This window comes from Manis pentadactyla, chromosome 2, assembly GCF_030020395.1.
Source record: "Manis pentadactyla isolate mManPen7 chromosome 2, mManPen7.hap1, whole genome shotgun sequence".
Lineage (NCBI taxonomy): Eukaryota > Metazoa > Chordata > Mammalia > Pholidota > Manidae > Manis > Manis pentadactyla.
The window spans coordinates 158,235,687-158,306,925 of NC_080020.1; the positions used below are offsets into that span (position 1 = coordinate 158,235,687).

The following is a 71,239-nucleotide window of genomic DNA, read 5'->3' on the forward strand; positions in this document are numbered from 1 at the left end:
TCACTGATGATGAATGGAACCACAGAGGCTAGAGCTGATCACCTGACCTTGACCTCACCCCGAATTATGAGAGAGGAAGAAAGTAGACAGAGGTTAAGAGTGGGCCCAGCGCCCCCACTCCAGCCTTCTCCCCATCCTGTGCAGCAGGTGTGGTTGCCATAGGCACTGGACCCCCTGGCATCAGCCGAGGTCACTGCTGGCATTTGTCAGTCCAGGCCAGGCAGCCACATGAGTAGTGGAGAAGAGGCTGGGGTGGCCTTCTCTTTGCAAGGTGCATTTGCCTTCAGGCTCTCCAAAGAAGCTGAGAGCAGCGGCCTTCCCACCCATGCCAAGTCCCCGGAAGCCACATTGCCCCGGGGTATCAGAGTTCAGAGGGAATATCCCAGTGTCCAGTGAAGGATTCCAAAGACTTGCAGCTCCATTTCCATTTCTTTTCCTTCAAAATAACCTGAAAAAAGACCTAAATTACTTGTTGGTTAATAAATCATGTAACATAATTTTTGATGATAGATGCCTATGTGATTTTTGGCAAGTAACTTAGAAGGATTTCAAAGAACTGAGTGACATTGCTGTAATAAAATTCCTTTTGTTCCTCTCCTTGTTTTTTATATGTACCTGTTTTCCCAGCACTTACGTTCTAAAAAGCCAAAATAACAATAGGATTGATGTTGAGCCCTTATTCTGAGCAGTATATAAATATGAAATAATTTTTAAAAGCTCTACCTCATCAAGGTATATCACTAATAAAAATGAAGATTTGTAGTGTATTATGTTTGTGTGTTTATGATGTTTTGATCAATTGCATACTAACAATAACTATAATGATGACTGAAGCCAGGCGTATTAAAAATTTTTTTAATATCCTATGGTTACATAAAAATATAACAAATAAGCTTTAATTGAACACATTTTATTGATGCAAAGAAGTATCATACAATGATGAGTGAAATGCTTTTATATGTAAGATATACTAACATTAGCGTAAAGTTTCTTGAGGAAAATTAATAGAAACATCAGTGAAGGAGAGAAAGGAATATTGTACATTTTCTGATTGTTAGAAGAATTTGTTCATGTAATTTTTAGGTGGGTAACAGTAGAAAACAGTCACTACAGTACTGAGCTTTCATTGGCTATGTTTACAAAATTGATGTGACGGTTTTATTTTAAAATGTCAAATTTACAATACTTCAGAGGTGGCAACATTTGCAATTAACTATTTAAACTTATGATGAAAAATTTTTAGATTTTTAGCTTGAAACATGTGTTGGCAAAGAGGTGAGGTCATCACAGTTTTTCAAAATTCTTGTAGGTGATACATAAGCTGAAAGACTGTGATCCTACAAGGATTAGGGCCCTGGCATGACCTGCCGGGGAGGGAACTGGACTTGCTGCTCTGGCACTGAGGCCCACGGTGGACGGCACATCAGGAGGATCTTACCCATTTGGGACAAGGGTCTCATCCCCAAGGCTGGGAGGGCACTGAGGCTCAGCTCCCATGCTCTCTACCTCTTCTGGGTGTTCCTGATACGTTTTGTTTTAAAGCCAGTGCGTGTAGATGCTCCTGCCTGTGTCTGGATTCCACATGCTCCTGTTCCAGGGCTCATCCCAACCCAGCCTTCGTGAGCAGGCTACGTGGTCCTTTCTGGCAGGTGCTTCCCTCGGTGGTGCCAGCATCAGGATGCTTGGCCAGTGGCTGGGACTCCCACTCAGAGATCGAGGGCCCCTGCTTTGAGAGAGCAGCCTAGCCCCTTGCCCTTCCAGCCCTACCTGGTTCATGTGCTGCATTTCATTTTATGGTTTTATGACTTTCTCTCTGAGAGGTTAGGACTTTCATGATTACTCATGTAAGCAAACAAGCAAGCTTATTCACATAAGAAAAGCAGTGCTTCTGGGCTTCCCAGGGAGAAAAGCAAAAACCTCAGCTTGTGTCCAAGGTGCCAATTTAGGAGCCAGGATGTGGGTGAGATGTGAGAGCAACTGGGAGGAGGTTCCAACCGTGGCCCCACACCCCTGTGCAGGCACCACACCAGCTTTCTAGGTTGTCTTCACCTGGTTTCCAGTTGAACCTTGAACCAGGTATTTGTGGGTAGTTTAGCAAGGCTGTACTGGGGGATGAGGAATGGGGTGGGGACGAGGTCTGCATGGAAGGTACACTGACTTACCTTTCCATATCTGACAAGGACATTGTAGCAGCCACCCACCCCCAGACCAGATACACATGCCATTTTATCATTTCCCTCTCTGACCAGGCACTTGCTTACTCCAACCCAAGTTTACAGGACAAGTTACAGCCTAACCCTATGGACTGCCTGCCACAGGGTCTGAAACATCAAGTCAGATTCACGAGCCACTTGCCTCCTAGCATCCAGAGATCTCCTTGAAAGCTGCTGGGAGCTGTCGTGGTGTGGTGAGTTACCTGCCGGAGGTGTGGACAGATCCACTTTCCAACCTGTTGGGAAGACTTCCTACTTCCAGTTGTATTTCATGTGCTTGGATGAATATGAGGAGGGTTCTAGTTCTCCCACTTAATCCATCTGAACCCTTCTATTTAGAAACAGGCCATTTCTCTCTTCTAGGATAAGGACACCTGATGCAGATAAAGGGAGAGCTATTCAGGGAAAGAACTTGGCCCCAAACCAGGATTAGAGTAGCCCTCGGAGGGTCAACTTTTGTCTTAGGCTCAGATCCAGGAATTGAAACCCAGGCCTTTTGAACATTTTAATGCAGAGGATTTGAAAATAAAATTATACAAATAATTCACAAATACGTTCTTCTTGTAAAAAATCCAAGCATTATAAATAAAACTAAAGTTCTTCCTGATGACCCCCTCCCCTGCCTGCCTCACCCCACATAACCACTATTTTCAGGGAGATCAGCACCCTGCCAGAGCTCCCTGTCTAACATGCTCTTGGAAGTGTGCGGTGATGCGTCTGGGACGGGCAGCGCTTTGTTCTTTTACGCTAATGGTCTCATCCTGACTTACTGCTCTGCAGCTTGACTCCGTCAGTGGTTTGCCTGGCTCTCTTTCCATTTCAGCAGTTTTATCTTTTTTTTCTTTTTAACTGGCCATGGCTTGTTTAATCTTTTCCCTATCCATGGACATTGAGGTTATTTCCAGTTTATTATTTTATTTTGGTATCATTTATCTACAATTACCTGAGGAACGTTATGTTTACTAGACTCCCATCACCAAGTCCCCCCACAAACCCCATTACAGTCTCTGTCCATCAGCATAGTAAGATGCTATAGAGTCTCTACTTGTCTTCTCTGTGTTTTACAGCCCTCCCCGTGCCCCCCCCTCCCACCCTTATCCCTCCCTTTCCACCCATCCTCTCCAGTCCCTTTCCCTTTGGTAACTATCAGTCCATTCTTGGGTTCTGTGAGTCTGCTGCTGTTTTGCTCCTTCAGTTTTTTCTTTGTTCTTATACTCCACAGATGAGTGAAATCATTTGATACTTGTCTTTCTCTGCCTATTTCCAGTTTATTTTGTTAAACATTTTATGAACAGTTCCAAAGCAAATGTCCTTGAACTTGTTTCTTTAGGGAAGACACCAAATAGTGGAATTGCTGAGTCATAAGACATCAGACTCTGCCAAGTTTCTCTCAAAAATGGCTGTGCCAGTTTACCCTTGCATAGGGGATTTGGAGCCCCGCTTGTTCACAAAGTCACGTGGCTTCACAGTTTGTCATTCTTTCTGGTGTGACCTCCCTTTTGGACCTGAGAGAGGTAGGTGGTATTGTACCACTCAACCAAGGAGAAGGGGTGGCAGGGGACAGTATTGCTGCTGGGGCTCCTGGGGGCACTTCTACCTTCTTCCCCAGACAGCTGCCTGCCTCCCACCAGCCCTATTACATATTGCAGAATGGGCACTGTCCTGTCCTTTCCACAGCAGTTATGAAGCTGATGGTGCTGGGGGATGGGGCTCTGCTGGGGTGTAGGGTCTCTGTCCATATCCTGTGCCCCAGCTTGATGACGTGTGGAGGGTGAGAGAGGGTATTGGAAGTGAGCCACTGAGGACTGGCACATTTCAGCAGTTGTTTTTCCCCAAATAAGTCCTATGCTTTTCTTTTGGACAAAAAAGCCTGTAGGAAATTATTACCTTTTTATTGCTGAGTAGGTGATAGACTCACATGATTCCAAAGTCAAACTGTGTAAAAAGTATCTGGAGAAATGTACAGCTCCCACCTCTGTGCCCCTGTATCTTATCTCCCACCCCTTCACAGCTGCTTTTAAAATTTCTTATGTTTTTTCCAGAATTTTCAAAATCAAATACAAGCACATTGGAAAATATTGCCTTATTTTTCTTTCACTGCCCTTTGTTACTAAAAGTCAGTACTCTGTAAACACTGTCTGCCTCTTTCTCTTTTTCGGTTACCAGCATAACTTGGAGAGGATTCCATATTGCTGCAGAACACGCTCTCATTCTTTTTCATAGCTGAATAGCATTTCATTGTATGGATGTCCCATAAGTCATGTATCCAGTCTTCTGTTGATAGACACAGGTTATTTCCAGTGTTTTGCTGTCATGAGTGGTGTGCAATGAATAATCTTGATCATGTGTCATCTCATATGGCTATACGTCCATCTGTACGATAAATCCCCAAAAGTGAAATTGCAAAGGGGATTTGCATGTGTGATTCTCAGAGTTATTATCAAATTTTCCTCTATAGGAGTTGTATCAACCTCAATAGATGTGTGATCATACTTTCTCATTCATAAATATTCCTATTTAAACAATCTGAACTTATATATTTTCAGCCTTGGTGAAAAAACTTGATATAAAGATGGCACAAGAGTCCATATTAAATTGGTTCCAATTTATATTCCCACCTGTAACATCTAAGCCTGGGGGTTTCCCCACAGTCTTCCCAACGTGGCATGTCGCTAAAACTTTTGATAGTCTGATAGGAGAACACTGGATTTCAAAGTGCAGAGTGCATCTTTCACTCACCCCAAGATCTAATAGCATTTCCTTTGCTGTGGAGATCATATTAGTAGCTGGTTTGCTGGATTTTTGTTCTTGTTTTTTCTAATGTTTTGAGGAAGCTCTTTAATTCTTAAAAAAATGATCCCTTTGTCTGAGATACGAGTTACCAATATGTTTCCTTGGGTCATTTTATGTTTCGACTTTGCCCCTGGTGGCTCCTGCAATGCTGAGTGTTAACTGCTTACATCACTTACTCTTGTATCTCCAGGCCTTCATGCCCTCTGGTCCCACTGCTGAGAGCATCGTTTCCTTTGTTTTCTCTGTGGGGAACCCCTGCTCTCTCTTGAGGCCTGACTCATCGGTCACTTCCCTGACCCCTGTGCTCAGCAGATCTGGCCTCTCCTCCCAGCTGCTCCCGCATGCTGTACTTTACTCCTGCTGGTCACATTGCCTTATTTTTGCTTGTGCATGTCTGCCTGTCTCATCTAACTAGGACCCTTACTTTCTTGTTTCTGAATAGCCAGCTGCTAGCACACAGCATTTGCTTCATGTTTGTTGAATAAAGGAATAAGAAATTGGCGGCACCGACCCTTACTCCCTGTTTTTCAGGTGAACCTCGTGCACCACATATCCTCTTGTTGAGAAGCAGAAATGAAGGGGAGGAGCAGGCAGCTCATCTCTGCTGGTTGGAATGTTCTAGAAACTCTGCAGAACTCCGTGGTGAGGACAGGGCTGCCCTCTAGCTCCCAAAGGAGAGCTCTCACAGCCCCATTTAACTTTACTGTTCTGAATTAGATCCAAGAAAAGCCAATTACCACGAGAAAACAATTTTTTTTCAGTAAAGTTTATTTCAGAATCATTGAAGCAGTGTGATCGTACTTCTTCACTCACAAATACCTCTGTTCAAGCCCTCTGAGCACATAGACTTTCAGCCGTGGTGAAGGAGCTTGATGGAAAGATGGCCCAGGAGTCCATAGCGACTCGGTTCCACAGCTCCTGAAGGCTGGGTTCCTTCACAGGTACCTGCTGCTTCTTGGCTGCCTTGAATTAAATTAAATAGACTAACCCATCAAATAAATAAATAAATAAATAGTTAAGCGGTCGCTCATCAGAAGCTGAGCACAAAGAAGAGAAGGCCTCTTTGAACCAAGGATTCCGCCAGGCTGGCTTTGAGGGAGTGGGAGGGGTAAGAGGGACCCGGCTCCGCAGGGATTGGCTCTGGGAGGAGGGGGCGGCTCCTCCCGGCTGGGCAGGTATCGGTAGCACTAATACAGGGAAGGCAGAGGGTCATGACTAGACTACAGTGAAGTTCGGCCTGCAGCTTTGTTCAAACCCTTCCACCGCCCTTCTGCCAGCCCTGGGGTGATTCAGCACACGTTGACTCTATGGGCACCGCCCTCTTTAGGGAGAGATTTCCATGGTGAAGTCAGTTATATCCTGGCCGCCTCTGGTGCTTCCTAGGAAGACAGGCATTTCTTCTGCTTGGGAGGTGCTGATGTACCAGTGGGGGTACTGGGCTGACTCAAATTCCACCTTGTTTTTGATTTCAGTCTTGTGGAAGACAAAGCGCTTTTCCATCTTCCTCTTTGGGTACTTCTTGGGGTCCACCATCTGCAGCAAAACAGAAAGAAGGGTTTTTGTGAGAGAAGGGTTAAGGTGCTCTGCTGAAGATGTTCTTTGGTTTGGCAGGAGGGGAAGCTGATGAGCAGCTCACAGGGCCAGCAGCATGATTCCTGAGTTATCTCAGTGACCCCAACTTTCTGTGGTGACTAGAGGAGCCTTTATTCTTTTCTGCAGCTTAGTATCAATGCTGGGGAGCATAATACAGGTGGGATTTTTTTTTTTTAAGTGAACATTAGGTTAAAGCTTCTCGGAGTACATAGTCTCCAGGCACTATTGCTATACTTTTTCTGAAGGCCATGGCTTGAGTGACTTCAACTTGGAAATGGAGCTTTTGCTGGGAAAGCTGTGGACGAGGATGATCTGGGGGTGGAGTGGAGATGATGCTAGGTGACAGGCCCCTTGAATTGCTTAAGTTCCCAAAGGGTCATTTATCAAATAGGACAACCATAACAGTATAATCTGTTGGGCGGTAAAAATGGCAGGACGTAATAACATTCACAGAATGATTTAATTTTCTGGGGTGGACATGAAAGTCCACATGGGTTTAACAATTATGTTTATTTACATTTATGCAAAATTGTCAAGTAGATCTGCTCCCAGGTTTTCTGTGGTGGGAGAAGGTGGCTGTTTTAGAGGCAACAGATGGTGCTCAGAGGAGCCCGAGAGGGGCTGCGAAGGGCCTTCAGCCCTGGTGCTCACTCACCTCCAGCTGCAGGGTAGGCTTGCCTTCTTTCATCACACAGGAGAGGTACAGATTCTTCTCCTTGAGACCCAAGGCCACAGGTATCTTGTCGTTATTTTCGTCTGCTTGCACAAAGCTCATGCAGAACACCACTGGAGAAAGGAGAGGGCCTCGCAGTCAGGGACACACAGTCGTGCAGGCCCAACTGGACTCTGTGCCCAGGAATCGCATAACTGGGCATCCTCTTTGGGAACCCACCCTGGGTTGCTGTGGTCTAATAGGCAGGGTAACTTGGCTCCTCACAGAGAAGAGCAGGGTAAGGTGGTCGGTTTAGGTTTTCCCTGTTGAAGGTCTGGGGGTTCCTCAGAACCTCTTCACAGTAGCAAAGAGGAATTAGGGGGTCTAATTTTTAAAAACTGAAGGAGGGAAGGAAGCCACCTTGTCATGGCTGGTGACGTGCTGTGTGTGAGCAGAACAATTTGATGAATGTGAAAAGGAAGAAGCAGCAGAGCAGGGCTTCTGAAAGAAATCAGACACAAATCTGTTTCAGGAGTGCAGAGCAGCAGTTGTAAGGACTCAAGAGTAGAGAAGTTTAGCTGAGAAATGCGGCTCCCAGGAGAGCCATTTATTTAATCTGCATTGGTCTCACTTGCGGCCCCCGAGGTCATGCTGACAACCCAGTTCTAGAAAAGCGGGATCATCCTGGCCTGGCTGGGAGTGGAAAGCCCTCCCCCCTCCACCGTGATGCCTCACTCCAAGGTCAGCTGCCTTAGAAGAGAGAAGGCTGCTCCCTTCAGCCACTCCCTTGGCTGCACCCCGACATAGAGGGTTCTGCCACAGTGGCAAGGTGCCAGGCAGATTCCCACAGCTAATGGGCTCTCCAGACTTGAAACATTTTCCAGATACAGTGGAGCGGTATCAGTTCCTGCTTGTCAGTGAAATTTCCCTGCAAGGGACCATCTGGTATTGGGCAGGAAGCATACTAAGGGCAGGGGGGCAGGATTGGGAATGAGAACGGACGCATTATCTCTTCCCCATTCTATTTCAACCTCATCAGCAGGAAAAAAGAACCCACAGGCAGTTAGGTCTAATGACTGCTTTCTAATGGAGCACTGGTGTTACACCATCATTAAATGATTTGGCTGGACAATGGGCCTGGGTGTGCTGGGGCGGTCTGATGTCTCAGAGTCCCATCTCTTGTGGAGAAATGAATGGGTTAAGGGAATCAGTGCGGTGTCCTTCCTAGGACCCAAGCAAAGTTTTTGATGTTCTTTATTACATTGTGTCTTCTCTTAGGCTGACAATTTGCCTCAATACTCTGCTTTGTTGAAAATGTGGACAATCAGCAAGCTGCCAGGAGGCCAGGAAAGGAGTCAAGATGTCCCCAGTTACCTTGTCGGTTCACATCCTGTCCATTGAGGTGGAGCGCCTGCAGCTCATATGAGCCAGACAGCACTAGGCACTTTTGGTCTATATCTCGGAGTTTGCAGTTCAGGAATTGTGGGGGCGCATCACACACATAATCATCATCCCATGTGCAGAAGACAGGCTCTGAAATATGGAGCACATATATTAATTAGGCAGAAAATTGGAAGGGCAGGCCTGATGGGAGACAGCAGGGTTTGGTTTCTTGGAGGGCATCTGAGCATGCACAGCCGAAGTTTGAGTATTGCATTGGGGGAAAGAAGTTGGGGTGGAAAAGAGCCCTGGACCTGGCTCCGTAAGACATGGGTTCAGGCTTCAGCTCTGTTGCTTGCTGTGGACTAGCAATAGAGCTGCTGCATAAACTGGCAATGGCAGTAACATGGCCCCACAGGGACAATGGGAGGCAGTAGACAATGTAAGGAAAATGCTCTGAGAGTGGCTGAGTGGTTTGCAAATGTAAGCAGTTATCAAGGTCTTATTATAAGAGCAGTTTCAGCTAAAGAGATGACTCATTTAGTTCCTAGGCTTCTCTGTTTTTCTCTCATCGCTGTGCCCTCTGGGAGTTAGGCTGAGGGTTGAGTTATGGACTCTGAGAAGGAAATGACCAAAGATCTGTCTGTGCTTAGCTCATCTAGTACCTTCTTGAAAGATGAAGGAAAAGAGGCTCCTCAGGTCATCATCCTGGAAGACCTGTGAGCAGGGAATTGGCATCTTCCGCATCTTCTCCACAGCCACGATGACGGACACCACCTGCCGGAAACTCTTGTTGAAGAGCTGGTGGGAGATTTGCAGCTGGATTCCCTCGTTGCCCAGACAGGCAAGGTCCACGTCTTGGAAGCAGCACTGTGGAGAGACGCAGGACGTGAGCATGTGAAGGCAGGTGAACCAGAGAACTCCCGCTTGGCCGCCAAAGAGGTGGAAGGGGCCTTAGAGATAACCCAGCGTCCAGGGATGAACTCTCATCTGTCTCAACTGCAGAGAGGTGGAGTGGTTTACTCAAGGGCATGTGGCAAGTTAGAGGCAGACCCAAAACCACAATGTGGGCTTTCTGATGCCCTCTATGGTATTCTTTTAGGAGAAAAAACCTATGTTAGATGAAAGATAAATAAGCAAACTCTTGTTTACCTTTTCTCTATACTTTCCACTGAACCATATACTTTCTTACACTTTATATGTCTTTGCATCTCTAATGCTCTAGCACTTAGCATTTAATTTCTCATGGGAATGATAATCATGATATTTTCTATACATCTATGCTCATTCCACAAGTTTTTAGTTATTCTGTGCAAGTTCGTTTTCTTTCTTTCTGTTCTTTTCTCTTTTTTTTGGCAGAGCAATGTCTCATAAGCATTCAGCAAATACATTACAAGTGGTTTGGTTACTCCTTGTGAAGTATGTTCCCACTTTCCCATTATCCAGAGAAATTGTATAACTGTATTAAGGCTTAGCTGAAGTTGCCCTGAGGCATGATAATGGTCTAAAAGCTGGAAGGACAGTTAAAGAGGCCTCTGACAGCACAGGGGAAGCCCAGTGTCTGAGGCGTTCCTGCCCAGAGCAGGGGCTCCAGCTGAGAGGGAACTGCATCAGGGCGGGGTCAGCATGCAGAGCAGCTGGCAGTTGCCTCACTAGGAGAGGCGGAAGTCAGTCCACCACAAGATGCCGCAGGAACAACATGGCCCGGAACCCTTCTCCCAAGTCTTTCCCATGTCAGAGCCCCCCATGATCTCACCTTCATCTGTCTGGGGCCATCGACCTCAAAGAGCAGGTCATTCTCATCACTGTAATAAAAACAGAGAGATTGCTCAGTTATGTCTCCTAGACAAGTTCATTTTTCCTTCCCTGTAGATAGCATTCACTATTAAGAAGAAACTGCAAACAGCAAGTCTCTTAAAGCTGCCAGGAGCTGGCAGTTCTGTGATATGCATGGAACTGCATAGGAGGCAGGGCTTGATACCCCTGGTGTCCCCTGAGACCTAACCTCCAGCCTGGTTAAAGTCTGAGTTTTCCCTCTCACTCAAGCCAAACCTGGTGAGGGGTCCCCTGTATTGGCCACATGGAATCTTTTCTACCTGTTGCCATAGGCAAGGAGCCCCTGCAGCAACAGCATCTGGATGGCCTATGGGTACCAAGGCTGGATTTGGGGTGGGAAATCATCTCTAAGCTAGGTTAACTTGGAACTCTGGTTGCCACAGAAAGAGGCAATATAGGGGGCAAACCTGATCTGCAAGCACAGACAACTCTGCTCACATCGCTGCTCTGTCTCCCACTGACCTGTAGTACTCCATCTGTTCCCTGGCCAGTTCAGGTACTGCTGCCATGGCTCCCACAGAAACCTGTGTAAAGAACAGAAAATGGGTGACCACTCGCCGTGCCCATGCCCACGAGGGCTGCCTTCACGTGTGAGCCTCCCTCGTCACCTAGGATGTGGTAGGCATGCAAAGAAACAATCTTTGAACGAATAAGTGAATGCATGGAAGAGCCTTCCTTTGCGTCCAGAGGAAAACATTTGCTAACCCACCCAAATCAGGAGTGCATTTGTTAGGAGATCTTTTGGAGCAGCTTTAATATTGATCACTCAGTTGTCAGCTGCTAGAGATGCGGTATTCGTTCCCACCATATTTCCCAAAGCATAGCGTAAGAGTACATTTGGCATTTTTGCAGAAAGCCCATCCTTCAGGCAGACAGGAAGAGAGCAAGAAAGAGAAAGACAGAGAGACTCCCTTAGGACTTAGTTATAAGGAAAGGTTAGAGTTGTACCTGAGCGATAAAGACTGGCTGGAGAGAACAGAATCCTGGAGGGGTCTGCTGTGCCTCGAAGAGGTTACTGCTGCCAATTCCTCTCTTGCTCTTTTATGGCCTTAAAAAGCAGAAGTAGGGAGCTGAGAAATTTCCCCAACTGGCTAGTTATTTCACAACCAAGTTAAAAAGGAAAACATAAAGAGGATTGATGGGAACTTCTGGGAGAAGGTTGAGTGAAATAATTCTCCAGTCCTTGGGACAGTGAGGGGCAGCCAGCTATGACACATTTCTGCAAACGTGTCATCAGAGAAATGTGCGTTATCTGACAACTGTTATGCAGATGATGTCAGTATTAAAATATGGGATTTTCCTGGATTAGAAGAATGGTTTAATTTAGGATCTCTGGGACAAAGTGGAGGACACACTGATACGCACACACAGGTTTGGGGTCGCTCCATCGTTCCTGTACCTATGTTTAAGAGACTTCGCACTTGGAGATGGATTAATGGGTGTAATGTAGAGAAAGTAACTCTCCCAGGATGGATTGAAGGTGCTGTTCTCTATGTTGGGAGCTCAGAGTCAAATACAGGAGCCCTGGGGAGACCCTTGACCTCCCTAGGATGGGGCAGAGGAATTGCGGTAGTGTGAGAGTGCAGGCTCCTGGTGGGCCTGGGGAACCTTGGGAGACAAGCTTGTTCAACCCTTTTAGACCAGGTGCTGGTACCCTAGCCAACTGCACATGGAATCCATATCAATATTTGATGAACAGTGAAAGAAACCTGGATTGAGAATGTATTTGGAAAGATTGTGTGTAAGTCATATTTCAGGATTACAACTCCTTTGTAAAATGTGAGATGTTTTCTGACTCAAATAATTTTTCTGTTAACTCTGAAAAGTGAAATATTGTTTTTATAAGTACATCTAGCTGAGACTATATCCCTTAGTATCTCCAAGAATTATTAGACTTTTTTTCCCTCCAGGTTTATTGAGATATAATTCACATATAAGTTTAATGTGTACAACATTAGGATTTGATGTACATATGTACTGCACAATAATTACCACAATAAAGTTGGCTAACATATCCATTACCTCACATTATTCTATCTATATTTTTTGGGGGGTGGGTGGAAACATTTAGGTCTACTCTCTTAGCAACTTCCAAGTATATTATACAGTACCATTAATGATAGCCCCTATGCTGTGCATTAGACCCCCAGGATGATGTCAGTATTAAAATTACTTGCCTTATAAGTGGAAGTTTGTGCCCTTTGACCAACATCTCCCCATTTCCCCTAATACCCAGACCTTGGTATCCATCATTCTTTGAATTTGGCTTTTTTTCTTTTTAAGATCCCACATCTAGGTGAGTTTATAAAACATTGTGTTTATCTTTCTGACTTATTTCACTTAATATAATGATATAATGCCCTCCAGGTCCTTGTAAGTGGATACAAATGGCAGGATTTCCTTCTTTGTTATGGTAGAATAAATTCCTTTACACACATACACACATGATATCTGTTCAGGTCCTCTGTCCATTTTTAAGTTGGATTATTTGTTGTTTGCTGTTGAGTTGTATTAGTTCTTTATATATTTTGGATATCAACCCCTTAGATTAAATATGTTTGCCAATGTTTTCTCCCACTCCATTTCATTTTGTTGATAGTTTTCTTTGCTGTGCAGAAGTTTTTTTTTTCTGTTGTCCCACTTGTTTATTTTTGCTTTTGTTGCTTGTGCTTTTGGTGTCATATCCAAAAAAATCATTGACAAGACCCATGTCAAGGAGCTTTTCCCCTCTGTTTTCTTCTTTAATTTCAGGAGCTTTAAAGTTTCAGGTCTTACATGTAAGTCTTTAATGCATTTTGAGTTAATTTTTATGAGTGGTGTGAGATAGGGGTACAATTCTAGTCTTTTGCATGTGAATATCCAGTTTCCCCAACAGCATATATTGGAAAGATTACCTTTTCCTCCTTGAGTATTCTTGGCTTTCTTGTCCAGTATCAGTTGATCATATATTCAGGGGTTTACTTTGTGTCTCTTAATTCTGTTCCATTGGTCTGTATGTCTGTTTTTAATGGCAGTACCACACTGCTTTGGTTGCTATAGCTTTGTTGTTTAGTTTGAAATGAGGAAGTGAGAGGCCTCTGGCTTTGTTCTTTCTCAAGATTGCTTTAGATGTTCAGGGTCTTTTGTTGTTCTATACATGTTTTAGGATTGTGTTTCTCTATTTTGTGAAATATGCCCTTGGAATTTTAATAGGGGTTGCATTGAATCTACAGATGTCTTGAGGTAGTATGGATATTTTCTATCTTTCCATTCATTTGTGTCTTCTTCAAATTCTTTCATTAGTGTATGATAGTTTTCAGTGTACAGATCTTTCACCCTCGGTTAAATTTATTCCTAAGCATTTTATTGCTTTTGAAGCTATGTGAATAGTATTCTTTTCTTTTTTCTCTTTTAGATACTTTGTTGTTCGTGTATAGAAAAATGCATCAGTATTTGTTTAACTCAGAGACAAGCAGAGTGCCTGCCCAGGGTACTCCCCTAGGGCAGCTCTCACATCTGTAGAATTAGTGACTGAGCAGGTCATAGATGGTGCATGGAGTCTAGGGATGTGGCCTTCCTACCCTCTTTGGCACATCTTTATTATAGCATTAAATCAAAACCTTGCTCACTTATCTGGTTCCGTTAGGAGGCTGTAAACTCTTTCAGAGCTGGGTCTAACATAGTGTCTGGCATGCACCTTTCTGTAGTAAAAGTTTGCTGCCTGAATGGGTATAAGGAATTTGATAGTGTTTTTACTCAAATAAGCATTAGCCAGGTACTGTGTTTCTTGGGTACTGTCCATGTATCTGACATCTATGAGAAGAGGAAAATAGACTGCACTGTGGGGCAAGGATAGCCTAGTGTTCTTGTTCACCAAGCAGCCTTCTGATTCTTAATTTGGGTTCCAGTTCCTGGCTATCAGGAAGGCAGACACAGGAATTCAACTTTTGGTGAGTCATATGTTTCACAGGGAATCTAAAAGCTGCATGTTATTCAGTACATCAATTTCTTGTAAATTTGGTAAACAAGAGTCAGTTCCCAACTCTAAGCCCTCACAAAATTGGGTGTCTGGTTCTACAGACACCCCAGAGGCCCTGTCCAGGACTACTATGTTTTGCCTTTACAGGATCCATGATGCAAATTAATCACTGGTCCCCAAGCTGCATTGAGGAACTACCACCTTCTATGGAGTCTTTATTCTGGGGTCAGCAGGACCTGGTGATCCAGCGGCTCTGTGGGCTCTCCTGACAGAGAACACAGAGATGCCCTTGGTTCGTCAATGTGATTAGAAGCTGAGTGAAGGAGAATGAAAGCCGGTGATAGGAAGGGAAGTATGCCAGCAACTCAAGCATCATTTCTGAGCTAATCCATTCCCTTCCTCCTTTCTCTCTCTTTTTCTTCCTCCCTCCCTTCCTTTCTTCCTTCCTTCCTTCCTTTTTTTCTTTTTTTGATTGAAGTATCATCAATATACAATCTTATATTGCCTTCAAATGTACAACACAGTGTTCAACAGTTATGCATATTATTAGATCCTCACTGCCTCTAGTGAGGTTACTATATGTCAACATAGAAAGATCTTATAGGACCACTGAGTACTGAATCACCTTTCTGCTGCTTGAGGGAAATTTTGGAGCGATGGGGCAATGCCCCTTGACGTAATAGTCTCTACAGCTCTGCTGTGTATTATCCTTGTCCTGTAGTGTGCCTCAAAACCTGCCAGCATCCTGTCTATCTCAGGAAGTGAAACCTCTTATTGTGTCAAGTAGGCACATTGCACAATGCATGTATCCAACCCTGTCTCTCTGAGGAGAGCACTCAGGCCTTCCTTCCGGTCCCCAGTGAGCAGGAAACATATCACTACAGAAATAGCCCAGTGTGCTTGTTCACCAAGTGTGCTTGTTGCACTGTGGGAGGGCCTGGAAGAGTGGTGATGATGTGGATGGCAATGCAGACCCAAAAAAGGAGAACAAGTGGAAGTGGGGAGTTGGCAGTGCCAACAGGATGTCGTGGGGAGCTCTAGCTTTTGGGGAATTCTTCAGCTCTTGAGTCACTCAAACTCTTCTCAGCTGCAAGTTGCCCTCTACCCTGGCAGGTCATTCCTCTAAGACAGGCAACTGGCATTTATTCAGAGCAGCAAGTGCCTTCGTACCATCTTATGCTTGGTCTGGGCTTCTAGCCTGTCTCATCAAAGTTGGCCTCACCCAGTGTGTCTTCAGTCATTTTGAACAAGACAACAAGCAAAGTAATTATGGGTTAGTTCTTACATCATCATGTGTAAATGTAGGAATGTCTGCTGTCTGCAGTGGGCTATGCTTTCCTGTTCACTGTCTTGTTCAGAACAGAATTAAGCCATGGCTGTTCCCACCATTTCCCCCAAATCCCACTTCATCTTTGGCATTCATTTCCTAGCATTGTTGTTAAGATACTGGCATTTTCCTTCCTCCATTTCCAAGGGTCTTTCTGGTATCTAAAAATAAAAATAATGTCCCATGTAGCCACACCCTCTCCACGGATTCCCCTCTTTTTCTCTTTCTGCTTCAAGGATTTGGGATTGGGAGTCCGATTTCTAGCTCCTAGATCTCTGTTCTTCCCCTTACAGCACCATCTCCACAGGGCCTGTCTCCCCTGCACCCCAGAACCAGGTGGTCAGAGAAGGGACAGGTGGGTGCCAGGGGCGCCCGCTCTCCCTGCCGCGTCTGGAACCAGGAGGCTCAGATACATGAGCAGGCAGCTGGGCCTATCGGAGCACAGTCCCCAGGGGCTTATCCCTGTAGGGTGAGTGCTATTCTCCCTTTGAGAAGCCAGTGAAAACGTGTCCGGCCTTTGAATCCACCAGTAAAAGCCCCTGGATGGGTGATGTGGACACCAGACCTTTCCTACCTTGTATCTTTTCTTAGATAAAGTGTGTATAAGAAAGTTGGCCATAAACACAGTGTCCTGCTGTCACTCAGACCAGGGGGCTGGAAGCATTATTCATAAAGGGCCTAATAGGAGCTATTTTAGGCTTTCTGGGCTAATGCAACTACTGTTACAACTAGTCAACTCTGTCTTTGTTATCAGAAAGCAGACATAGCTAATACATAATGGATGGGCTTCAATGGATTTGCCCCGCAGGCTGTAGGATGTAGGCCTCTGCCATACCATTGTCTGGGATACAAATTTAGAAATGACACTTAAAGAAAAACAGTTGTCTTTTTCTGATCACTTACTAAGTGCCAGACTCTCATGATCTTCTTTAGTCTTCATGATAAACTTGATGGCATTGACCTAGTTCATCTATGGGGAACTGAGGCCAACAGAAGGAACTTATCTAAGAGCACACCACAAGCAAATGTTGGAGCCAGGGCTCAAACATGAGGTAATCCAACCCAAACCAGATCCTTTTTTGTTCTCTTTTATTGTTACATTTACAGCCCCCACCTCATGCTGCCCACAGTGCCCGTCTGTGGATCCCATCTCAACCATCTGATTCTATTCTAAGCGACATTGGCTCGGCACCTTGGTGCATCTCGGCAAACTGCCCCTAAGTGTTTCCACATTGTCCTCTCTGGATTAGGGTAAACTCTGTTCCATGTCCTGACTCTTTTTCCCACCTGGCTGTGACATTCTGTCTGAATTCTCTTTTTACTCCCTCTCTCAGGGTAGCACTGGGACTTCCCTAACTGGGGTTTTAGTTCTCTCTCTTCCCTCTTCTGAGTTTCTTCTTTATTCTTCTTCATTTCTTACCTGCTCCTGGCAGTTCTATTGTTCAATTTCCTTCACCTTTGCCTTTTTGACTCAGACTTTGTTACAGCCTGTCAGAAAGTCTCTTCCGGGTTTCTGCTCCTGAAATCATGCTTTTCTATGATGCTAAAATAAACTTCTTTCCCAAAATCTCTGACAAAACAATCCTAAACTGTCTGTTGGATCTACACATTCTAGTCACTGGTTATTACACAATCAAAGGTGATTTGGCCATTTCCTTCCAGGACCCAGTTAATTTCACTTCTTCAATCACTTCCTCCTTGTTGGCTGGAATTGAGTTTTTATCTTCTGGGAGAGGAAGTTCTTGGCGAGGCCTCAAGGATTTGTTGGGTGCGAGGGTCAAGTCCAGGACCCAGATTCTAGGAGTTTGATCTCCCTTTGTTACTGAGCAATGTGGAATGAGGAAGTCTGATTGTGTTAAGATGTTATAAAAATTCTGCCCAAACGTCAATGCAGCAGATAAATACTCCAGAATTCACCTCTGACTTGGAGCTCCTTTCTCTCCCTGACATCAGAGGGTTGGGAAGTCTTCCAACAGTTAATAACAAATCTTGGAGGCTATCACCCAGGACCCGTTTTTCAAAATAGGTTTTCACAAGGAGTGATGTTTGGTGTGCTAGCCTCAGAAATGATCTACCAAAGTCCACTGATGCTGTGCATCAGCAGAAATTTATGTGTTAGAATTAGTAGTGATTTAAAAAATATCCCTAGGCTTTTTGTTAACATGCATACTCATTTTCAAAGTTTCAGTAATACAGAAGTATTTCAAGTAAAAAGGCTAAGCCCACTCCCACTTCCCCTGCCCCACTGTCTGTCCCACTGGATAAGCCATTTGAGTAGAAAATATCTCAGTCACTGGACTCAGCCACCCCTCATCCATCACCTACCATCAGCCCTTTGAACAAGCCTTCTTTGCATGTTTCCTGACACCTGCAATCGGGAGACTTCTTGTCCTCAGACATCCTTGTAGCTCAAGGCCTCGCCCTTCTCCCCATTTACATCATCTCCTTATGGGTTTGCTGCCATGGAAACTCCATCCATCCACTCCCCACACATGAGACACAGAGATCTCTTCAGAAGACAAATGAGTGACCTCAAGCCCTTGCTCAAGTCCCATCACTGGCCCCTCATCCCCTTTGGGGGTGAGTCCAGGCTCCTGAGCCTGTCACCATGGAATCCTCTACTTCCTGCCCCTCCCCACTTGAGCCCTTCCAAAGCATTCACAGTTGCTTGGATGCAATATTCTTCTAGCCTCTGTGTTTCTTGTGCAGTCTATTCTTTCTGCCTGAAACCTCCTTCTCTTTGTAGTTTGGCCAACACATAGTCCTTCAAGACTCAGCTCACACGGTACCTCCGCCATGACCAGCCCCTTACCAAGCCAGGGGTGGGTACTCCTCCTCTATGGGCTGTGCCAGCCGCCCTCACTGTGCATTATGTGCTTGGGTGCCTTATGGTTAATGTACCTGTGGCAGGGCTTGGATTACGGTTTTAGTCTCCGTGCCTGGCACATGACAGCATCCTAAATGAGTGACGGCCAGGAGCAATCATGCTGCTTTCCTCTCGGCTTCCAGCTTGACCTAGCTTCCTCTGGCACAGAAGCCTTTCCTTAGAGAAGAATATGTTTGGATTAAAAATAGAGACTTACCAGAAACACAATGTCTAGCTCAGAATGAGCTCCTTGGCAAGCAGGCTGGGGGATAACGAAGGTAGCAGGTAGCCCTCAAAGACTCCCAGACTGGGGTGGTAGTTCCGGGCCTGGCTGGGGTGTTGTTCTCTTGGAGAAGTGCATCCCATGCCATAAAGCACAGTGGACACCTTGCTGCCCTGCCTTCAGTCAGAGCTGTGTCCTGCTGGTCTGGGAAATTCGGAGCCCTTTATGAAGTTTTCTGGGACAGGGAGGTGACAGAAGCTGCCACTAGTACCAGGAAGAGGTGGTGTTCTCTTGCCCCATGTTGCACCATAAATGCCTGGGAGGTAAATTTCTGGAGAGACGCTCCCATCTTTCACCAAAGGGAATTTTGAACTGCACCCCACAGGCTTTCCTAATCCCTCTAAGAATGTAGGATCTCCAGAAAGATGAAGTCAGAGGTGATGGCATGTCAGGGGAAGTAGCTTTTGGAATAACTTCTATTATTCGTTCATCCACTCATTCGTGCATCCATCATGCCAGGCACTGTGCTAGGTGCATGCGTGTATGTGTGTGTGTACGCAGAGGAAGGGGGACAACTAGACAAGACACGGTGGCTGTCCTCAAGGTGTTTTTGCAAATGCCTGCAACCTAAGACAGAATACGGGAAATGCTATCCAGGGAGAGTTGTCTGCCCTTTCGTGTACCCACATGTGGAGACATGGCCTGGCCAGTGGAGAGAGAGAAACATGGTCTGGCTCTCTGTGAACCTAGACAGCTCTAGGCTGACCTGGAGCTGCTTTGGGAAATTGGGGCTTTGTTGGAGGGGGTGCTTACTGCAGACAGAGCTAAGGAATGAGTGTCAGGAGAGGTGTCTGGGTGAGTGTCTCTTCACTTTCGATGAGGGGCTCTGAGAAAGGCTGGGGCTGGCTTTGCGTATGTACTTTACTTCACTAAACTACTGGGCTGCTCACTTCTGGAGCTCACCTGCACTCCCTCCTTGAGTGTGTGCTTTATTAAACTGCTCTTTGCCTGTACCTGCTCGACCTGCTCGATCAGAGTCAAGAACTCTCTCAGGTTGAGGTCTCACCTAGTGTGCAGGGAGGCCTGCCTGGATTGGATTTCCCGGCAACTCTTGGGGTCCTTCTTTAGGGGAAAGGCTCCCCCATTTCTCTGGGTTTGGGGTAGAATTCATGCCCTCAGCACGCCTCACTGCAATGTCATGGGTCAGTTTATGCGGGGTGCTTCCCCAAGGCCCCCCACAGCCCACACCGGGGCCCCTCTGGCCCTCCCCAGCCTCAGCTCTCACCCCTCAGCTTTCTCCCTTGTGCTCACACACCCCGTCTGCCCCTTGAACACGTCAGCCTCACCCTTATGAGGGAAAGTTGGTCCATCCTTTCCTCATTAAGGTCTTTCCTGTCCCCTGACTCTTATGTCTCTCACCAGTTCCAGTCCCACTAAAGCATTTTCTGCCATACATTTCCCCATTTCTTCTCTGAAAAGGTCTCCTGTCTGCTCTTTGCCGACAGCCAGCTTCACGAGCCTCTGGAGCAGGCCCCTGTGCTCTTGCTCACAGTGTGTCACCAGGCCAGGGTGGGTGGCACCCCATTGCTGCTGGGGTTGATCGCATGAGCCACCTCTTGCAAGTCCCTGCCTGCTCTCTCCTACTGAGTCCTGTCCTAGGTGCCACCACCCCTTCTCCAAAGAATGTGGGCCCTGGGCAGTCAGTCTGTCAGCTTAGTGTCTTTAGGTGGGCAGTTCTGTCCTGCGCCTGGCCCAGTTGGTCATGCTGCTCTGTTGGACCGGGCATTTCCCTGCATCTTCTCACTTCCACTTGGGAGTTCCTTCCAAAATTGCCTGTTCAGTTCAGAGAATGGCCTTGCCCAACAGGGTCCTGCTCCACAGGGGTTTAAGAGCAATGAAGCCTCCTGTTCAATTGCCAGCCCACTTAGCTCTCACATTTTCCTGCAGACAGCTGGTTCTCAGGAACCAGCCAGCCTGTGTCAGTGCCAGCCAGCAACTTGCTGCCCTATTCCTTGAGGATGATTTCCTGGGAGATACTATTTTATTTTTTTAATTTTTAATTTTTATTTATTTATTTATTTATTTATTTTTTTAATTTTTTTAATTTTTATTTATTTTTTTTATTGAAGGGTAGTTGACAACAGTATTGCATTACATTAGTTTCAGGTGTACAACACAGTGATTCAACATTTATATACATGATAATTCTAGGTACCAGCTATCACCATACCAAGTTGTTACAATATTTTGACTATATTCCTTATGCTATACATTACATCCCGGTTACTTATTTATTTTACAATTGGAAGTGTGTTTATATATATATATATATATATATATATATATATATATATTTTGTGAGGGCATCTCTCATATTTATTGATCAAATAGTTGTTAACCACAATAAGTTTCTGTATAGGGGGGTCAATACTCAATGCACAATCATTAATCCACCCCAAGCCTAATTTTCGTCAGTCTCCAATCTTCTGATGCATAACGAACAAATTCTTACATGGAGTACAAATTCTCACATAGTGAATAAGTTACATGGTGAACAGTGCAAGGGCAGTCATCACAGAAGCTTTCGGTTTTGTTCATGCATTATGAACTATACACAGTCAGTTCAAGTATGAATATTCATTTGATTTTTAAACTTGATTTATATGTGGATGCCACATTTCTCTATTATTATTATTTTTAATAAAATGCTGAAGTGGTAGGTAGATACGAGATAAAGGTAGAAAACAGAGTTTAGTGTTGTAAGAGAGCAAATGTAGATGATCAGGTGTGTGCCTGTAGACTATGTGTTAATCCGAGCTAGACGAGGGCAATAAACATCCATGTATGCAGAAGATTTCTCTCAGAACATGAGGGGGGAGGTTCTAAGTCTCACCTCTGCTGCTCCCCATTTTCTCACCAGATGGCCCCCTGCGACTGCGCCTGTCTTAGGTTGTTCCTCCCTTGAGGAATCTTACCCGTCTCTGGCTAACCAGTCATCTTCCGGGGCCATACAGGGAAATGTTAAGTTGGTAAGTGAGAGAGAAGCCTTATTGTTTGAAAAGGTTAGCTTTTTACTTCTTTGCAGATTTATGCCCTGTGGCTTCTATGCCCAGCATTTGTCTTGAGGTGTCTTTACCACTTGGAAGAATTATGATACTCGGTAAATTTGATATGAGGCACGAATTCTATTTAAGGGTTGTAATTAGGAAGGAAGAAGAAAAGCTATAGAAGTAGCAGGCAGAAGAAAACCTGGGAAGATTGATTATTTCTTTGACATATCTTCTTGTAGAGTAACTTCAGCATGGATAGGTTTTAAACTACTAATTAAATTGTGCACACACATTAACATAATAGGAATATAGTTACCTAACCAAAGCATACCTGTAATTACCAGCCATCTCTAGTGAAACCAAGAAAACCAGTTAGGCACCTTAGGCATTTGTGAAAACTTATCTATGATATGGTGGATATTGTCCGACTGAACTTAAACAGTCTGAGAGAATTCAGATAAACTAGAACAACCCATTCCTGGGGACTGTTCATATCCCATATGTTCTTTTAACGATAAATAGTCTGTGGTTGTAAGATTTTGGAGTGCTACAATTTGCACTTCTCCTAATTCTTGGTTGAGTTCCAACAGTATAGATCCAGTCCAATTTTTGTTTTACTGTATGCACAGGCCAGCTTAGATATCTCCTTCATCATTCCCATGGCAAGTCCAGGAACTGGTGGGATGAGTGCATCTACACCTGTGACAGTGCGTGGATCTTTGTTGGAGTTTTTTTTTTTTTGCTGATCATCTTCTGTCATGAGTCTTCCCGAGAGAGATACTATTTTAAAGTATCAGCAATACAGTAGGATGAAACTCAGGCTCACTCTGTCACAGGACAAGGACATTTTCTCTCACTTCTTTTAAGTCCTGGTCACCAGGAAAGCAATCCTACAAAGAGACAAACAAACCCCTCACATCAACACCCAGAACAGAATCTTTCAACTTGGTTTCCCCTGGGTGACAAGCCGCCCTGTGGGTAAGTAGGGAGCTGCTTTGAGTTGTGACTGTGTGGAAATATCTGGCCCTCCCAGCAGCTCCATAAGCTCCAGGGGCTGATAAGTCATCCACTCTCTGTCTCCGAGGACACCGTGCGTATGGTAAGCACTCAATGAATGGGTGGAATTATCCCGAGTCAAGGATCCCAGGAGGCACTGAGTGGGTGAGTTGGAAAGACCAGAGGGTGTCAGATGAAGCTCTGCCCTCCTGGCCTTGTTCCCTTAAGTCACTCATCTTCCCGGCCCAGTGTCCTCATGCTTAAAACGAGGACAAGACCTATCTCTCAGGGTTGCTATAAAGATAAACAAGGTCCTGTATGTGTGGAAGCATCTAACGCAGAGAAGGACTGTGATTGACACACAGGAAATATTAGTTTGCCTCCCTTCTTATCCTTTCTCCCTTCCTAATGGGATTGGCCTCCTTTCCATTGAGGCCATAAAGCCTCTGATGGCGGTGACAACCCAACAGGGATGGCTGGTTGTGTGTGAGAGGGTGGCATTAATGCTGGGAAGTACCAACTGGTGGCATTCACTCACGACAAGCTCACTTGGTCTGGGGCTGCAGTGGGGATGGGGCATCCCATCCCCAGTGTGGTCATTGTCTCTTTGTTTTAATTGCCTTCCTAAGGTCTTTGTCCAAATGGAGCTCCCTGTGGACTACCCACACAGGGACTGCAGGGACTGTCCAGCATCAGCATCCTTAACAGTTTAGCATCATCCATTCCCAGAGGGTATAGTTTTCTTCCCTTCAGTATTTCCGGTGCTGCTGCTAGGAGTGGACAGATGAATTACACATGGGTACCCCTCTTGGGAGAACTCTCTGGAATACAAGGAATTAGCACCAGGGGCTGAGAAGAGCCCTCCTCAGGCCGGGTGCCTCCTGGGAAGACTCCATTTTGGCAGTCGTGCGCACAGGCATCCTCCTCTCCGACCAGAGCCTTGCTGCTTTTTTATGAGGACCTTTACCCCATGCACAGCCTCCCTCACTATCTGCTGTTCTGCTTTTGTTTCCTTATCCAGCCAGTGTAGTTTCTATGCTTCATGCCTTCAACCATTCTCTTTGCGGGCCTTCTCAGAAGCCTATCCCTTTTTCTTCCCTACCCCTCAACAGGCAAAACCCCATGCCTGGTTGTATTTTCAGTCTGCTTCCTCTGCTTCTCCAGGGGGACTGTTGGAGAAAAGCCTCACCTGGTTTTCACGGCTGCCCCCGGGATGCATGGGCACCGCCCACTGGGCTCCCACCCTGCCATCAGTCCTTAGAGCTTTCCTCACCCCAAATCCTCGTCCCCCACTGTCCCTCATGCTCCTACTTGGATGTTGACATCATCATCTGAGAGCTCCCTCAGCGTTTCCCGCCACGTTGCCAGCTTCAGCCCCCGCACCATCCAGCCATTCTCTTGTTGCCAGAGTGAAGGAGGCTCCACATCATACCTGAGCTCTCACCCAGGCTCCAACCTCCTGATCCACTGTTGTCTGAGTTTCTCTGGTCTTTGTCCCAGATTCCTGTGGGAAACTTCTGAAACCCTTGGAATTTCTTCAGTGACAGATAATTGTCTGACTTGTGGCAGGGCCACATGGTGGGGGCTTGTCACCAGAAGGATGAACTGTGTGATTCGAAGTTTGGGGCTTTGGGTCACATGGTGCCCGCCCCCTTCCTGGCCTTCTGGGAGGGGAGGGAGACTGTAGATTGAGTCCAACCATGTGGCCACTGGGGTAATAGATCAGACTTATGTAGTGAAATCCCGCACGAGCTCTGGAGCCTGGAGGGGCTTCTTGGGTGGTGGCCTGCCGAGGATGGGCCGGGAGGCAAGGCATCCACCCCACAGGGAGAGGCCTGGAGACTCTATGTGGTCTCTCAGACCTCCCCCTATATATCTGGACATTTGACTGGCCCTCCAATTGGTACCCTACATCATAAAATTATAATAATGATAGCATTATATAATGCAGACCTGAGTTCTGTGAATCTTTCTAATGAATGATCAGACCTGAGGGGGTCATGGTCTTGAACTTCTGAATTTACTGCCAGTCAGCCTGGGGACTCCTGCAGTGCGACTGACTCTGAAGTCGGGGCAGTCTTGCTGGGGACCATGCCCTTCAGTGTGTGGGGTCTGACCTAACTCTGGGTGGTTGTTGAGAGAGCTGAGTTGAAGTACCCCAGTCGGGGTTGAAACAGAATGCCCAGCTGCTCAAGGACCTTGCTGTTTCTCTTTCTCTATCATCTTGGACTTCTTACTCTCCATTGGCTCCTTCCACCAGGCCCCCTCATGTTTTGCTGACCTAAAACAAAACAAACCTGCTTTGTTTTCATGAAAGAGTACTTTCATGATTTCTCTCCCCACCCTCAGCCTCAGAAGTTTTGCTTCCTCCCACTGCTTGGTAGAAACTTCTCTCTTGAAGGCCGTCCTGTCCCCAAAGCCAGTGGATCACTTTCAGACTTTTTTTGTTTTTGTTTTTTTTAACTTGACTTCTTGGCAGCACTTTACGCAACTGACATTTTCTTTTCTCTGCATGCTACAACCAACCCCCTCTTGCCCCAGTTTCTGAAATACCACACTGGTTTGCCTTTGGCCACCCTGTTCTCAGGCTCCTGTAGAGCCTTCTGTCCATCACCTAACTACTTTAACTGGTGTCCACTTCCCATCATCCTCTTTGCTTTCTAGCTCCTGAAGGCTCACTATGCACCAGCTTCCTGGAGCGTCCCTGGAGCGCTCATTTGCTACTCCAACTCCACATCTAATCAATCAGTCAATTGTCAGCTTTGGCTCCTTCTACCTCCTCCATACCTCGTGCCTCTGCATTTCTGCCGGCTGCTTCTGTTGCCCCCTAGTTCAGATAGCAATCCCAGCTCAGCTCACCGCCTCAGTAGTCTCCCTGCTCCTAGTCATGCAAACTTCTGCCTTGTTCTCTACCTGAGTGAGAGTCAAAGTGATATTTCTAGAGCAGGTGTAGTTATGGGAGCCCAAGCCTAGGGCAGGTGCTGTGAATTCCTGTTCCACAAATGCATGCATGAATGCTCTTTCTTAAAACCTTTTAACAACAACAAAAAAATCTTTAACAGTTTCTCTTGGCTTTTAGACTCCATGCTCCTGGACACTCTCCAGCCCTCCTGGCCTGGTCCCTGCATGCTCCTTGCCTCTTTCACTGTAGCATGCTCACCCTCCCTCTTTTGGACGCCCTTCCCTTTGCTCAGTGGGTAACTGTTATTCATCCCTTAAATCTCAGCTTTCCTGGACCTTTTCCTGCTCTACCTGCCATTTGATTCTCAGTAGAGCCATCCCTACACATTCTCGGTGACACTTGAAGTAGCCAGTCTTAAAATTTTGACAATCTATTTGGTGTCAACTGGTATCATGTTATGACTGAATTTCTATTTCTCTAATTTTTAGCATCTTTTCAAATATTTCTTAGCCATTTATATTTATTCTTCTATGAAATGCATATACTTTTTCCTGCTGGATTATTTATATTTATTTATTTATTTTCTGGAGTTCTTTATATATCTGAGTAGCAATCCTCTGTGAGATGTGTATGTTGCAAATATTATATCCAAGTTTGTGGTTTTTCTTTTCACTTTTTAATGGTATCTTTTAATGAAAAAATTAACACTTAAAATGAAATCAAACTGATCTGTTTTCCAGTTTTTGTTTATCTCTTTGGTATCTTGTTTAAAAAAATCTCTCCCTACCCCCAAATCACAAATATATTCTCCTACCTTTTGTTCTAAAAGTTTTTAAGTTTTGCATTTCACATGTGTGTCTTTGTTACATTTAATTACCTGCCTGCTTTGCTGGAGAGAAGCTGTGGAGGACAGGCACGTTGGTCTTGCTTCACGCTGATCCCAGAGTCCTGTGCAGTGACTGGCACCCAGCAAGCCGCCAGTGACAGACTCAGCAAATGGTTGAGTCACCGAAGGTAGAGAGAAAGTGGTATGGGAGTTCAGAGAGAGAGAGGGATGTCTTTGAAAAGGTGGAGGAGATAAGAGTAGGAGAGTGGTTCTCTATCCTGGGTCCACACTGTAGCTCCCTGGGGGCCGTTCCAGTACGCCTTGGAGGGCTCCCCCTCCACAAGAGTCTCCATGACTGGTCTGGGCATCGTGATCCCCACAGACGGTCAGGGCTGAGAGCCACTGAACCTGGAGGCAAAATAATGCTGTGGGCAAGGCCTCAGGGCTTGCACACTCTTTAAGCCTGTGTTCTCACCTATGAAACAGGTGTAGCAACACCTACCTGCTACGGTGGTTGTGGGAGTCAAGGAGAAATGTGGTTCCTGGTATGATGCGTTCTTAGTACTTTGTAGTAGTGCTTCCCTCACCTTTCCTCCCTTCCTTTCTCTTCCTTTCCCTTTCTTTTCTTTTTCTTCTTCTTTCTTTTCCTTCTTTTTCAAGGAGGAGGTGGGATTTGGGCCAGACCTGGACGCTTGGGTAAGATACGAACAGGAGGCGACTGGGACAGAAGGCGGTTCAGGGGAGGGATTGATATAATGAGTAAGGGGACAGAGGAGGGAAGACACACCGGCGGGGAGTGAGCAGGCCACTTAGCTCTGGCAGAGAAGCGAGGACCCCACCAGGGTCACAGGTGGGCAGCCAGGTGCCAAGGGCTTGGCTTCTCAGGGGTTTCTGTGGACATGGCTGTCCTCCGAGACCTCCAGCTCGGCCATAAGTGAGCAAGAGTTCTGGATTCCTCTCTCTGTCCCCGTTGTTCTAGGAGAGAGCAGTGACTGTGTGTAGGGGCAGAGTAGAAGCAGAGTTGGGACTGGGGTCAGGGAGCAGGATGCATGAAAGAAGGCCTCTCTATGCCAGCGGAGGGTGAGGGTTTTGGTCCTGAGAGGGGAATACTGGGGTTTCAGAGGTGCTTGGCTGTGGTGCAGGGCTCTACCTTAGGGCCGGGTAGGAAGTATTCTGTGAAGAATGGCATGGAGGGTGGTGGTAAGACAAGAAGCTTTGGTCAGCTTCCTGAAGTGCCAGGCCTTTTAGATTGTCTTTTAAAAAAGCCATGTGGTGGTGGTACAGGACAATCTATCTGGGGAGACCTCCCTGCACACTAGGTGAGACCTCAACTCAAGAAGGTTCTTGACTCTGATAGAGAAAGAATCATGAACAGGCTGAGCAGGTACCAGCAAAGAGAAGTTTAATAAAGGAAAAGTACAACACAGTCAAGGAGGGAGTGCGACTGGGCTCTGGGGTTAGCAGCATGGTGGGGCTCGGGTTGGGTGGTCCTAGTGCTGGGGTTTAAGCAGGAGTATTCATTGGGATACACGGGGTTTCCTCGGAGTAGAGAGGGGATTTCTGGGAAATAGAGTGCCACCCTTATTTTGTCCTTGGCAGTTTGGCCTTGGAACTGCTGTGGTGCCAAGGGGTGTGATTTTTAGTGAGCTAGTGAGCATATAGTGTCCTTTGAGGTAAAGTCAGGGTTAGCTGCTCCTCCCTGATGGAAGCAGCCAGTTTTGGCAAGTATGTCCTCTATACCCTTCCTCTCCACATTTCCTGAGAACAGTTCACACAGACTGTTCAGAATATAAATTGAAACACCAAAAACATTGGCCAAAGTGCCCAACCCCCTCCCTGCCAGTGTCTGGCTATCTACCTGCTGTAACAGCGGGGTTTCTATCTGGGGTTCAAGCTCACCGGTTATCAATATAATTACTGTTGGGAGCTATCTGGGAAAACTCAAGTGAGTGGCCTGGCAGTTTTGTGTTGGTATGGGAGGTGGCATAGAATGGGCTCCAGGCTTGCATCTTTGCACATCTGGCATGGTCACTCGGCTGTGTTTTAATTTAGCGTGTTCAGGTTAGTGTGTCATAAATAGAACATGATAGTCCTGCCTAACTGGCCTCAGCCCAGCCTCCCAGTTCTTACTAAATGGTGCTCCCACTACCCAGTTCCTTAAGTAAAAGTCTCGGCACTCCTCCTGGATTTCTCCTGCCAGGGCCCCGCCATGGCCCGGCCGTGTACACCCGAGCTCTGCTGGCTTTGCCTCTGAAACAGGTGCCTTCTCTCAGGGCTGTGGGTTCCCTCCAGCCACCCCTTCGGGAGCTCCACCCTGCTTCCTTCAAGCAACTCCCCAGTTCCCTTCACTGGGCTGCCTGTCAAGGCAGGAATGGAAGTAAAGGGGAACCAGGAGATTTTCAGTGTAAACAATACAACTGGGTGGAGTTATATTTACATGTTATTCTCAAACATTTCATACTTACTTCTGAAACATGGATTCTTTCTTCACTTGCCAATTAACAGACTTTACTTGTTGACAAAAATCTGATAGCGTTAGTACTAAGCTGAAAGTTTCTGAACACTCGGCTTTAATGATTCTCATCATGGTATATGAATGTTATTCTTGGTAAAGGGTAACAGAGTTTTCCAAAACAAACAAATATGGGGTGTTCCCGGGAGCATGACTCATGGAATTAGATTTTTAGAGGTACCTCTGCTTGCCCTCTGGTGACTGTTAAAGACATCTGATTGCCGTGGGGAGTGTCTGTCCGTTGGTCAGGTCACCAAGGTCAAATGCTTGGCCCCTGCATTTCCTGCCCAGTTATTCCTCGTTTCCATTGAACTATCAGGGACCCCACTCTTCAGGGCAATTAACAATAACCAGATTCACAAGGGATTGATTAATAAGCTAGAATGCCAATGTATTATACTTATGGTGAAGGCCATGTTTACAGTAATTGTATGTAGTCAAGTGTAAATTAGGATTCCAGTTCTGACAAATACATAATGTGTAAGAACTATTAGGCTGAATATTTGAAATTTGGATTTTCCTAGAAAATCCAAGCTTGTGATGGCTACTGACAAAACTTTCTGGGGACCGTGATTCTCATGCCCCTAATACCAAAGATATGTTTCCATCAGACTACCTTACTGACACTTTTCTTCCTAAAACCTAGATTGGTTCCCCTCATTCCTTGGCCTCCATTCATTAATAGTTCCCCCTTTTTCTATTGAATAAAACACAGATTTATGCTTTCACAATATGGCTGAGTATAGATTCTGCAGTCTTCCTGACTCAGAATAAATAGGGCTTAAATAAAACAGACTTTCAAACACATTCTCAGACTCCTAGTAGAGAAAGGAAATCTCTAAATTCCTGCTTCTGTGCTTCCCCTATCCCCAGCATGAGCTTAGACCAGAGTGGTAGTTGTGTAGCAGGTAATTTGTCTCAAAGGCAGGCTTCCTCCCGGAGGGAAATGCTTCCACTGGTATTGGGATCCCTTGGGTGGGGTTGGGGGTGGGTGGGGGCGGGGGCTGGCCCCAGGGCATCTACCACAGTCTGGGACCTTCAAGTGGGTTCCAGGTTGTTTCCATTTCCCTGGCCTCCCCAGGAGAAGCAAACACAGCTCTTCTCTGGAGACAAGCACCTCCGGTCGCCCACGGACTGTAATCCCCACAGGCTCAACCATGTATGAGCTCACAATCAAAGCTTACCAAACGCGCAGAGCCACAAACCACGAATAATTTGAACTAAATTAGAGATGGACACCACCAACTTCTACCTTTGCCCTAACTGGCAGCTCTGGTATGGAGGGTAGGGGAAGAGAGGAGTTAGGATTCCAAAGTAGGTGCTCAGCTATGCGTGATCTGGTTGGTCTACAACATAAGGGAGATTGGGCCAATGAACTTCAAGGGGTGTGCGTTTATTGATCCTACTACATGAAGGGCCCTATGATAAGCATTGGAAAAATGAAGTTGAATAAGAACTGGTCTCTGAAAAGGAAGCTCACAGGTTTTGGGGGAAGGCAGACAAAATTATTTAATAATAATAATGGAGTGTTACAAATGCTCTGATGGAGGTATGTGCAAGGGACCAGGAGAGGGCCAGTTGGTTGAACCTGGGCGCATGGGAGAACACATTCATGAGTAGTAGCTGCTACTTGCCCTGGGTCTCAGGAAGGATGAGTTCACAAGAAAGGTGGGCAGTGTCAGTCCAAAGGACTTTAGGTAGGGTCTCTGCAGGGAAGTGATGAGAGATGAGACTGGGGAAGTAGGACAGGTCCATATTAAGAAGGACCTTGTGTGCCAGGCAAAGGAGATCCAAGTGACACAATCAGATTTGCATTTTATAAGTTCATTTTTTCACTGCAGAATAGCAAGGGCTGGGGTTGGGCCAGGCTCGAAGCAGGGAGACAGTCTGAGGGAAGTGAGGAGCCCCTGAAATAAGGCAGTAGTTGGGGGAGGGAGTAGAAGGGGCAGAGTTGAGATATTTCCAAGTAGAGTCAGAATGGACTTAGTGACCAAGTGAATATGAGCAGGGGTTGGGGAGGCAAAGTTAAGGATGACTCAGATTCTAGGTGGGCCCACTAGACTGGGTTATTTAACACCACCTGGCAACCAGTGGGATGATCAACTTTGTTTGTTTGCTTTGGGGAGAATGAGTTATTGGGCTGGATATATGAATTTGGTATCATTTTGGGATTCACAGGTAAATCTCTTAGACAGCAGTTGAATATGTCTGTCTGGGCTAAGGAAATACAAAAAACAGTTTGGCTGCTGGTGCATTTAGTGGTGGTTGCTGTATTTCCCAGAACTTAGAGTAAGTAGCTGAAAAGAGAAGGCCCCCCTTCAGGAGCTGGAGGAGGAGCTAGGAAAATAAATGCTCTCACTTCTCAGCCCTCTGCCTTCTGATACCCAATCAGTTCCTCCTGCTGACTAAACCCAACAGCAAGGGCGCCTGGTGGATGCAGCCCCTGTGGTCAGCCTCCTAGGCACCAGAACAGGATGGAGAAGGGCGGTAGATGGACGGGGGGTTCAAAAGGAATATATCCAGGACAACTACCATCTGAGGGCACGTAGTGCAAGAATAGTCAGTAAGGGAGACTAAGGAGCCAGAGGCTGGAAGAGAAACCAGGTGACTCAGAAGCCAAAGGGAAAAGAAAGTGGAAATGGCCAATGGTGCCCATTGCTGCAGAAGCCAGGCAAGACGTGGGAGATTCCACTGGATTTGGCAGTGAGGAGACCTTCACAAAAGTGGTTTCAGTGGGGTGGTGGGAATAGGAGTCAGCCAAATGAAATGGATTAAAAAATAATAAGGATTTTCATTTCTAGCAATATGGATGATGAGTTGTCTAGGGCAATTTCTCCTAGTAAAAGACATCAGAAAATTTTGGATAAATTGGTTTTAAATAAAATATGTTTTAAAGTGTGACTGAGTTGACAGGAGAAACAATTTAAGGCCAGATACAATGGGACAATTACTCCACAGCTGTGGTTAAGCACTGCAGTTGGCGAAGAGGAGTTGGTTTGTTACAGAGGAATAATTAGAAAGATGGTAGACTCCTCAGCAGTGCTAGTGAAAGCCAGAAATAGTGCAATAATATTTTCATAGTAATGTGGACAAATACTGCCAATTTAGAGTTGTGTGCCCAGTAAGACTATCTTTCCAGAACAAGAATCTATACAAAGACATTGGTGGTTAGAGGGTTCATACTAAGAGACCTTTATGCAAACTGTTCTCAAAGGCTGTCCTACAGGTAGGGGAGATTGACCCCACTTGGAAGTCCTGGGACATATGAAGGGATGGTAGGCCAAGGAAATGGTCAAGGAACAATTATAAACTGTTTAAAATAATAATAATATTTGTGATTTGTGAAGGTCAAATGGGAGAGATATGAGTCCCAGATGCCGGGCGTCAGGCAGCACCCAGTCCAGGGCCTGGGGCATCCTCTTTGTAGAGTGCTTGGCTGGAGAGGCCTCTTGCAGAGCTAACTGCACACTCTCACAGGAAGGCAAGTGGGCAGGCACGTACAGGCGGGCGCCTTGCCACTTCCCTTTACAGCAGGACCACGTCCAGGCTGACTTGGCTCTGTCACGTGGGAAAACAGGCTGTACTTGGCATGCAAAGATAAAGGACTTGGCGAGCCCATCAGTCCATGACCCTGTGCCCAGACCACAGACATCCACAAATGCTGGCTCTGCCAAGGCTGGCCTCAGGGCGAGCCTGTCATCTTTCACCCACCTGTGACACCCTCCAGCTAAAAGAAGGCTCCCCACTTCCTCTGGCTCTAGCCAGCGGATGCCCCAGGCCTTGGGACAGGCTCATGTCACTGACCTCCTTCCGCATTTGTTGGCCTTCCTCCCAAAGCTGGACGCACAATGGGGGAGGGGAGGCTGAGTGGAGGTTCAAGAGCCCAGCCACGGGAGCCCAGACACCCAGCCTGACCAGAGAGGCACCTGGCTTGACTCACTGCTTACGTGCTAGATCCTTGTTGTGTTGATTCATCCCTGTTTAATCTTATAAAATCCTCTTTCCTAGGACAGAAGGAGCCTGGGGCTAGCTACTTTCAGTTTATGCAAATTGGATGAAAGGGGTGAGGAGTTCGTTCTAATGGTCTAGGGGGAGGCACCCAGCCAGAGCTGGAAGGCTGCTGGCTCTGTGGCAACTTGTTTAGAAGCGTGAGCCAGACGAGGGGCTGGGCTTATCCCAGAGCAGAGCCCGGCACCCCTCGTCTGGGCAGAGAGCGCTTTGCAGAGGATCCTCCCCTCTTGGCATCATCCACTCTACCTGGCCACAGCCCCCATGCCAGACAGGAGTGGAGGCGGACTGCCCGCCTGGGAACTTGTGTCTTGTAGATGGAGAGAGACATGCACGCACCCCTTAGCACACCAAGAATTGCCAAACACAGGCTGCTTAACGACGCCCTGACGTTTCCAAGTCTGAGTCGTAAGAATAACGGATGTAGGGACCTAAGCAGGGACCTGGTAGGGACCACAGATGTTGGGGTATCCATGAAGGGGCAGTATGGATTAAAGAAAAACTGAAGGAAAGTCACCACTTTTGTATCCAAAACAAAGCCTCCCCCCAAATCTCTTGTTCTGTTCCTGGAGAAAAGGTCACTGCTGGGCTCACCGTCTGCTTGAGTCTGAGGCTGAAGCCTTTGCCTTCAACAGCCTCTTGAGGTCAGAGGCTGTTCTGTTCTTGCTCCCTTATTTGAGCTGCAGTGGGCACTTGCTGGACCCATAGGAAATCATAAATTAGGAGGGTGACTGCCATGCGGAAGTGGCCTCAACAGCTGCAACTGGCACATTGGAAATTGTTTGCCTTGTGATTTATGAGGCCGGACAGGAAGGCTCCCTTATCCATGGAAGAACAGAGGCTTGTGGTTTGGCATTTTTTTTATGTTGATAAGGTGGGAGTTTTAATAGTTGAAATACACACAATAATTGTTTTATTGATTTGATTTATTGATCCATGCATTTTATAGCTCTCGACAGCTTATCAGGAGATCCTCTTTAAAACATCACAACCATTGTGTTCTGTTCAGATGAACCTGACTTTTCATTCCACCTGTACCTAAAATAGGACTCCTTCCAATATGATATGCCACCCACAGTAAGGGAGTCCCTGAATTATTACTTCTAAAGTGAACTAGATGGTAGCAGCTACCATGGACGGAACGTCTCCTATGTGATGATTCCCCAGTTGGTCACCCTCAAAAGGTCACCCTGGGGACCTAAAGACTGGGGACTATTCCTGCAGACCCTGAGAAGGAAGGGAAAGCAGTAAGAAGAACCCAACGTAAAGGGATCACACACGATGGGCCTGGTCCTCATCAGAGCCGGTGATGTCCCTTTACTGGTCTACTCCCACCACTCTGCTGGTTCTGCAGTGGATCAGGCGGGATAACTGTGGAGATCTCTTCCACGCCCTCCGCTGGCCCTACCCTTAGAGCCTCCAGGTGTTTCTGCCATATAACTGTCTCCCTCTTCCAGATGAGGAAACAGGCATCTAAACACATAACTATGTTTCCCCAAACCAGGCAGAAGTTCCCTTCTCTAACCACAGTTGGCACTTTTTTACACCTTTATTCCATCTCAGATTTCTCCTCATACACCAGTTGTCTTTGCAAAGTGAATTTTAAATAGTTTAAGGGGTGAACTCAAAATGAGATGAGGGTAGTCAGGGAGTCGAGCAGGGCTTTAACATGAAAAAAAGTGGCCACCAGCCACTTCGTATTTATTATTTCATTTTATCCTTATAGCATCATTAGCATCAGCTATTATTGTCCCTCCCATATATAAACCAGGGTTGGAGGAGCGAAGTGATTTGCCCAGGTTCCTGTGAGTGGGCAGTTACAGAGTCAGGATTTGAACCAGGTTCTTGTCTTAAATGCTTCTTTGCTACCACGCTGCCTTCTCAAGCTTTGTCTCTGGTCATTCTTAACAGCCACTGGACCACATCAACATGAAAACATATGGAAAAAACAGCAAAAATAAGCCAAAACAAAGCCTTGGTCTTAGGAAGCATTTGTCTTTCTGTTGAGTCATTGGCCTTGAAAAATAATGAAGGATCACAAAAAATAGACATCAAATTAATTTTGTACAGCAGTGCTGACTGATAGAAGTTTAATTGTAAGTTGCAAATATGAGCCACATGCGGAATTTAAACTTTTGTAGTATGTACATTAGAAACTAAAATGAAAGAGGCAAAATTAATTTTAATATATTTATTTAATCCAACAGATCCAAAATATTATCATTTGAATACATAATCAATATAATAATCAATTATTGATGAGGTTTATTACCTCTTTATTTTGTATTGTATTGTATTTATTTTGTATTGATTTTATTTATATTTACCACATCTTTGAGATTTGGCACGTGTTTTTTACTTTACATTTTAAGGTATCAATAGCCACATGTGGCAAGTGTCTGCTCTACTGGAAACATCTTTTAAAATAAGTTTGCCATGAAGGTGTTCTTCTGAAAAACGGGCACTTCATCATTAGCTAAGCATATTCTGGAGGCTTTTGTAAACAGATCCTACATTTACCTGAAAGCTCCGAAAAGCCCCACGTGGTCACCTCACCCGTGGGCCGCACTGCTGTTCACCCTCCTGGCAAGAGACTCTCTCGCGCCACCTCGTGGCCGGAGGTGGCCGCGTGCCCACATTTCAGGGAGCCCCTAGGTTCACCAGTTTAGACTCAGTTACAGACCTTAGCAAAGAAAAGCCAAAACTCAGTAAAGAAATAGGAAAAAATAGCCACCAAGTCTGAAAGTGTCATAAGGGAAATCTGGCATTTATTGCATTCAGCTCCATGTGGATTCCTTGCTTCCACAAAGAGTGCTTATATGGGCTGAGCACTATTCTAAAACTGAAAATGCATTTTCAGATGTGCATTTTTAGTGTGTTTTGTATTAAAAGATAGTTGATATGACATTTGCTGTGATTCATATTCTTGGGGGTAGGATGCAAGATTTTTTGAGGTCTGGGTTGTAGCATTCTAGAATGCTTGGAGAACCACTCCTGACGGAAGGAGGAAGGTCTGGGCTGCTGTCTGGGCTCGGGTGGACTTGTTGGACAGCATTGAAATTGGGGAGCCTGTGAGGTGCTGCCTGGGGCAAAGCCACAGCTGAGGATGAGGAAGCAGAAAGGCAGCTCTTTCTATTCCTAAGAAGCTAATGGTAAAAATAACATAAGTATTTATTTAACAGTGGAAATCCCAAACCACAGCATTAAATGTTCCCATTGACATTTGGCAATGTTTTCCACAACTGCAAGTTTTCTAAGTGGAATTTGGGCAAGATTTTGCATGCCATTGGAATGAGCAACATTATGGAGAACATCTTCCTTTGGAGCTCCCCCTTAGGACCTACGTCAGTCCCACATGTGGCACTGGAATGCTTGGACTTGGATCCCACCTGCCTCCAGTGTTCCCAAGATAAATCATTTAAGTCCCATCTTCTCCCCCTCCTCCCTCTTCCAAGTTCTTTTTTTTCACAAAATTCAAACAACACAGAATTTGTACAAGACAAAGTCCTTGTCCCCATTTAGGCCTCCTCATCTCAAAGGTGCTCCCTGATCCCACGATAGCCGTACTGTCAGTTGGTATCTTTCTAGGTTAAACCCTTTCCTTTGCATGTATTCATACATATGTACTCCGCACACTTTCTTTTTTTTTTTTTGCTTAAATGAAGTCTCACTCAGCTACAGTATTTTCTTTTAAAAATCAGCTTTATTGAGGTATGATTTATGTACAATGAAACATCCATTTTTAAATATACAGCTTGGTGGGTTTTGACAAATGAAGACTTGTGAAACTCAACCAAGTTTTAGGGTATTTCCTCCCTCCCACACCAAATTCTTATATCTCCTTTGAGCCGACCTCGCACCCCATTCCCAGGCAACCATTTATCTACTTTCTGCTATTGCAGCTTCCATTGGACCTTCTACAATTTCATATACATGGAGCCATATGTTGTGTAGCCTTTTGTGTCTGGCTTCTTTGCTCAGCATACCATTTCTGAGACTTGACCATATTTTTGTGTTTGTCAATAGTTAATTCCTTTCTATTGCTGGGTAGTTTTTCATTATATTGGTGTACCACAGTTTGTATATTCATGGACTGCTGATGGAGATTTTATTTGTTTCCAGTTTTTGGCAATTTTGAATAGAACTTTTATGGACATTCATGTACAAGTCTTTGTGTGGACTTATGTTTGCATTTCTTTTGGTTAAGCAGCTAGGACCAGAATTGCTGGATCATATGGCAAGTATATATTTACATTCTCTGTAGTGGTTATGCTATTTTGTATTCCCTCTGGCATGTGTGAGAGTTCCAGTTGCTCCACATCTTTACCAATACTTTTTGCTTTATTTAATGTTAGACATCTAAGTGAGTATATAGGGGCATCTCATTGTGGTTCTAATTTTCTCCTCAGGATGATTAACAATGTTGAGCATCCTTTCATGTGCTTATTGACTATTCATATAACTTCTTCTGTGAAGTTTCTGTTCAAATTCTCTGCCCATTAAAAAGATCTGATGGCTTGTCTTACTGTGTTGGAAGATGTGAGATAAATTTTTATATTGTTCTCTGTCCCTGATTTTTGGCACTGAGCTCCTAAAACCTTTATACATTCCTAAGTGAAGATCACTAGGGACATCTTTTGCTCTATTAGGGTGACTCTGAGCAGGTTCCTGGAAGGTTTCTGGTTGGGAGCTGGTCACCAGACAGACCAAGCCATGATTAGAAGCTTGGGATTTTCAGCCCCCATTTCCCATCCTCTAGAAAGGGAAGAGGTGTTGGAAATCGAGCGAATTATTGATGATGCCTATGTGAGGAAGGTTCCGTGACAATCTCAATAGTAGGGAGTTCAGAGAGCCTCCAGGTGAGTGACTGCATCCCTACCCCAGGGGTGATGCACCCCAACTCCACTGGATAGAAGCTCCTATGCTGGGAGCCCTCCCAGACCTTGCCCTGTGTATCTTGTCATTTGGCTGTTAATCTGTACCTTCATCATATCCTTTAATAGACTGTCGTATGTAAGTGTTTCTGTGAGTTCTGTGAGCTGCTCCAGCAAATTAGTCAAACCTGAGGAAAGGGTGTGGGAGCCCTCGATTCGTAGCCAAATCAGACAGGAGCTGTGGGCCACCTGGGGACCTACTTACTTGTGACTGGGATCTGAAGTGGGGGGTAGTCTATTGGGACTGAACCCTCAACCTGTGGGATCTGATGCTATATCTGGGGAGACAGTGTTAGAGTTGAATTGCAGGACACCCAGCTTGTGCGACGGAGAATTCCTTGGTGAATATGTGTGTGTGATCACCCTCATCTATTATGATTGGGTCTTAGAATCATTACAGGAGAGTCCCATATTTAATTTTTTATTCTTTATTCCATAGACAAGTCTTTTGTCAACTGTAATATGTCTTGCCTCCTCCTAGGACTGGGAAGATAAGATAATGACTAGGAAAATGCTATGCAAATGAAGGAGCATAATTTAAATATTATTCATTAAGGCCGTCAAGTCCTTCCTGTTGCGGTCGCTGGAGCTGTCTGCTCCTTCCTGCTTTTTGAAGCCGAGCGCCACGGAACCACCCAGGTTGTCTGTGTTGGCTGCTTAGTTAATCAGAGGGTTTTTTTGTTTGTACTTTTTGTCACGTCATTCTAATTTGTGACACACAGTGAACCACAACGTGTACTTTCGGGTATGACTCTGGCCTGGGAACCAGGGGTGGTGTGGAGTGGGTTTCCGGGATTTTGCAATAACGGTGGGTTTTGCTGGTTTTATTACTGCATCTTCTGTGAACTGAATTCATGGAAGCAAAACGTCGTGCAAAATACCTTGAAGACTTTCTCCACTTCTTGCACTTGGTTTCTCATAATGTATGGTTTTTACTTTAACTTAAAAGCCACTTAAGGCTTATTGAGGAGATTTGGAAACATAACCTAGAGAGAAAAAATTTCCAGCACTCCCGACCTCTGCTGTTTTCTTGCAAAAGTAAGCTTCATTTTTCTGTTCTGATTTGCACGTTTTTGAGAGCTGGCCTTTTAAGTGCTTGTATTCGGTCTGTAAATCCTCAGAGCAAAGATTGATGAGCCAAGGTCCCCAAAGCCTTCGGGAAGTGTGAACTCCAACGGCTCTGTCCTTGGAATCCCGGGAGGGCCCTTGGCCACAGTCCACACACCTAACCAGGGAGGACAGTTGGCCCAGCAGATGTCATTATGTGCACATGGTGGGATATTTGGGGCCCGTACCTGCCCTTCTGTTAATTTCTTTATTGTCTCTTATTTTGCCCTTTAACAATTTGATAAAAAAAACTAGACTCCAGTGGAATAAGATGCTGGCTAAGTATTTCTCTTACTTAGGAAAGCAATGGGTAGCAAGTGCTGTTGGGTTTACACTTTTTATGGTTATAATATACTGTCAACTCCTAATCCAGGGTTGTCCCAAGACAGGTCTCTGTCTTGTTTTGTTTCTCCTCTTTTGTCTTGGGGCTGATGGCTTGTTCCAGTCCAGTGGTAAAGAAAGATCAAGGAGCTTCTGTGATTCTTCTTCCTCAAAACCCCAGAGGGGTACCTGCTTCGCTCCAGACCCTGCATCTGCTCCAGGCTTCAGGTGCCCTCATTCTCCTTGGCTTCAGCCTTCTAACACATCTTCAGCTCAGCCCTTCTCTACAGACCCAGCCTTCACACTGCCATGAGGGGAGCATTTATAAAAGAGAGACTTGAAGCAATACTCTGCCTGGAGGACTATGTGTGACATGCGGGCCCGGAATGCTCTGTGCCAGCTCCCGAGCCTCAGCTCCAGGCTTCCAGCACTGAGGCCCAGTCAGACGGAAGGACTGCCCATGACCAGGACTGGCCAGCTTCTCCCTTGTCCCTGGACCTTGCCTTTGCCACTTTGTCTGCTGAAAATGCCCTCCTCTCTCACTTCCCCTTGCTAGCAGGTGCCATGAAAGCAGGGGCACTCGATTCCTGGGAGTATCTCTAGCACTCAACTTAGCACCTTGCATGCACAAAATACATACGCTTTGGACAAATGAACTATAAGCTGCCCGGTCAAGATTCAGGCGGCCCAGTGCCGTAGATGGCCATAGGCACCCTCTCCTCCTGCAGGTGGGGTTTAGAGATGTTTTCTGCAGGTCTGCCCAATTGTCAAGAGACCCAGAGGCACAGAAGCTTCACCACAGTCCTGGTGACTGTCTTCATTCAGCTTCCTGGGTTGCTAGATTTCTGGATCTTGGAGTTGCTCTCTCCTTTCTGCTCCCCCTGCAGGGAAACCCAGGGAGGCCTGGGCCCAGGCCGTTGGCAGAGCCTGTGTCTTCCCGGTGCCTGCTGGTTACAGCCAGTCCTGATCAGGATTCCTTTCCCCTTTTGAGATGACTTCCCTACTAAACAGCCCAGACACACTTTCTGGGGCAGGTAAGGCGAGGTCCTGGTTATCAGAGCAATAGAAGGCCTTTATGGAGAATGCGAAAGTGGAAAGTGGAGGAATATCATTATTAACCCCACCTATCAAAGGCAATACTGTCTACATATTTTAGCCAGTTGACACATCTTCCTTTTATTTTAGCAGGACTCTCTGGCCCAAATGTTTCATGTAACATTTCTTACATGAAAGTAGTCTTCATTTGGGTGCTCTTACTAAAGAGAATCATAAAATAATTTAAAAATGAGATGGAAGGCTTACAAAAGGATCACTTTTATGAACCTCGGACTTGGGCCCTGTGGCAGTCTACTGAGGAGAGGTGACATAATCCGTATGGGACTAAGGAAACAGGGAGGTTGGTGCTGGGAACCAGGCCGGAGACGGGAGGAGGCTTCCCGAGTGAAACCAAAGTGAGTTGGCAGGCTTGCAGCCTTTAGGCGTCCTCAGCCAGCCACACACCTGGACTCCTGCGTGGAGGCAGCAGGAGGTTCCCACACCGGCCAGGGGAGGAGAGAAAGCTTCTTAGGACGGTAGGATGGAAGTGCGCTCACAGAGTAGTGTGATGACATAGTCTGGGAACCTCTAGACTTCCTGGGTGACTTTCTTCTCTAGCCACTGGAGTGTTGGGTGGGACTTTCTCAGCCATGCAGCCCACTTTTGGTCTCTGTAACCAGGCCTGGCATCCCCTACTGCTAGGGCCTTAGATGTGGTGTCCTCTCTGCTTGAACTCGATCAACGAATATGTATTGAGTACCTTTCACATACTACACGCTTTATTTAGTGTGAGGGTTTGGGGATAGGATTTGGTGGCTGAATCTTAGTACATATCTCTTTAGTCTTCTCGGGTGCCCTATAAAGGAATCTATATGTGCAAATAACAATAGTTTAATAGGGAACAGAGGACTAATTCTGTAAATGGCTGGATGAGCATCTGACGGCACCCTGATATAGGCTCCTAGGATATCTGAGTTGGGGGTGCCCATGGATAGGCTCAAACCTCACTTAGGTTTCTTCCCCTCTGAATCTAGATGGCTGGTGAGTGAAACAGCACTCACAAGCCAGCGACGTGCATGGGAGCTGTTTTGAACAAAGGGTGGTGGATGGCTGGGCTTCCTCCCAGAAGGCTCTTATCAGGTGCATTTAACTACCTGGGAGCAGAAGCAGAAAGAAGAAAGGAGCCTGAAAGGTGAAATTATATGGAGGAAAAAAATGGTGAAATAAAAGGGGTTTTAAAATAGAGCTGGAAGGCAGGGAGGCTGGTCGGAGGTGGACCTTATGTATGTCCTCCCTGGGGGGAATATAAACTCTTGAACTGGGCCAAACCACAAATATTCCGAGGGCTCTGCACGAACATCTATCTGCATCTTGCTACATCCTTGCCAGGAACAGACTTTTGCTTAGTGACAGCCTTAGCAACCACTTGTGCTCAGCCAAGATCACTTTTCTCCACCAATACCAATCAAGTATACAAGTGTTCCCTTTTGTCTTTAAACCCCCCTGACTTTTATTCCCTGGGGGTTGAGAGGGGGGAAATTTGGGTTGCTGCCCCAGTCTCTGCTCCCCAAAATGCAATTCTGAGACCCAAATAAATGCTTTTGCTTTCTTTCAGCTCTGCCTCTTTTCTTGGTCCAAGCAGGATGGCTGGGCCCTCTCTTACCGGGGAGGGTATGGCCAGAACCTTACGAACCATGCCCTTCCTCAGAGTGCCCCTCAAGAGCAAGGGAGCCCACCCTGCCTGGGCACAGAGTGGTCATGGACATGGCTACAGGCCATCAAAGTACCCCCTGCTCCCAGCGCCCCAGTGCACGTCCACACATCCGATGAGTGACGTCTGCTATTCCCAGGAGTGGGGGAGATGGGACGTGGTGAATGCTGGGCACCGTTCTGGGAGGGCTCCTAGGGCAGGCTGAGGACAGCCTTCCTTGAAGAGCCAATCCTGAGCTGGAACCTGAACAGTGAGGTGAGGAGGGCTGGCAGCTCCCCAGGGCGTGCTCCAGACTATAGTCAGAGGCCCCAGGCCTCTGTGGAGGCTGCCTCACAGGAAACTGTGTCCCAGCCATTTGCGGAGGTTTAGAGACTAACATTCAGCCTCCAAAAGGAAGAAATTAAGGGTGAGCTTGGGGGTTAGGTTTAGCCCAAAAATTGAGGCAGCTGTGTGTCAGGAGGCCAAAGCAAACATACTCAGCGGGAGCACAGCGGGCCGCTCCTACCACGTGGTGTGGTGCTCCAGCTGTGCAACAGGCTATGTTCCAGCCACAGGAACAGCCAGGGAGACAGGCCCTGTTCACATAGCTTATGTTTCCAGGGTGCAGACAGACGAGGGGCCACCGAGGAGCAATAAATCATGAAAGTGTTCAGATGGTGACACTCTAGGAAGAAAATGAAACAGATGATGAAGGGAGGGCAGCAGGTATGTGCCCAAGAGAGGTTGGTCTGGGATGGTCCCTGAGGGGCGCCCGTGAGAAGGAGGGAAGGGACAGACTTGGACTATATCTTGGATGTAGAGTCACCAGGGCTTGTCAAGAGACTGTGGAGGACTGGCAGGTCAGGGATGCGGGTTCCTGAGGGAAGCTTGGGGAAGGAGCGGTCTGGGTGACAGGGAGTCAAGAGTTTGGTTTTGGCCATTTGCAGTTTCAGAGGCCAGTGGCAATGTCAAGTTGGCTATAGGTATACAAGTCTTGATTCCATGGGAGAGGATGGGGTTAAAGCTTTGAGCAAAGAAGTCACGGCTAAGAGATGGTGCTGGGAGCCATGGGGTTGGATGGGAGGCCCTCAGGAAGCTGGCACCTGGGCACCAACTGAGGGCCAGTAGACCACGACCACATGGGCTGGCTGGCAGGGTGGGGTGGGTGGAGTGGCGTGCGTCTGGAGGCTGAGAGTCTTTCCCTCCCACTTGTAGGTGTGGCTGGAGCAGGAGGGGACTGGCACTGCTCACACAGCTTCCTCCTTCCTCTCTCCTTAGCACCTCTCACACTTTCCCTGGATGCCCCTATATTCTTATACCCCCCGAGCTGGCCTCACCAGTTGGGCTGCAGGGCCCATGTCTAACGGTTTTCTGCTTATCATCTCCTTGCTTGTCACATCCTGGTATTTGCCTTCTGTCTTGTACGGTCAACTGGGTAAAAACCCACATTAGTATTACGTGGCATCATCCCTAGTCCATTTCAAGAATTGCAAGAGTTTTTAAACAATCATTCAATCTTCATTTTGAAGATGGGAAATTGAGGGCCAGAGAAGAGTGACTGGGCCAAGGTTACACAGCATGTCAGCAGGAAATGCGTATTATGGAGGGACCACTCTCACTCCATCATGATCATTATACAGAAATGTGAATTCAAACAGTGAAAGGACCCTTCTAAAATTAAAGAAACTTCTAATTTTGAAATAATTACCCATTGGCAAGAAGGTGGAAAGGAACTTGCAGGGTCGCCCTGAGCACCCTTCAGCCTGCTTCTCCTGATGTTAATGTCTTGCATTTTTATAGTACAGTATCAAAACCAGGAAGCTGACATTAGTACAATCTACAGAGCTGATTCAGATTTCACCAGTTACACATGCACTCATGTGTGTGTGTGTAGCTTTATGCAATTTTGTTATTACATGCTTAGCTTCATGTTATCACCATGACCAAGGTATTTAACTGCCCCATGGGCACATAACTCCTTTTGGCTACCTCTTTATCCCCCCATCCCTAATCCCTGGCAACCACTAATCTGTTTTTAATCTCTGTAATTATGTTACTTAGTGAATGTTATATAAATGGAATCATGAAATAGGCATCTTGAGATCAGTGTAGTTTCCTTGGGGTTCATCCAAGTTGTTGGGTGTATAAATAGTTCTTCCCTTTTTTTTGCTGAGTAGTATTCCACAGTATGGATGCACCACTGTTTGCTTAATCATTCATCCCTTGAAGGACATTTAGATAGTTTCCAGTTTGGGAACATTATGAATAAAGCGACCACAAAATGCTCTGTATAGGTTTTTGTGTGAACTTAAATCCTCACTTCTCTGGGATATATGCCCGAGTGTAATTGCTGGGCCATATGGTAGGTTCATTTTTAGTTTTACAAGGAACTGCCAAACAATTTTCCTGAGTGGCTATGCTAGTTTATATTTTCACCACAATGTATGAGTGATCTGGTTTCTCACATCTTCACTGGCACTGGTGTTATCACTATTTTTTCATTCTAGCCATTCTGAAAGGTATGGGGTGAGATCTAAGTGTGGTTTAATTTACATTTTCTTAATGGCTTATGATGTTGAACATCATTTCATGTGCTTGTCATCTGCATATCATCTTTGGCAAAATGTCTGTCCTCATCTTTTGCCCATTTTCAAATTGCATGTTTTGGTTTGTAAATGTTGAGGTTCAAGTGTTCTTTATGTATTCTAGATACAAGTTCTTCAGACACATGATTTGCAAATATTTTCTCCCAGTCTGTAATTTGTTTTCATCATTTTCACAGGGCCTCTGCAGAGCAAGTATTTTAATTTTGATGAGGTCTAAATTAACAATTTATCCTTTTATGGATCATGCTTTTGGTGTCAAGTCTAAAAACCCTTTGTGTAGTCCTAGATATCAAAGACTTTGCCTAGTTTTTTCTAGAAGTTTCATGGTTTTGTGTTTTACATGTAGGTCCATTATCCATTGTGAGTTAATTTTTGTGTATGGTTTGAGGTTTGGGTTGAGGTTAATTTTTTGGATGTCTACTTGTCCAGCATTTGTCTCAAAAAGAGTATCTTTCCTCTTTGTTGAACTGCTTTTGTTCTTTTGTCAAAAATAATTTGGCATATTTGTGTGGGTCTATTTCTGGTTTCTCTATTCTGTTCCACTTACCTATGTGTCTGTTAGTCTGCCAATACCACATTGTCTTGATTATTGTAGCTGTACAGTAAGCTTTAACATTGGGAAGATGGTTTCTTCCTATTTCCACCATTAATCTTGATTTAAAAATTCCTTGGACTTCACTTTTCTTTTGGGTATGGTGGAGTTGAGGGAAGGAATTCCTCTTTATGCTCACAACTTGGAATTTTTTTCTTCTACTAATTAGTTTCCTCCTTGGACTGGAGAATCTCCTTTGAAAAAACCTTTAGAATTGTGTGTAAAATAGAAGTGTGATATAAAAAAAGTGTGTAAATAGCCAAGTGTGATGCCTTTATCCAGAGGAAGTTCCACAGACTTTACATCCATGAGATCCCAAGGAACTTCTCATAGTAGAGGTTATAGTAAGCCTGACTTTTGGATAAATGGAGTGAGTCTAACCTTACTAATATAGTTTAAACAAAAGGAGAGGCCTTCAGGATCCATGAACTTTCTAAACAATGGCTATAGTGTTAGCTTCAAGAATATATAAATGACAAATATAGTAAGTACCTGGTCAGTGTGGAAGTAAAAGCCAGAAATTCAGATTTTTATGTGAGATCTCTTGGCTTTTAGTGTTGGGAACCACCTAGTATTTGAAAATAACACTGTGTGGGCCAAATGAACTTGTCTCTGGCACTAATATTCCCAGGGGTCTCTGTCACCACCACCACTGTCACCACCACCACCATCACCATCACCATCACCACCACCACCACCACCATCACACCACCATAACCATCACTACCATCACACCACCATCACCACCACCACCACCACCATCACCATCATCACCATCACGAACCCCATCATCACCACCACCACCACCACCACCATCACCATCACCACCACCATCACCATCAATACCACCACACCACCACCACCAACAGCATCACCATCAATATCAACACCATTATCACAGTCACCATCACCACCACCACCACCACCACCACCATCACTGCCACCTTCACCACCATCATCACTGTCACCATCAACAGCACCATCACCACCATAGGCACTATCATCACCACCATCACCATCACCACCATCACTGCCATCACCATCACCACCATCACTGCCATCATCACCATCACCATCAACAGCACCATCACCACCACTACCACCACCACCATCACCATCACCACCATCACCATCATCACCATCATCACCATCACCATCAACAGCACCATCACTACCACCACCACCATCACCACTACCACCATCATTACCGTCACCATCACCATCACCATCACCAATATCACCATCACCATCATCACCAGCAGCATCATCACTGTTACCTTCACCATCATCACTGTTATTTTCATCACCATCGTCATATCATCCTCAGGAGAACTCCACTTACGACATATCCACCATGGCTTTGGTCCTGTGCTGTGTACTGTACCCCTGATTCTTACAACTTCCCAGGAAAACCAACATGATCCTACTCTACAAGGAGGGATTTTGATCCGGAAAATGTTGGAACAGATGGAGCCAGGATGGAAAAACCAGTTCTCTCTGCTATATTAGTACTATTGTGAGCCTCTTTAATGCTTTTTCTCCTCCAACCCCACAGTGGATTTTGACAGATTTTATAAATAAACTGCACCACTGAGAATTAACTTATGTTTTAAACCATGTATTAAAACCATGTAATGGCTAATCATGACTTTTGCTCAGTACAAGGTCATCAGATCGCAGCACAAAGCTGAGGTAATTCCACCTAAAAGCAGAGAGACCCAGTTTCTTGGTTAACTTGGAAGGCCTTAACATGGCTAAATATGTAACTTTTCCTGACATCGTGAAATACTGACAAGAGCACGTGACTCTCCCACCTCATAGTTCTTACCTTGGTGGATCTTAGGCTGAACATACTTATGGGCAGATGAGGGAAAGAATAAGAAATTTTGTATTTTTTGCTGTTCTTTTCAGATAAGAATAGTTTGGAGGTAGGGATGGACATGGCCATTGTACAGGGAAGCAGATGGCGCTGGGTGATGCTCTGGGCTCTCTAAGGCCCCAGGAGTTGGCTTGACTTCTCAAACTTTCAGGGAAGGAGTTCTGAGGGTAGAAGGCCTGGGCATGCTCTTTATCTTTCATAGTGAACTTCATGAGCCATTTCTTTCATTTGGTGTCAGGAAAGTGACTTTATGGATACCAGAGGATGGAGTGGGGGAGGAGGATGGGTGCCATGGGCTCTCTGTGTCTCTGGGGACGTGTTCCTTCCCCTTCATGTGGAAGGAGAGCCTGAAGACAAGAGGCACCCAGATGAGGTGTCGGTGAGGCACCTGCCAGGTAACCAGGTGGATGCAGAGATGCAACTGTCCCCAGGGGCCTGTGTGACAGATAGAGAAGCCTGGCATCTCTGCCTCCACACTGTATTTGTCTCCTGTGCTGCCTTAACCTTTGGGCCAAAAGGGAAAAAGCAAAAGGGCTCTGTTCAGCCCTACAGCCCTGCACACAGGCCTGTTGATCATTAAAAGGAATTTTGCTTACAGTGTAATATTTCTGCAAATGGCTCCTTACCTGAAGCTTGCCTCCACTGAAGATATAGGGAATTATGTGTGAAAATAATGATGGTCTTGTTAAGAGTTTTAGGAACACTACAACCAGACCCAGGTTGGTGAACATCAATTGACCAAGAATGTGGGGTCTCTCTGCTCTCCTCAGACCCGCCGGGGCCCAGATGTCTGCAGCCTTCAGTCACTCCCCAGCCTCCTCCCCAGTCTGCTTCCCTTTCCCTAGCACAAAAGAAGCTTGAGATTGACCCTGAGTTAAGATGATTCTTTAGGACATAAACCCACCATCTTCTCAGTCTGCTGGCTTTCTGAACAAAGTCACCTTCCTGGCCCCAACACCTTGTCTCTCAACTTACTGGCATTCTGGGGTGAGTGGCATGAGCTTGAGCCCTTGTAGCTCTGCCCTTACCCTGCTTTTGCTTATTTTAATATTAATAATAGAAATATGACCCCTAAGAGCTCCTGCTTCCCATCTTGGGCTAATTAGCCCAGTGTCCTCTTAAGATCTCAGTTCAAGAGTCATTTGCTCAGAGAAGCCCTCCCAGGCTCTGGACTACCACCCCCATATAGTATATATATATATATATATATTAGCACCCCCATTGTAAGCCCTTGAGTGCTGGGCACCTTTCCTTCACAGATTCGTTTAGGTGAAACTTTGATTGACGTCTGGATCTCTTTCAGTTGACAACTGTGTTCCTTTAGCATACGCCGTTATCACCTTCCCTCTCCCTACTTTCTGGCATTGTAAGATGCTCTAGGCTCATCTTGTACATTTCTTGACCCAGTCTTTGATCTCAGACATTTTTCCAAGGAGCTTTGATTCTTTTTACTAGAGAATGGCATTTAAAGCTCAGACCTGGCCACTTGAGGTACTGGGGTGTCACTGCTTCCAGGCTCTCTCAGCTGACTGATCAAAGAAATACACATGTGCATAGCAACCCAGGTATATACATGTATCTGTAAATATTTCTGTGTGTGGACATCTGTATCTGTATTAAGCTAAGCCTGAGTTCGCACTGATGTCTCCACTTACAGTCCACTATCCTATGGATCGCTTTAGCGTTTCCCCCATGCTTGTCTATAAACTCGCTGTCACAGGGAGAAGCCTGCCTCCTTCCACCCACCATCCGTTTGTTTAATCGTTCAGTTGCAGTACAGATGGGCAGTGGCTTCAGTGTTGTTGACTCATACTCCATGGAAATGACTTCACCATCTGGGGTTCAGTGCCTACTCATTTACCTTCAGTCTTACAGAATCCACTCATTTCTAAAGTGACTCTCAGGCCACCACCTTTCTCCCCCACTCCCTTCAGTGAAGTTTTTTCATACATTTTTAGTACACTTAGATTCTTTTGTTATGGTCTGCATTCCAATAAAGTCAGAGAACATAAATAGAAATAATTGAAATGAAACAGTCACATGATCCCAAACCCCAAATGTATAAAAAGACATATCGTTTTTTTAATCATGTTCACTTGAACAGTAAAACTTTTGAGTGCACACTTTTAATGCTTGCTTTTTAAAAAGTTGCATGTATATTCTACTTTCCTCCTGAGTTATATAATTAGATATTTAACTTCTGGCCGTGTGTATGGGAACCTCTTAGAGGATATGTGCTCCCTGAAGCTTCCAAAAGCTCATCTATGAGTGAGTTTGGAACGAAGATGCATTTCCTGACAAATAATGTACCGTGATGATAGGCTTCCTGGTCTCATCCACACAAACCTAGTCATTTCTTTATTTATTCCTAGCTGCGATATTGGCATTTTACTTAAACTTGACCCCATGATAGGACTGTTCATAAAAAATCCAAATACTTGTCAAGCTTCTGAGATTGCCTCTTGACAGAGATGGACGGTTCCTAGAGCTGAATGGCAGGTAATGCACTGAGACCTGCAGATATAACTCGATTCAGCAGAGCACAGACTGCAGCTTGCCATCTGGTAATGACGAACTTGGCAATTCAGGAATGAAGGTGGAATAAAGACACTGTCAGCCAAACCCAAACAGAGGAAAGGCACTTCCATCAGATCTGCAGGAAAGGAATCTTTAGATAAATGCTACCCAATAGAACTTCCAGTGATGAAGAAAATGTTCTGCCTCTTCGATGGGGAGAAGCTGTGGGCCACTTGTGGCTACTGAGCATTTGAAATGAGACTAATGAGGCTGAAATTGAAACATTATTCAATTCACTTACTTTAAGTTTGAAGAGCCACATACGGCTGCCCTATTGGACAGTGCAGTTCGAAAATAAGTACTTCAGGTAGAAGGAAAATGGTCCCAGATGGAAGGTCAAGATATAAGAAGAATTTCAGGGAAAAGAAAGCCCTAAATATGTGGGCAAATGTAAGCGAGTGCTCATGCTATGAAATAATAATAATAAAGTGACAACAGAATCTGGAGTTTTGAGAGCATATGCAATTGAAATGTATGACAACAGAAGCATGCGCGTTGTGGGGAGCTGAGGTAGATGGCGGCATTCTGTGGTCCTTGAGGTGTCTGGGAGGAGAATGAAGTTCTTCATTAGCAGTAGTCTCTTATAACTTAGAGACACAAGGAGTACTTTAAGAATAAGCACTAAAAAGAGAAAATAAGTACATTTCAAACTAGAAGGGAGAGAGAAGTGGAGTAAAAAAAAAATTCAAACCAAAGGAAAACAAAAAGGGGGAGAAGAAATGGGAGTAATGAACATAAAGCACCAGAACAACAGCAGATTTTCCAATCCAAACACTCTACTTTGTTGATTTTAAGACACACGTTTATTCATAGTTTTACATTCCTGAAATTGGGAGGCCACAGCTGTGGCACCATACAGTCAGTCGGGCTGTGCTAACTTGTCAGAGCTGTTTCTTTTTTTTGGTCCTTGGATGAGTACATCATCATTATTACATGTGCTGAGCTTACTCACTGCTTAAAATGTCTTCAAAAAGACACCTTCTCACTTGGCATGGAAATAGAATAGTTGGGCAAAAAGTAATATTTGTGAAGCAATTCCATTTTTTTTTTTTTTGGCAAATACTGAGGGTTGACAGAGACCTGAAGAAGAAGCCATCCAAACGTGTATGTTACACTTTGTTTCTGAGGTGGTGCAACATAAAATGGGAGCTTGTCGAGTCCCTTGGAACTGATGAAAGAAATTTTAAAGTGCAGAGAAGCCGGTGTGATTGATTTGTGCCCTTTATGGAGGTATTGTTGAGGTGTTATGTCATGATTTGATTTGGAGTATTTATCTTTCTTACTGGTACATAGAATATTGGTGTGTTTCATAATCTATGATGTTTCAGAGTTGATGTAAATGGTTTAGATGACAAAGTTGATGAAGCAAAGCAAACAGAACCTAATTATATGCTATTTGCAAGAGGCAAATCTAAAACATAAAGGTGGAGAAGATTGAAGGAAAAGGATGGGAAAAGATATACCATGCAAATACTAGTCAGAAGAAGGCTTCTGTATCTGACTTCTGTATCTAACTTTAAGGAAATAAGCATTCCGAGAGATAAACAGGATCTCTCCTTAGAGATAAAGTCTTCAACTCACCAGAGAGATATAAACATTCTAAATTTATATGCACCTAATAACATGACTTCAAAATATATAATGCCAAAATGGAGATCAAAATGATAAATATAATAAATCTATGGCATTGTAGAAGATCTTATTGATACAACAAGATGACAAAAAATATCAGTGAGGGTAGAGATGATCTGCTCAATAGGATTAGTATATCTGACCTGATGGGCAGGCATAGAATACTGTACATAACAACTGCAGAATACATGTCAAACGTTTGTATGCAAACATTGGTGGAAAAATGTAAGGTTGAAATGAGAAGACTGGCAGTCAAGAGATGTTAATGACTAGCAACACTAACAATGGGGATTGCAACCATCTCTTTACTACTTCCAAAAGATTCTCACAGGAAACATTAAATTACATAATTTCCTCTACTTTCTTACTCTGTGCCTTGTTCTGGATTCTGTCCTGCTCACTATCCAACTCTGTGGCTCCTTAAAAGCTGCTCATCTTCTGGACCTCATGCCAAGGATGTGGCACCTGCCACTTGCTGAAGGGCCTCTTTCATGCTGGCTGGATGCTCAGCTGGATATGCGGATACCATCTAACCCAGATTCCTTATTGTTATGTTCCTCCTACCCACTGGGACATATTGCTACCTGTGTGGGACCCAATGCCATCTTCCCCCACCAAATGCTTGCAGAGATGATGTATTTCCGTGCTCCCTTAGACACTGTGCTGTGGAATCAGAGTACATGTCTCATTTGGGCATCAACGGCCGGGTCAGTTGCCCATTACTAACTCCCCTAGGGCTAAGCCTTGGAATTAGTTGCCCAGGAGAGTGTTTTGACCTGTGTAGCACAGTCCTTCCCAGAATTACTGGCCCACACTTGTGTGGAGGCCTCCAAAAAGCAGGATCTGGGGTTGATCTAGGGGGTGCCCAGGAGGAGAGCGGTGGGAGGAGAAGATGCTCGCACTTCAGGCCGACCGGCCCCACAGTCCCAGAGGCAAGTGGAAGGTCTTTCTGTCTTCTGTGCTAAGGAAGGACCGTGGGGGAGGGAAAAGGATAGTTTCCTCCTCCATTTGTATTAAGGTTGAAAAGTTTCACCAGATTCCTGGGGAAATACCCTTCCAGGCTGGGTTGAGGATGGGTAACAAACCTTAGGCCGCAACACTGAAAAAGCATATTTCCTGAACGACTCTTGTTCAACATTAGTGAGCAAAAAGCTTGTCCTTCTGTTCTTGTTACAGTGGAGATGGCTTCTCTTTAGATACCACCAAGAGAACCAGACCTCCTTCCTGCTCACAAACTGAGCCCAAGTGTGAGGATAAAATACAGGTTTCTGGAAAACAATGCTCAGTAAAAAAGGCTGGTCTGCAGAGTGGGGGGAAATTCCCCCATATCTGCTGGGGTGTTGGGTGTGGCACACAGCGCCTCTCCCCTTGGCTCTGTGGTCAAGGTCCCCCACCCCTCACCCCCGTCTGAATTGTCCTCTGAGTATTCTCCTTCTGAAGACCAGTTGTCTGGTCACTTTAAAGTGCAGCCCTTCTAGAGAGATCCCTCTCAGGAACAGAGATCTTTACAGACCCTCATGTACTTTCTCATGGTTCCTGCGGTTTCATTCATGCTGCCCTCCACTAGCCGGCATTAGGTGGTAGATGCACAGATCACTTTGACCCAAAGGTTCAGGGCTTTGAAGTCCTGACTCACCAATGGGTTGGTTCTGAATCCTCCAAATGCATCTCTTCCCCGACAGGGCCCAGGCAGAGGAGAAAGCTCTGCTGTGTAAGGGGTTCCCTGAGTCTGCTTGGGAAAGTGACCCCGCCTCAGGGCTTCTGAGGGGCTCCTGGAGGAGGACACTTGGATGTTTGGTAAGTGAAAAACATTATCTAGCTAATTAGCTTCCTTAAAAATAACTGTAAGATGTAAAATATTAAGCAGTATAGTATAAAATATGTATATCCTTTGACCCAGTAGTTATGCTTCTAGAAACTTATCCTAGAGAAGTAATCTGATACATGCAAAGCTTTAAGTCCAAGTATATTTAGCACAGCACTGCACTGTATATAATAGTGTAAAATGAAAATCCAAATGTTTTGAACTGGGGATTAGTTAAATAATAGTACATCCATATGTAACACACAGATTAGCTGTCCTTGTCCTCTTCTTCAACCTCCTACAAGCAAAAGAACAAATAAGTAAACAAATACCACCTTTGCGTGTATCAGCGCCAGTCAGGATTGTCAAATATTTTGAGGTTTCATGTGGAAAGCAATCAAGACAAAAGTTTATGTTCAATACCACCAAGGGAATAACATTTTCAGATCTTTAGACAGATAAGAAAATACCTTGCAGCAATTAAAAATAATGTAGAAAATATTGATGAAATTATATTTGAGATAGGATTGAATAGAAAATGCAGGATGCATTGTTAAGAAGAAAATGCATGTTACAAAATAGTTTGTCAAAGACATTCTTGTATTAGATTGTTATGTAGATGTGTGTGTGGAAAAGACTAGAAGGGACTCTAGTCTTTGTTCACATTTTAGAAATGGAGCCACAACATTCTCAGCAAGGCCTCTTGGGCTGCCTGGATGAGGGGTTGCTCTCAGGGAAGCTGCTTCCTCTCTAAACGGCACTTTTGTCTGGATGCTGGGAGGACAGCGCCCCCTAAGGGACCATCAAAGCGTTAGGGGAGAGAAAGAGAGCAAGGGGCTTAGCCCAGGGCTGGCTGGCGAGAGCACTGCGGCTGACGACTGCGGGTGTGGCTGCTGTTCCTAAACTGTTGTGGCACAGGCGGTGGCAGCCATGGTCTTGCCTGCCATGAGGATTGTCTGAACTGGCAGTTGTTTCTGGCACTCGAAGCACAGCCATGCTTATTAACTGGGAAGTGCAAATGCAATGCAAAATGCAAGCAAATGCCAGCGGGTTGTAGAGAAAAGCATGTCCTTGGTGGGCTTGACCAGGACAAGTCCCTTGGGCGTGCTGTGCTTATCACAGATGAAGAAGAGGGGACAGAGATGAGGCGGAGGGAGGTGTCAGTCATACCCTGAAGTGCCCCTGAAGGAGAGAGGGGAAGAGGGCATCTTTCTCCGGGTCATCTGCCTGGAGCAGAGAACCAGCATGAGCTCGGGGACTTGCCTGCACCTCCCGGGCACACTGCCTGGCCTGGACCCTATGTCTCCCTTTCCTTTTACTCACGCCTCTTTCCCACATCTCCACTGTTGAACTGGACTGGCAGCCACCACACAGTCTATCTTGAGCACCTTGAAATGTGCTAAATGGATGTGGCACAGTCCTTGGCAATGACACCACCCACAGGAGTGTATTTATACCCTTGGTGGGCAAAAGGACAGGCAAGGAGTGGGACTGACAATCTAAGATGCTCTTTATTGTTGGACAAAGGAATGCTGCTGTTGCGTTTGCATATATTCTCTCAAGCTGATATTTAAAATAGGGACCAGACCTGATGACGCCTTCAGATCAGAGATCCTAAGGGCAGAAGACAGAGCTTCAGGAGCCCGAGACAGAGCCGCAGACTTGGGGATCCCTGGATCAGGTAAGTGGTCCTCCCTCCCAGCTCAAGATGCCCAGCAGCATCCGGCCCCCTGCCTTACTTTTCCCCAGCATGTCCTCTATGGATTTCCTGAATTTCTAAATGTTATCTTGGCCACCTTCAAAGTGGTATAACCCTCCAGAAGTCATTCGCCTTCTGGTTTTCATCTGTAAAATGGGAAGCACACCTCTTGCCCCCTTCCCTTACTGTGTTACACACATACAATGCCATACTAATGTTGGGGAAAGCTCCTCGTGAGCCAAGTGAGATGTGATCTGAGGACCCGGGGAGGGCGCAGAAATCTCTCTCCTCCAACCCACCCCCACAGAAAATGGATCTGAAGACTGGGAAAGAGATGAACTCTGGTGCTGCTCAGAAGGTGAGGTTCTTGGAAACATCCATACCAGGGCCAAAAAGCAGCTCCTAAAGCAGGCTCCTGTGAGGTGCTGTGCACAGCCCAGTTCCTCCCCTTTGCCTTGACTTGTTACGCAAGCTTTGGGAACTTCCCTGTAGGCCAATGAGTCAAAAGAAATTTTTGATGGGAAAATGAAGCTTTGCTGCAGGGGCCCAGGGGCATTAGGTGGTAGATGCACAGATCACTTTGACCCAAAGGTTCAGGGCTTTGAAGTCCTGACTCACCAATGGGTTGGTTCTGAATCCTCCAAATGCATCTCTTCCCCGACAGGGCCCAGGCAGAGGAGAAAGCTCTGCTGTGTAAGGGGTTCCCTGAGTCTGCTTGGGAAAGTGACCCCACCTCAGGGCTTCTGAGGGGCTCCTGGAGGAGGACACTTGGATGTTGGCTCAAGGCGGACAATACGAGGAGGCTTTTCACCCAAATGACTGTCTAATGCATGGAATGTGAAGGGAGAGACCTGTAACATGACTGAAGCCAAACCTCTGAGCTTTCACCTCACACATGGCAATCAGAGTTCTCAAAGCAAAAATCAGGACATTGGTCTGACATATGCATGTCAGCCAACAGTGACAAGAGGGAGGTTTGGAACCAGCCCTGCTCCCCGAACATGCGCTGCATGGTGGCCACCATGCTCCTTCTGTCCCCGAGGCAGTGGGGAGGGCACAGGTACCAGATATGTAATTTCCCAGCCCCAGGAGCTCCAAATGCGGGCACTGAGGCCCTGTCCTGATTCTGCCTCTGTTGTTGGTGGCGTGCACGGGAGGGGGACGGGCACAATCCTGGAAACTTTTCTTCTGTTGGGCCTAGGGCAGCACCACACCCCCTGATCCTCCCCACCAAGGTGAAGTCCTCCTGCTTCTTGAAGCATAGATTGTCAGAGCTGGAGGGACAGATGGGGACAATGAGGCTCTGAATGCTGAGGGCAGAGTTGTCTCAGATGGCCACATGGTAGGAAAGCCAGGCTGGGTAGAACCTTCAGAGCGCACCTTTTTGACCTCTCTCCATAGATGCTATGTACTCTTGTGTGCCAGCATTGGGATTATGACCAGGGATTTCGTTCAGTCATTTCCCAAATGTAATGTTTTATCAGGCAGATTATCTTCAAAGTAATGTGGACAACGTATACTGTACCCCCAAATGAATGCCATGGACATGTTTCTGTAAGTAAAGGCTCTAGAAGTTCTGAATCCAGAAACCAGGCCAGCTCTGCTTCATCTCCGTTTCCCACCATTCTCGACCATGCCAGCTACTTTCAGTGTCCTTACTGTCTCTGCTTTAGTGGTCCTCAAAACACACAAAAGGGATGTAAGGCATGAAAGTGGCCTCTGATGCTTCTAAATCCCTAGAATCCAAATTGCACATGCTAAGCTCACTGTCTCCAATTTCAGACCCGGCCAGAAGCCCCCAGGAGCCCAGCCCAAGCCTCACCTCCATGAGTTCTGCCCACCTGTGTAAGGTCCCTGGGTGGACAGAGGGTGATTGTGGGATGGGGGATTGTGTCACTGGTTTCCCTAGAGGAGTGGGGTGTCAGCCTTGGGATATCCGTGGGTGTGAGGTGGGCGGAGGCTTTTCCCATGAGGAAGCAAATCTCAGGAGGCTCATATGGAGGCTGAGCCCTGGGGGAGCCTCTGCCTTTGCAGCGAAGTGCAGGTAACACATATCTGATGAGTGGCACAGGAGGAGGTGTTGAGCCTGGGAAGCTTCTGGGCACTTCTGACCACTGCCAGGAGGCTGGAAGCCCTGACCTCCTCACAGACCAGAACCTTGTCCAGCAGGAAACCTGCCTCCGTAAGGGCCAGAGCCACCATCACTGAGCTTGACCCTTTCTTTCGGACTCCCATGAGCGCCCCACAGTACCCCCAGAAGTGAATGTCACCACATCTCATGTGCAGAAATGAGAAGGTGAGGGGGCTGCCCGCCCCAGGTGACACAGATAGGGAATGACAGATGCTGGTGTTCTAACACCCTGATATCGGCTGCCCAAGGCAGGCACAAGGTCCCTGGCACCACCCTCTGCACGGGGCAGAGTCAGGAGGCCTCAACCACACCCCAGCTCCACTGCAGGTCACCGTCCTCCTTGGTGAAATGGCCTTGGGCGCAGATGAGGCTTGGGGTACACAGGTGGTCGGCTGGCACCTCTACGAGAGAGGCTGCACCTCGCTGCTACCCTGGTGTGTGTTTGGGGGCTCATTTCCTGGAGAGGAAAACCAGCAGCGCCTTAAAGCTACTCATGCCTCTGTTATGCCTTGGGGTGTGAGGGGTGAATTTGAGGTCAGGATGATGGAAAGAACAGTCTTGGGGAACCATCAAAGCCTGAGTAGGAGATCCTGGGGGCCTAGGCAGGGTGCTAGGAGGGAGATGGAAGCAAAGGAAGGGCAGACCTGGGAAGTCCCCAAGGGGCAGAAATGCCCAGGATGTCCGGGGCCCCAGGCAGGGACTGAGGAGGCTCTTGGGCAAGTGAGACAGGGCAGCTGCACTCAGGGGCTGCCAGTGGTGCAGGGAGACGGCAGGGACAGCATGCCAGGCCTGCAGGGCTGTGTGCAGAGTCGTGGAGGCCCAGAGGGGAGCTGTCCCACAGAGGGGCTGAGGAGGGCTGCGTGGAGGAGGCAGCTGGAAGCCAGGCTCATGGGAGTCCTACCCACTCTTGTCGGGGCAGCAGGGATCAGAGGGCAGGGCAAGCTGAGAGGAGCCAGAGGCCTGTGTTCATGGCCTGGGGGGAGGAGGCCTTAGGTCTCATCTCTGCATGTAATTGCCTATCACAGAGGGGGATGCTGGAGCAGCCCCTGGTCTGTGGCCACTGTGCTGTCCTGCTTGCGTTCTATAGCCTCCCACCTCTGCCGGTGACTGGCTCACATGCTGGCTCCTGCCCTCCATCAAGTGCCCGGGCTGTTCCCTGAGGGCTGAGCCCACTTAGGAAGCCTCCCCGAGGAGGACCCACTCCAGGCGGGAATGGCAGGAATGTGTTCTTAGGAGCCAGGCCCTGGGAAGGACCCTGGCCCCTGCTGTGACTGGTCCTGCCCATTGAAAGAAGCTCCCCCTGGACTAGGCATGGGCCCTGAGGCTTTTCAAAGGAACCCCTGCAGGGCCAGCTGGGTCTTGCAGGACACTGAGTTCCTGGGTGCTTCCTGTCTCCATCTCTCACTCCCCACCCTCAGCTGTCCCTCCACTGGCCCAGCCAGTGCAAGGAGCTGTCCCACCCCAGGCACTGCGGTGGGCATGATGCTGCAGAGGGCATGATGCCCCGGTGGGTGGGTGCAGGAACGAGGGTCAGGAAGGATGATGACTAACATATGCTAAGACCTTTGTGTAGCTCAGACATCTGGTTAAGTGTCACTCTTTGGAGAAAACATTTTATTCCTCCCTACAATCCTCCAGGTAGGTGCTGTTATTTTCCCCATTCACAGATAAGGGCACAGAGGTTTGGAGAGGTTTAGTAACTTTTCCTAGGTGCTAAAGCAGTAAGGGACAGAGCTTGGATTTTAGTCCTCTGTCAAAGTTGGTAGCCCATGTACGTAGGTATGTGCTAAATTGTGGAAAGTCTGGGGTGGGAGAGATACTTGGTGGGCTATGATGTCCAGGCCCACAGGCAGGTGGGGGCTGGGCTGGGACCCTAGGGTGGGCTAGAAAGGACTGAGTTTTCCATTTTCTATCTGAAGGGTTGATATCTGGTTATGCTGATCTAGGACTGAAAGTGAAGGCTGAAGGCCCAGAGGAATTCAGCGTTCATAGCTGGGCCACTGTGGGCTGGTTCAGGATGCTGGGACCCTCAAAGCTCTTCCGGATAAAAGCCACAAACTCCCAGGTGCCTCTCAGTCTGGGTTGCATGTCCTGCCTCTCTGCAGCCAGCATAAGGCCTTCTTGTACGGGCTCAGCTCAGGCTGTGGGGCGCCTCTGTCTCCAACAGGCCGTGGGCAGCAGCAGGGAGAAGCCCCAGGTGTCCACTAGGAACTGGATGGAGAATCTGTAATGATGACCACAGCTGAGGGGTGTCTTTCTGGGAGGGCTGGAAGAAGCAAGGGCCAGCTGTAGAGGAAGAGGAGGCGTGGAGCAGGTGACGGAGAACTTCGAACACAGAGCCACAGGTGAGGGAAAGGCAGGTTCCACGTCGTGCCTGAATCCCATCAGACAGGAGGGCCTCCCTGCCCTGAGAACCAATCCACTTTTTCTGACTGTTTGGTTTCAGAGACCTTCTTTGTATCGGCCTGTGACTTGAGCTCAGCCTGTAAGTCTCTCAAGGGGAGATTTGTCCGGTGTGCCGAGGACAAATGACAAAGCCAGCCATCCCTGCAGCTGGAGGTGAGGTTCCAGCCCGGTTTCCTTCCCCCTCAGCACCCCAGTGGGGAATGCCAAGGTCCTCACACCTCTAGGTATCTGCAGATCCTTGTCTTGGCCAATGTCATGTGAGCAAGCTTCTTTATGGCAGCACTGGGTGGAAGCCTCCTGGCCCCTGAGCACATGTGCTGGGTGCTGTCCCTTTCAGAGATTGTGCTAGCCACTTGTGTCTCTTTTACACGTAGAGGAAGAAACTTACCACCCTGGAGGGCCAGAGGGAAGCAGTGTGCCTGTCCTTCATCTTTTGCAGGGATGCCGGGGGTCCCCTGTGCACCCAGGAGCCGGCTGCCCACCCTGGATGGCATATCTGTACCTCCCGCAATTTTGGTGAACCTGTTGGAGTGACGAATAGGAATAGGAAGCACACTGAATTTTCATTCACAAGCTGAAACGAGCCCCAAGGGAGGTCAGCAAGTGGAAACTGCCTCAAGTGCCTCCCTGGGCTTTCCTGTCTAACTCAGCCATCAGAGCGTGGTGCCTACGCATTTGCAGCTTCTCATTTCTCATTAGTATGTCTTTGGGTCATAGAAGCAGGGTTAATTAGAGAGCTCGCAGATGGAATAAAGTTCTGCTTCTGCCTGTGCGCAGCTTTCTCTGGACTGGCACTGGCTCCTAGGTGGCCGGGCCGAGCCCGAAGGAGGAGCAGGGGGCTGATGTTTCCTCTAGAATTTGTCCCCCCTACTGGGCTTTGACAGGGGCTGGGGCAGAAGTGTGTGGAAGTGGTTTAGCGCGTGCCTAGGACCCAGTGTGACCAGAAGAAAAGAGACAGCCAGTCACCATCCAGCCAAGTGGTAATGGAAAAGCTTGGGGTGGGTCCCTGACAACAGGCAGGGTGACCCAAAATGTGGGAGAGGCACAGAGACAAGGAATCTGGGTCAAGTGACAGATGGGAGACCAGGTGAGCAGCCAGTTGGCATCTGGAAGTCTTTCAACAAGGGCAAATTCCCGCAGCAAGGCTGGGCGCCGAACCTCGTAGGGTGATGGTCGGGCTGGCTGAACAGAAGCTCGGGACCCAGAGCAGAGAGGGGCGTGCGACAGCGGGAGGGAGTCTTGGGCATTTGTTTGCCTACTAGTTTCGGCTCTTCAGTTACAAGCAACAATGATTGATTCAGGCTTACTTAAGCAAAACGTGCACTAAAACAGGCGCTCGTTAGGATACTGGGCGTGTTCTTTCCTGTTGCTGCTGTAATGGGGCGGGGGCGGGGGGGTATCACAAACTCAGCAGGTTAAAACAATGCAGTTAATTACTTTCCCTTCCTGGGGGCCAGTCTGAAATGGGCCTTCTGGGCTAAGATCAGGGTGTGGGCAGGGCTGCATTCCTCCTGGAGGCTCGGAGGAGAATCCAGTCCCTGCTTTTCCAGCCCCTGAAGGTCACCCACATGCCTTGGTGCGTGCCCCTTCCTCTGTGTTCACAGCCACAACGCCCGGGAGTCTTTCTCACACGGCTTCACTCTGACCCTCTTGCTCTTCCTTTTTCACTTACAAGGACGCTGTGATCACACTGGGTCCACCCAGATAATCCAGGATAATCCCCATCTCAGGATGCTTGATTTAACCACATTCCTTTTGACATGTGGTTAACACATTCACAGGTTCCAGGGATTGGGACTTAGACATATCTGGGGGCCATTGTTCTGCCTCGCCTGTGAAGGACATGCTGAAGACTCAGAGTCAGACATTTTCGACAGGTGCAAAATGGCAGGAGCCAGGACCCTCTGGCTCACCACTCAGGGAGATAAGGGCCAGTCATGCTTTTGTTCACTTAGGGAAAGCCAGATTCCAAGGAGAGCATGTGGTGGCCCTGGCTTGGACATCGGGTCTGCTCCTGGTCAGTTACACCTTGAGTAGCTTTCCCCAAGATACTCCCTCCCGTTTCCCATGAGACCAGGGAGGGTCCTCAGAGTCAAACTGCCCAGCTGATCTCAGGGGAAAGGTGTGTGGATGCCAGGTGGAGGGCAAACCGATGCCTCCTTGAGCCTCCTCAGTTGTAACTAGGAATATGACAGACCCCAGCCTTGGGGTGAAGGGGGACAAGGCCCCAGGGAAGAGCTCCGACAAGGTCAGCTGCTTCTGTTTCTGATCTGAGGTGATGTTGACCCACACCAGGCCAGTGGTCAAAAGCATTTATTTAATATTTTTAGTGTTCGAAAATGTGTTCAGGTGACATTGAGGCTATGCCCTCAGAACATCCCAGAGCATCTTTCTCAACCAAGACACAACTATGGAGTCTAGTGTCTGAGCCAGGGCTGCCCCACAGCAGTGAGAGCTCTGCCTCCCTTATGGACCAGAGGAAAGAGATGCGGCTTGCTGACCACAGCCTAGAGGAGGCCGACCATGAGGGCCAGACAAAGGCCCAGCCTGGGCTCCATCCTGCTGCACTTCCTTCCAGGCTTTGGTGACACCCCTCTGAGATCACAAATGTGCCAGCACCTTGCAGAAGCACAAGGCCTCTGTGTACTGTTGAATTTACTGTTGGAAATCTCTGGACATAGTTATAGTGATCACACAGGTCAGCTACCCCGCTTAATGCTGTGAGCTGCAGTGTCAACACCCTTTTTCCTGGCCCTACTTTTTGTCCTTATAACATGCTATATAATTTGCTTATTTATTATGTTTAATGTTTGTGTCTTCCACTAGGATGTAAGTTTCATGAGCGCTTTGCTCTCTGATGAATCCCAAGAATCTACCATGGCACCTGTCACTTGTAGGCACTCAATAAGTTTCTGAAGGAAGGAAGGAAGGAAGAAAGGGAGGGAGGGAGAGAGGGAAGGAAGGAAGAGTTGCTATTTACTTATACATAATTTGCAAATTTATTTATCTATTTTTATTGAAATATACTTGACATACAATATTATATTACTTTCAGGTATACGACATAGTCATTCTGCATTCATATAATTATGCAGTCATCACCAGGATAAATTTAGCTAGCGCTCGTCACCATACAGTTGTTACAATATTACTCACTATATTCCCTGTGCTGTACATTGCATCCCCTTGTTTAATTTATTTTATAACTGGTAATGTTGGTCCCCTCTTTGTTACTACAGTGAATATGATTTCCCCTATCAAGCAGATGCATTTTGGAAAATTTGTATAAAACAAACTCAGGCATTTTGAATTTCGTTTTCCTAGCTCTCATTGTAATCATGGGCCTGGGTGTTAAGTGAAAAAGTTCAGCCCTTATGTATTATACCTGAGAACCCAATGTATTAGTTTCTCAGGACTGCTTAAAACAACAGAAATTGATTATGTTCTGGAGGCCAGAAGTGTCAAACCAAGATGAAGACAGGGCCTCGGTTCCCTCTGTGGGCCTAAGGGAGGATCGGCTCCACGCCTCTTCTAGCATCTGGTGGTGTCGGCAATCCTCAGCATTCTGTGGTTTACAAATTAACCCTCCATTCTCTGTGTTTTCATGGCATTCTTCTCTGTATGTGCCAGTGTCCAAATTTCCCTCTTCTTACAGGGACACCAGTCATATTGGATTAGGACACTGTCTTGCAAATGGATTTCAGCTCCGGGCAACTTCACTATGGATTCAGTGTGACCAAAGAAATGACAGTAGAACATTCTTGCGGTGAAAGGGTTTATACCCAACTTTATTTCCATGTTGGCAGGTCAATCACTAAAATCCCATTCACTCAGAGTGAGTCTGCATGCAGCAAGCCGGTCTCTGCCCATACAGCCATCCTCCTGGCCTCTGCCCACATAGCCATCCTCTGGGCCTCTGTCCTCTGTGCTGCCACCACTCCAGCCTCTGCTCTGCTTTGCAGCTGTGCCACCGTGTCACCCAGAGCCCTGGGCGGATCTCTTTGTATAGAGTCAGTAACAATGCATTGTCCACACGTGTGTAGTGAGCTAGCCAACCAGGGCCAGGTGAGAATCCTGGCCACAGGAACTTCCATTTTATCCACAGGCACACCCTAATGACTTCATCTGAACTTGATTATATCTGCAAAAACCCTGTTTCCAGATAAAGTCACATTCACAGATACCAGGGTTGCATCTTCAATATATCTTTTTAAGGGGGCACAATTCAACCCATAACACCCAACATTCCAACTGTTCACCTCAAAGAATTCTCTAGGTCTGTAAAAGGGCGATCTCAGGACATTTACTCAGCAACAGGAGCTCCTAAAGGAGCATCCCAACCAGGGGTTCCTTTCACAGCTGGTCAATTTTCCTATCGCCAGCCAAGGCCCTGGGGCAGGAGGAGGCAGGTGATGGAAAGAGGAAGGTGGTCTTGAGAACAGAAAGAGAAGACCCTTGCCCACCTTGCACTCTGCTGGGGAATGTATTACCCAGCAGGGAGCATAGCAGCCTTAGGAGTGGTGCTCTCCAGGCATTTTTGATGCCAGCACAGATCTTGAAATGTGGGCATTAATTAGGACATTATGAGACTTACACCACATTAGAAAATTTACAAGGACTAAATAAAATAGGAACTGACATTTAGTAATTTCTTCCAACATTCCAATAGACTGTCTGGCTCACCCAGCTGCTGTTCTCCACCCCCATCCCAGTGGACACAGACCTAATGATGTGCTGGCAAATGTTTAACAACCAGTTCTCTGGGGTGAGTGAGCCAGGGACGGAGATCTGATGTTTGCCTCTTGCTTGCTTCCACGGGGTGTCGACTCCCAACATGGCCAACTACAAACTGCCAATGTGAAGTCATGAGCATGGCATTGGGAGGAGCTGCTAACCGCTGGCTCTTGCAGGCTGATAGAAGCTGGCTCCAGCACGCCATAGCAGGCATAGAGAATTTGGTTGGTAAACTAGATCCTGCAGGCAAAATCTAGCTCGCTGCCTGTGTTGTATCGTTTGCTGACACAGCCATGCTCACTGGTCGTCCAGGCTGTTGTCACACTACAGTACCAGATAACATGGACTTTTGGCCTGCAAAGCCTAGAATATTTACTACATGACCCTTCACAGGAAGTTTGCTGACTCCTGCTCTAGAGCGCAAGAGACCAGACTGCAGCCTCCACACGTTCATTCCTCAGTCAGTCGGAACTTGAAGCACATTTCACCTGAGAGCTGCGGCACCTGCCTGGTGGTTGGGTTTCCAACTCACTTGCAAAAGCCTACACTATTTTTTACTGCACAAGTTAACATTCAGGCTTGCCTGTTTGTTTCAGTTCAGTTTCTCTTGGCAATTTTCAGTAGGAAAAGACATGCTGCATTTCACTTAATCAGGGGCCCTGGAGCCTTGCCTGCCACCTGTACTCCCCCAGAGCATTTGTGCAGAAGGCTTTGTTGAAGCAGCTCTGTGCAGGAGCTCAGGTGGCCTAAGAGGGTAGGGACAGCCTCTCTTTGTTGAGTGTGCCAAAGAGACTATTTGGCAGATTCCTAGGGTCGTGGAGATTTCTGGTCTGCAAGGGAATTCTCACAGTGCAACGAGTTATGGTCTCATCTGTGCAGTGCAGTAAGGAAAGCAGGGTAAGAGTTATTATGCCTATTTCATAAATGAGTAAACAGACTCAGAGGCAGGTAACTTGACCAGTCACCCCGAGTGTAAGTGGCAGACTTCCAGCTGTTCTAATTCCTAATACTGAGTTCTTTGCAGTCTCCCTGAGGGGCTTAAGAATCACCTGGGAAGCTTCTGATGAACTTTGAGGGTTTCATGCTAAATGAAATGTTGGTCATAGAATGAGAAACACTGTATGACATCGCTATCATGTTGAATCGAAAGAAGCTGACATCAGAGAAACAGAACATTAAGTGGTGGGTACCAAGGCCTTTGGGGTGAGGGAATGGATTGATCTTGGTCAAAGGGTACAAACTTACAGTTATAAGATTAACAAGTTCTGGTGATCTAATGTGGGATTATAGCTAATAACACTGTATTATAAACTTGAAAGTTGCTAAGAGAGTAGATCTTAAATGTTCTCACCACAAAAAAGAAATGGTAACTATGTGATGGATGGAGGTGTTAGCAATGATGGTAATCACACTGCAATATGTAAGTGTATCATAACCTGTTCTACACCTTAAACTTACACAATGTTTATATGTCAACTGTATCACAATAAAGCTGGACAAAAATACAAATCTTCAGGGTTGCACACTGAGATTCTGATGTAGGCATTCTGGGATATAGCTCAGGGTTCTAGCTGCCTTTTACAAAAGCCCTCGAGTAATTCTGATTCGAGTGATTCTTCCTGACCCTTACTTTGAGAAACACTGCCTTCTCCCATTAGAAAACAATAATAGCCCTCTCTGGCTATTTCTGAGTGACTGGGTACTAGCAGCTAACTGCATTCATGTTCAGTCTGGGCTTGAACATGCACCACTAGGAATATTCTCCAGGTAACATGAGCCTGAGCCACAGAAATCCCAGTACTCTGCCCACTGGGTGACTGCACGCTGTTGCAGCAGGTGCGCTCAGCAGCAGACAGCGGCAGGGAGAATCTCTCAGAGCCCGGGCAGCCCTCACACAGCCCCCAGGGCCAGCCTGGTGAGCCCTCTGCTGGCTGCCTCATTCATTACAAAGCACTTGGCCAGGCTTGGGTGTTGGGGGCTGGTGTTGCAAAGCTGGGCAGACTCTGGTGCAGACTCTGCCCTCCAGGAACTTACTGTCTGGTGGGGAGACCGAGGTTAATCTGGCCACTCACAAGTGTAGACAGAGAAGCAGGGCCTGGCAGAATGGGGCCCGGGCATATAACCCAATCCAGGAAGCACGGAGTTTCCTTGGGGAACAGACACCTGAGCAAGACGAGAAGAAAGAGTGGCTGTCAGCTGGGCTGGAGGTGGGAGTGCTTTCTGTCAATTTTGAGGGCCCCTGAGGAGCTTCCTTTATTGATGTAGAAAAAAGCAAAGATGGAGAAAAGGGAGAAATGAGCAGCATGGGGTCAGCTGCGTCTGTACATCTGGCAAGGAGGGCTCATCACATCCCATCTAAATAACTTTGAAGGGCAAAGGGAAGGGACAGTGCTTTAGAGGCACAGGGAGCCCCAGTCACTCTGTCTCCAGACATGTGCAAAACCCACTTCATGACCTGATGGGGAAAAAAGTTGCTGGAAAGTCAACGAATGGAGAGTGGGCCTTGGGCACATCCAAACAGCCTGTCTGGCTTCCATGGAAATTTGGAAGAGAAACTGCTTTATTATTCTTTATGCAACTCCGAAGAAGGTCCTGGCCCCAATCCACTGTCTGCAACTGTGGCCACAGCCCACATACTATGCAGGGCTGCAGAGAAGAGGGACGGCAGGCAGATCTCAGAATGCTGGTGTGTGCTAGTTACTTTCTGCCTCAGTCAGCAAAGTCCTTCAGGAGAAGGATGGAGTCAGATGGATGCTCACCAGGTGGCAAGCAAAGACGGAAGAAACACTGCTTTTCTAAGGAAGAGGGCTGGTCTGCAGCCTGCAAGCTGAACTCACTTGCAAATCCCTTTTATTTTTGGAGCTCTGCAGGCCTGAGAAAAACGCCTGCTTCTGGATAGACCATAGAAGCTGTAAAGGGGCAGCTTTCATAGTAAATAGGAATGGGCCTCACCTTTATCAAGCATGGTCCTTTAAGAATAAATACACAAGCATATTTATTCCAATATATTAGGCATGGTCTCTGAAGAGTTAAGTCAAATCAGTCTGCCAGCCAGTATCAGACTAAGGATATTTATGATCTCATTTGAGTCCATTCTGAATTACCTCAAGGCTGCACCATTGAGTTAAGGGGCCTCTCACAAGACAGATCAGTGGCTAGATGCCACTGTCAAATAAGAACTGTCAGTTGCCAGAACTCCTGATATGAAAATCAGTGCAAACAGTTGCAACACATTAAGTATTTGTTAAGTACTTACAAAATCATACAGAATGGAGAATTCTGGAAAGCACTGCAAACATGAAGTAATTTTGGTTGTGCATCCTCACTAGGATGTAGTCAGAGAACAAGGCAAATGAAATGTTAAATCCTGCTATTCAAGTCACTTTATTTTTAGTATTGATATTAGTCATGTTGTTTTCAACTCTGTATCAGCAGATTAAATCAAATGAGTAATTGAGCTAATTTTGTAGTTGTAAGATTTTCAGTTAGAAGGTAATTTTATATAGCTCATTAAATTACAAAAGAAATGTAGTTAGAGTTCAGTAAATGGTTGGCCTTTAGACTTAAGATGGCACAAACAGGGTTTGCCTTTCTAAAGGGTATGGAGGGCAAAGATGAGGAACAGAACAAAAGGAGACACCAATCTCCAGACCCCAAATAGTCCCTAGGCTTTCCCAACTGTAAGTGACAGTTTCTGAACAGGGGAGGATCCTTCCAGACTTTGAACACTGGATCTGTTGCATGCAACCCTAGAAACCAAACCCATTATGAGCCTCCACAAATCTGTGCCTGTGTCCTAAGTCCTGTTTTGCTTGCTTGCTTGGAACCCCCATCCTGCTTTAGGATCTGGATCTTGCCCTACTTTGGAACCAACCCCAGGTAAATGACCTCTGCCCTGCTGCCTGCCTTCAGGCTTCCCAGAAGCTGGCTTCTGTCTGCAGCCTCCTCTGGATTCTTTGTCACTGGCTCCACCCACCTGTTTACACCTGCTGCCCACCCTCCCGCACTGAGGACTCACAGACAAGGCTTCTGCCACATCCCTTGGGCCCTGAAGCCCACCGAACCTCTCTGTTTGCACCTGCAGCTGGATCAGCTTCTCTAGACTCATCTGGCCTCCATATACATCACTAATTGTTGAGTTGCATTATCCAGGCTGTCTTCCTGGAGGAGATAACCAATGTGGCCTGGCTCTATCTTGAGAAACAAGCAGTGGGGTGAGGTTGGAGGTGTTCAGGAAAGCCCCAAACCCACAGGCTAAGATCATCACTCCCTACAAGCTCATTTCAGCCTAGAAGGGCATAAATCGCCACTCTACTTTTTATAGCCCAAAGTACATATGCTTTAAAGGGACAAATGACACTGAAAGCATAGCCTATGGGCTCGCTGGGTGAAGTCAACAGGTTTTAGGGCGAAGGTGTTTTCTTATTTGCTTTTCTCTGTGGAAATAAACGAAGACCACTCGAACAAGAGCAGACGGCAGCCGCTTATTCAGGGTCTGCTGTAGCACAGGAGTCAGCCACCATCACTGCACATGGCAGGGCCTCAACGGCAGGAGAGCAGAGGGGATGCTTGCTGGTGTCACAAAGGGAAGGCTTCAGGTGTGAACTGATTGGGGCTGTTGGCGTGGGGAACCTGTGGGCTTGGTTTGGGGACCATAGTTGGCTTTCTCTGGCTGGTGCTGAGCTGGGAATGAGAGCAAAGCCAGAAAAGTCATTGAACACATCCTGATCCTGGGCCGACTGCTGGAGCAGTTGAGGCTTAGGGTTTTGTCGTCATAGATGGTCTGGCCACTGTCAGTTTGTATATTCAGTCTCATACTGCATGGAGTTCACATTATTATTTTCAAATAGAAATCGAGTGTCTTTTTCTTTCCCTAGATCTCTTGCCACTCCCACAGGTGGTCTGGGACCCTGCCGAGTGATTCCGATGCTGTACTTACACAGAGCACTACATTGCCCCCAAAAGCCTTTAACTCATCAGACCCTCCCAGCAATATCAGAGGTGAAACAGCAGGAGTGACTCCCCCATTTAATAAATGAAATCCCGGTGGAGTCCAAGCTTGGTTAGGGGCCAGATGGGCCCAGTTCCACGCTCGGCTCTCCCTGTGGGGCAACTCCGGCCAGAGATGAGAAGGATTCTGTGCCCTTGAGAGCCAACTGCCAGTGACCTATGTGGGCTCCCAGCTCTGATGCTAAGCCAGTGCCTTATCAACTTGGGACTGAGAACCATAGTAAGTCATAAAACTCAGTTGGAAAACACTTGAATACAGCATGATGTATCAGAATCATTAAACGCTAAAAGGTTTAATCGATTAAACGTTAAAAGTAGTGAGGATAAGTAATCTATCATGCAATGTCTATTCTGCATTTGCTTACCAGTTCTTGGCAAAGCTCTCTTTTTACAGTTCAGCAGGGCTGTTTTGCTCTCATGTCCTAAGGACCTGGAAATGGATAGGATGGAAGTAGCTGGGTTTTAACAGACACACCAATGTTTTAATATCATGTGCTGTGGAATTCAGATGTCCAAGGCAAAAAAATTTTATACCCTAAATCTTCCCTGTGAACTCAATAGTCCACCCAAGTACCTGAATGTCAGTGCCCGGAAGGAAGCTGATATAAAGCCATGGCTCTGTTCTGTTACTGCAGCCCCATCTCCTGGGCACACGCTTCTACGGGACTTTATTTTGAATCACTTAGTTGCTTATGAATATTTGTTCCCAGTAGCTTGCCTTGTAGAATTTCTAATTTCTCTTCAGGGATCCCAACCATAGGATTAACTACCCATATTACTTACAAATTTGTATCAATCTGCGATGAAAGCTTTATTTAATATGCTATCAGTAGTTATTATTTGAGAGGGGAGCCTTTCCTTTGTGTTCCATTGGTCTCAAGCAGTGCAAACAGCTTCCACACAGGCTGATTGAGGGAATGATTCTGCCACTGTGTGAGGCTTTCTGCCTATAACGGTTAATTGCACCGTCTTGTGACTAGCTCCTGGGACTGCTCCATCTGACCTTGCTGTAACCAAGCTCACAAAATCATTGTTTCTTCTTTCATATTTGTAGACACTTTGGGGAGCTCCATTCACCTTCCAAGGTGTCCACACAATTTGTCTCCCACTCCAGCAATTGTTCTGCCCTGCAAACAAGACATTTACACTAAGAAAAGAATTGTTTGGAGGCTGAATACAAATATGACCTAATTATTTGTATGTTCTTAAAGAACAAGGCAACAGGCCCAAAATGGAGTCACTTAAGCTTATACCAAGCCTCCTGTCACCAAACAGAGACCTAACTTAATTACAGGGTTGGCTCTTCCAGAAATGGAATCTTAAACCAGTCCATCAGGAATCACCTGATCAGCACTAGTGGGGTGGAGAGACCCTGCCATCCCCTAAAGGAAAGTAACCTGACAATAACCAACCTGTTTTTTGCCTGGTAGAGTTTCTTGTTCTGGATCTCTTCTGGCTATAAAACCTTTCATTTTGCGCAGCTCCTCAGAGCTCCTTTCTATTTGCTAGATTGGATTTGCTGCTTGACTTCATAGATTTCTGTTCAAATAAACTCAACATTTCTAACATTCCTCAGTGTATCTTTTAACATACTACAGAGTTGATGACAGAGGTTTTCCCCCACAACTGAATGACTTGTGAATCTGATAGCTTTCTAGCTTTAACTAAACCATTACATACTCTGCTGCTCAGAAAATAAGTAGCTCATGAAAATTAAATCTGTTTCATTTTAAGGAGGCTGTAGGCCTTTAGGATTTACACAATTAAATATTCATATTTTTAAATGTCATTTACACATTAAAGAATATTTCAAAATAAGTTGCATTGAAAAATCATAAAAAATTAAGCACATGGTAAGAAAAATAAGATGTATTGATATACTAAATATCATGTATTCAGTAACTAAAGTCTGAATATTTCACAAAAGCTTCAGTCATATAAAAGCAA

At 46.4% G+C, this 71,239-nt stretch overlaps 2 protein-coding genes and 1 long non-coding RNA gene across 4 annotated transcripts; 2 read left to right on the forward strand and 1 right to left on the reverse strand.

Moving 5' to 3' along the window:
* Window positions 1–5,751: 5,751 nt before the first annotated feature.
* IL1B (interleukin 1 beta) lies at window positions 5,752–19,043 on the reverse strand. 2 transcript variants are annotated; one of them, XM_057497010.1, is made up of 8 exons: window positions 18,836–19,043; window positions 11,416–11,515; window positions 10,930–10,991; window positions 10,388–10,436; window positions 9,297–9,501; window positions 8,626–8,784; window positions 7,255–7,385; window positions 5,752–6,539 (listed from the first exon to the last, which is right to left on the reverse strand). In XM_057497010.1, the coding sequence occupies exons 3-8, from the start codon at window positions 10,974–10,976 to the stop codon at window positions 6,330–6,332; spliced, it is 801 nt and encodes a 266-aa protein (XP_057352993.1). In that variant the 5' UTR covers window positions 10,977–10,991; window positions 11,416–11,515; window positions 18,836–19,043; the 3' UTR covers window positions 5,752–6,329. The 2 variants fall into 2 exon arrangements, with proteins under 2 accessions (XP_057352993.1, XP_036786580.1); XM_036930685.2 differs by lacking the exon at window positions 11,416–11,515.
* A 3,880-nt stretch (window positions 19,044–22,923) lies between these two features.
* Window positions 22,924–42,009, forward strand: LOC130682545 (uncharacterized). The gene is made up of 3 exons (XR_008995759.1): window positions 22,924–22,990; window positions 40,385–40,531; window positions 41,567–42,009. It is a non-coding gene; the product is annotated as an uncharacterized LOC130682545 (long non-coding RNA).
* Window positions 42,010–58,911: 16,902 nt separating this feature from the next.
* Window positions 58,912–60,735, forward strand: IL37 (interleukin 37). The gene is given in 3 exon segments (XM_036930702.2): window positions 58,912–58,921; window positions 59,589–59,701; window positions 59,923–60,735. Coding segments are annotated over 3 exon segments (327 nt in total). The 3' UTR covers window positions 60,127–60,735.
* Window positions 60,736–71,239: the final 10,504 nt, after the last annotated feature.

Coding starts and splice junctions, on each gene's coding strand:
- IL1B (XM_036930685.2), bottom strand. CDS start 10,976: ATGGCAGCAGTACCTGAACTGGCCAGGGAACAGATGGAGTACTACAG. Junction 10,437..10,929: donor GAACAGATGGAGTACTACAG/GTCAGTGGGAGA, acceptor TTTTTATTACAG/TGATGAGAATGACCTGCTCT. Junction 9,502..10,387: donor ATGGCCCCAGACAGATGAAG/GTGAGATCATGG, acceptor GTCTCTCCACAG/TGCTGCTTCCAAGACGTGGA.